General features: G+C 43.7%; 7 protein-coding genes and 1 long non-coding RNA gene across 20 annotated transcripts in view; 2 read left to right on the forward strand and 6 right to left on the reverse strand.

Annotated features, from left to right (window-relative positions):
- Positions 1–559: 559 nt before the first annotated feature.
- LOC105046337 (uncharacterized) lies at positions 560–2,068 on the reverse strand. Its single transcript, XR_832246.4, has 2 exons — positions 919–2,068; positions 560–820 (listed from the first exon to the last, which is right to left on the reverse strand). It is a non-coding gene; the product is annotated as an uncharacterized lncRNA (long non-coding RNA).
- An 11,657-nt stretch (positions 2,069–13,725) lies between these two features.
- LOC105046383 (uncharacterized) lies at positions 13,726–19,541 on the forward strand. Of its 2 annotated transcripts, none has more exons than XM_019850903.3 (6): positions 13,726–14,205; positions 14,766–14,862; positions 15,387–15,574; positions 15,752–15,818; positions 15,902–15,952; positions 19,198–19,541. In XM_019850903.3, exons 1-5 carry the CDS (start codon positions 14,047–14,049, stop codon positions 15,916–15,918), a joined length of 528 nt encoding a protein of 175 aa, XP_019706462.1. In that variant the 5' UTR covers positions 13,726–14,046; the 3' UTR covers positions 15,919–15,952; positions 19,198–19,541. The 2 variants fall into 2 exon arrangements, with proteins under 2 accessions (XP_019706462.1, XP_010923253.2); XM_010924951.4 differs by having other exon boundaries at positions 15,399–15,574.
- A 7,300-nt stretch (positions 19,542–26,841) lies between these two features.
- Positions 26,842–27,573, reverse strand: LOC105046334 (uncharacterized). The gene is made up of 2 exons (XM_010924894.4): positions 27,199–27,573; positions 26,842–27,112 (listed from the first exon to the last, which is right to left on the reverse strand). Exons 1-2 carry the CDS (start codon positions 27,536–27,538, stop codon positions 27,096–27,098), a joined length of 357 nt encoding a protein of 118 aa, XP_010923196.1. The 5' UTR covers positions 27,539–27,573; the 3' UTR covers positions 26,842–27,095.
- Positions 27,574–27,724: 151 nt separating this feature from the next.
- Positions 27,725–29,263, reverse strand: LOC105046335 (uncharacterized). The gene has a single exon (XM_010924895.4). The coding sequence runs from the start codon at positions 29,207–29,209 to the stop codon at positions 27,731–27,733; it is 1,479 nt and encodes a 492-aa protein (XP_010923197.2). The 5' UTR covers positions 29,210–29,263; the 3' UTR covers positions 27,725–27,730.
- Positions 29,264–30,153: 890 nt separating this feature from the next.
- Positions 30,154–30,832, reverse strand: LOC105046333 (uncharacterized). The gene is made up of 2 exons (XM_010924893.2): positions 30,462–30,832; positions 30,154–30,364 (listed from the first exon to the last, which is right to left on the reverse strand). The coding sequence occupies exons 1-2, from the start codon at positions 30,799–30,801 to the stop codon at positions 30,348–30,350; spliced, it is 357 nt and encodes a 118-aa protein (XP_010923195.1). The 5' UTR covers positions 30,802–30,832; the 3' UTR covers positions 30,154–30,347.
- Positions 30,833–31,391: 559 nt separating this feature from the next.
- Positions 31,392–34,689, reverse strand: LOC105046332 (rop guanine nucleotide exchange factor 7). Its single transcript, XM_010924891.3, has 7 exons — positions 34,371–34,689; positions 33,925–34,044; positions 33,652–33,806; positions 33,261–33,335; positions 32,892–33,182; positions 32,330–32,686; positions 31,392–32,236 (listed from the first exon to the last, which is right to left on the reverse strand). The coding sequence occupies exons 1-7, from the start codon at positions 34,672–34,674 to the stop codon at positions 31,817–31,819; spliced, it is 1,722 nt and encodes a 573-aa protein (XP_010923193.1). The 5' UTR covers positions 34,675–34,689; the 3' UTR covers positions 31,392–31,816.
- A 5,325-nt stretch (positions 34,690–40,014) lies between these two features.
- On the reverse strand, positions 40,015–49,756 carry LOC105046331 (universal stress protein PHOS32). The gene is made up of 4 exons (XM_010924890.3): positions 49,501–49,756; positions 49,305–49,414; positions 49,083–49,201; positions 40,015–40,463 (listed from the first exon to the last, which is right to left on the reverse strand). Exons 1-4 carry the CDS (start codon positions 49,673–49,675, stop codon positions 40,376–40,378), a joined length of 492 nt encoding a protein of 163 aa, XP_010923192.1. The 5' UTR covers positions 49,676–49,756; the 3' UTR covers positions 40,015–40,375.
- An 18,268-nt stretch (positions 49,757–68,024) lies between these two features.
- Positions 68,025–69,688, forward strand: part of LOC109505818 (uncharacterized) — a 5,626-nt gene continuing 3,962 nt past the window's right edge. For 6 of the 12 annotated variants that reach the window (XR_012141738.1, XR_012141740.1, XR_012141739.1 and 3 more), the window contains exon 1: positions 68,192–68,815. Coding sequence is in view for 2 of the 12 variants with exons in the window: in XM_073258632.1 (XP_073114733.1) it covers positions 68,339–68,815 (477 nt within the window). In the remaining 10 variants the exon portion in view is untranslated. Of the gene's footprint in view, positions 69,083–69,688 lie in introns of all 12 variants that reach the window. The other 6 variants (XR_003800996.2, XR_012141743.1, XR_012141742.1 and 3 more) reach the window with 4 other exon arrangements.

The following is a 69,688-nucleotide window of genomic DNA, read 5'->3' on the forward strand; positions in this document are numbered from 1 at the left end:
TTACCGAATTGGAAAAGTCTTTCAAAGGACAATTCCCAAGGACTTCTGCAAGTGTTGGCAGTGCTAATTCAACATACAGTACGACGATCAGCTTAAGTTCTAATCTTGCGTCTCTGTCATTCCCAGTATTCTATCCTTTAAGTCATTTCCAGAGAAGCAGAAATTTGTGGTGCAGGTTGCCTCAACTTCACTGGTGTGGTCTGACGGTGTGCATAGCGTGAGAAATCCTATTGTTGTATATAAGAAGTACGCACCACTGTTACGTTTGCGATAGGTAATCAATGAGGGAACAAGTTTATTGACTCACATATTACTGTAGCCTGTTATCTGTAGATCCTTTATTTGATTGTTTCAGAAGCCATTCTCTCTTCTCTGACATTTTGCTCTCAATACTTCATTCTTTGTTTTCTTTGTACAAACCCATGGCTCTAATTAACTTCTATGATGTCAATTTATTATGTTGTGTATGATCATGCTGATTTTACTTGATCAGACCATACTCTTTGAGCAACAATTGCACCATTCCAAAAGTTCCTAGCTATCTAATAGTTAAGTACGATTTACAGAGATGACCATATCATATTGAGATTTGCTATTATTGAAGGCATTTACACGGCTATTTTGGTGCTTCAAGTACCAAACTCTTCAGAAGTTATTTACAAGGCCAGAAAATCAAAATTGAGATGCCTACATCACAAGGATTTCCAGGGACGACAGTCCAGTTTGGCGCAAGTGGATTCCCAGGTGCTCCTGCACTCACCTCCCACTCCGTCGCAGCACCGGCAGGCGAGGCCCAGCGACCCCAACACCTTGACATACCCTGAACCATGCCATGATCGAAACGCTTATCAGACATTCATATCCATCCCTTCAACTACGCATAATTAGACAAAAGCATAAATAGGTAAAGTCTCTTACTCTCTTGTTTCGCCGAGGGTGATGGCAGTGGCCTGGCTTCTGCAAACCCGGACATGCGAAGATGGATTGAAACCAAGAGCAGCAGGAAGAACAAGGGAGCCCTTCGTGATTCCATGTCTCCTGCTCTTGGTCGGAGGGTTGCAACCTGGAAGGCTTTATATAATAAACATTGACTCCGTGGAGGTCTTGGTCCTCTTGGAGGTATTCTTATTTCTGCGCGATGTGAAATGATATGCTTATATGCCCTTGAGAAATTTACAACCATCCTCCTTGCCTGTGAACCGAGTCACCAACTTCATCTGTCCTTTCTGGGTCTATGAGAGAGAAGAGAGACAGCTCACAAGAGAACGATCCCTCAGGATCTATCATTGGTCGTTTGATTGCTCAATGATGAAAACATGTTCCTCCTTGTCCCTTTTGAAGTGGTGGGGTATTGTGGTGCTTCTAGAGGGAGCCCAGCCGGCGTTGCACGCGTCTACCCTTCATTGAGGTCTCCTCCCCCCCCCAACCCACAAAGCAATGGGACCCACTCTCGTGGACAGACCTGGCAAGCAATTGCATGGAAATTTCCAGATGCCTGTCGCTTATGATTTAGTCTATTTCATGGGGCGTATGGAAGGGTAGAAGAGCTCAGCTGAATCTTGGCTGGCAATGTCGGACAAAAAAAAAAAAAAAGTGGGCCCCATATACTTGTCGTGTACTACGGTCCAACACTAGAAGTGGGCCCACCAATTTGTGAATGTAATTGTGACACGTCGGCATGGACGGCTGGTTGCTGTTCTTATTTGCAGGAGATTGCCTACCTGTCACCTTACAGTCGGTGGTTTCGTTCATGATAACGTCGGCAGCCCTAAACGGTCAATTTTTGTGTGAGTGCGGGTAAGGTGATAAGACGGAGTTTACTGCTGTATTATATAATAAAAAAGCTTGGGCATCTTCTGCCACGTGCTGCATCCAATGGCTAAACAAAAATGGACGCAACGAAGGGGCATGAGTAACGCCGCTAGAGTCGTTGGGCTCTTCTTTAATGTTATGGTATAGATTTTAATTAATTTACGACCGCTATCTTTCTCGTGAGCACAGTAGAAAGGTTCGAATAGATTTACCCTCTACCAGGGTCGTCCAAGGTCAGCCCAACAGTTGTCATAAATTTTAGTAATGAAGTATCTCTTGGCTCTTGGGTCTTAACGTTTACTTATCATAAATTTTAGCAAGGAGGAGGAGCCTAGTAAATAGAGTACTTCATTCTTCTGTCTACTTGTATGTACCCAAACAATCGGACTTGCAATTTGATTGGACGAGGATAATTTGCACGGCAACTTGTCACAAAGAGCCGTGGAATAGAATGACTGGTTCAAATGAAGGATGATGACCTGATAAGCTCTTATTCTGTTTACTTGCATATGTCCATAAAATAAAGACCATTTATTTATTGGATCGAGGAGGATAATTTCTAGAAGGAATCATAAAATAAAATGGCGGGTGCAATGGAGGCTAATGACCTAATAATCCATTTTGAATCTGGCCGATCCAAGGCTTTGGAATCTGATCAACAAATTGGAATCAAAGTCAAATTTGGCCAAGTTTATACTTAAATATAAGTTGTTGTTGTCTTGCATTTTTAAATTTAAATCTATTGACCACGTGCAGAAATTATTATTTCAAATATAGAGCAGAGATATTGTGCGGGCTTCCACATAATAATAGCGGGTTTGTTAAAAGATTTTAATTAACAGTCTCTATTTTTTTTTTTCTCAAGTGATGCGTAACTCCCAAGGGGAAGAGTCCTTGCTGTGCGGTTTGTTTTTTGAAAAAATTGCGAATATCCTGTGCTGCTCAAAGTATTGAAAGCATTAATGTAACGTGAACTAAATTTAAGCAGGAGCCCTTCCCCTCACGAGATGCAATAACTTTATCACAGGCGTACCAAAGCACGCCCCAAAGTCATCGTGGGTGCCAACTTATCCCACTGGCACTCATCGTGGTATACATTGCTGTCAAGAAGAATGGATTGATTGGATGGTCAAGTAAACCTTTACTCAGGTCTTCCAAAAGCAACTTACTGGGCGGTACAAGGCATAGACAATTACTCTCCGGTCTTTCCAAGAGCGAGCAACTTACTGGGCGGTACAAGGCATACCTTTATTTCTGTCACATATTAGAAATTCCTAATAATTTTGAAAGCCAATAACCTTGTTGCCTCATCTTAATCTTTATAAAAAATATATTTTTTTAAAAAAAAGAAAGAATCCTAGTGGTTAAAAGACCAGCCATTTGTTGCGCATGATCATCCATGACAACTGTCAAGAAAATCCCTAATTTGATGGAAAAATATTAGTCTCGAGTTTGAACCAGTTACACTTAGATCCCAAATTTTTAAGAATTTTAAATTAGTCACCCAAATTTAGTTTTCATTGCAATGTGATTAGAAAATTTGGAATACAGAAACTAGTTGCCCGGTAACAAATAATTTTCTTGGCCTGAAAGTATGTGCAAGATTGCAATTAGATAGTTATGGATGAAAAGATTATGCTAGTGCATGATTAATTTACGGCTAATAGGGAAGTTTAAGATGTCATTATTTTAGATCCGACCATCATTTTAGGCATGCTGGCGTAATATCTTGATAGGGCTGCATCCTATTGGCAAGGATATTTCTCAGCTCAACAAAGTGTTAGCTAGTGTTTAAAGCTTCTCAAATTTTCTAGGAGTGCAGCCAATCTTCGGGTTGCCTAGCGAATGAAGGTTGAAGGGAGATTTGGATTTTGGGTTTCTCCATTTTCTTCCTCCAGACTTCATTCTCCCCACCGTTGTACGGCACAAAAAACAAACAAAAACAAAAATCCTGCTTGGTCTGAGTGCAGACTAATACGGCTCCAATAAATTGATTACATGCCAAACTTGGGCCAGCAATTGCTTACATGGTCCAGCCCAGTCCAAACACTAGTGACATGTTTATTTTTAATAATAAATGTTGTGATACAAGTTCATCCATGCAAATTGTGCCACGCAGAGGAGAAAATTTTGGCTGCATCATGGTTTGTTGAGGACCAGATGCAAGAGAACGAGATTATCTTCCCCATTAATTAGTAAAAGAAATAATCAAATAGAGGAATTGAATTGTTTGCATCAGAGACTGGATTGGGCACTGCCCATCTTGTGACCAGCCATGCTGGACTAACAACGGGCAGTGGCATGTGGGCCGGACACATCTGAGCTGGGCTTGGGCTAAAAGAAGTCTCGAGGAGCTCGGGGCACGTCCCTGTTGTATGTTACGTTTTTTTTTTTTTTTTTTTTTGTTAAGGTAAAAATTTAGATTAAGAAAACAGAATATGTACGGAATATTTAGGTGACCTTGTACATATCTGAGAGAAGCAAAAGCAGGCCACTAGAGCGAATAAACAAGATGAGCTTTTATAGACAAGGTAGAAGTATACATAGTTGAAGTAACATAAAAGGTAAAGGAGCTAACAAAATTGGCAGTGAGGCTACCGACAGAGATAGAGTTTATGAGAGAATGTGTGATCTTTGAGAGTAACTGGCTGAAAACCAAAAATGATGGTCAGAGAGCTGCAGAGATTATATATGCTGAAAGTTTGTAAGTTGCAACAACGCTGGCAGTGTAGAACCTGCTCTAAATTATAAGGATCGAAGAAAAGCAGCTTTACTCTATCCCTTGCATTCATGAAAATAAAGGTTAAAGAGTAAGCTGAAACAAATAAATTCTGAAAGAAGGTGTTGAGGCTACCGCCTCAGAGTACGAACCTGCCTCCCATTCCGAAGGCACGTGAGGTATTATCCGCTTCGGGATGGGACGCGATCACCCGATGCGCTGAGAACCCTACCCCTCACGGTTTTGCCCCCAAAAGGCGTCTCACGTGGGAAAGGAGGAGTTCGCACTCTTAAACAGTAGACACTCTCGATTGTGGTCGATATGGGACTTTCGAGGCTCGGCCTCCCGATGCACGATCCACAACATAGCCCCCCTCCAGTCGAGAGGGTCGTATGCGTGGGGTGCGGGGACAGGTTCCCCTTCCTGGCACGCCAATATTGAGGCTACCGCCTTAGAGTACGAACCTGCCCCCCATTTCGAAGGCATGTGAGGTATTGTCCGCTTCGGGATGGGGCGCGATCACCCGGTGCGCTGAGAACCCCGCCCCTCACGGTTTTACCCCTAAAAGGTGCCTCACGTGGGAAAGGGGGAGCTCGTACTTTTAAACAGTAGATACTCTCGACTGTGGTCGATATGGGACTTTCCTGGCGCGCCAAAATCTGTTGCGGCCAATCTCCCCATCGTCCGATCGCCGAGGTCGCGCACCTGCAAGAAGAGTCCTCACGGACCGGAGATGCCTCCGGCGGGGACCCTCCGACGGTCAAGTCAGAGAGGAGACTAGGCAACAGTGGAAAATTAGGGGCTCAGCGGGGAGAGAGCTAAGAGAGAGCTTTAGAGCTCAAAGGCTCTTGAGAAAGCTTAGAACTTCAAAACTTAGAACTTACTAAGACTGTTGCCTTACTCCATTTTATAGTAGAATGCGGCGTGATCCCATTATTAATGGTGCAGACAACTGGGGAGCTGTCAAATTACCGGGGGCTGTCAAATCGCCGTGGGCTGTCAAGTCACTGGGGATTAATCCATGTCCTTGGCAGGATAGCGTCCCAGGGCGGCCATACCGCATGTCCTTGAGACAATAACTGCCCATAGCGGTTGTACGGCGTTTGGGCTGACTGGCCGACTATATGTCGGTATTCGGCTGTCGAGACGTCGGATGATGATCTGGAGACACCGTTAGCTGATCTGGTGCCTTGCAGAAGTCGGACGTCGGCTGCCACCCCCGACAGTGAGTCGATGGTATGGGTTCGGCCGCTCGACCGGCCGGAAACAGCATGGGTCTCTTCGACCGATACACCTTCGATCGGATATCGTCAGCAGCTATCGTCGGCAGTCGTCAGTCGGAGTCGTTGTCGGAGTCGTCCTTCGGTCCTGTCAGTAGAGTCGGACGTTGGTCGGACCGATCCGAGAGTAAGTCGGCGTACAGAGATCAGTCGATATATCCCAACAGAAGGCATGTATCATCTGAAGCATAATATAAAGTATAATAGCTGTTAAACTTAAAAGGTCTTCTGCCAAAACCACAGCATTGTGCCATTAAGCGTGCCACGATAAAAACAGCCCTCTTGAAGGAATATATCTGTGTGAGACAATAGCAACAGACAAGAGGGTAAAAACTTGTAGTGCTATAGAGTGGCATGCTCAATATGAAGTCTGTCATTTTGCAAAATTTATATCAAAAGAAGAGTTGGATCTCCTGACGCCAAGGAAAAGCCACCCCTTAGAGCAAATTTGGACAACCAGTCTGTAGCTTGATTTTGCTCCCTTTTAATATGTGAAATATAGCAAGCTGGGAGAATATCCTCAAGAGCCATGAGATCCTTGAAGATTGTAAACTTTGCAAGATCGCATGAAGAGGAGGTAGTAATCCAATGGATTACTATTAAGGAATCACCCTTTAGAAAGAATTGTTTATCAGAGTGATGAATAACTGCAGCTTTTAGGCCCATCCAAGCAGCCAGGAGTTTAGCATAGAGAACAGAGCGATGTGGAAAGCATTTACCTTGAGCAAGCAACAGATAGCCTTTGGCGTCTCTTATGATGAAAGCAACTCCAATTTTGTCAGGCTGCCTTGAAGCATCGAAATTTAAAAGGAGTTTGCCAAAGGGAGGGAGCAACCTGTTTGGGGTGTTTGTATAAGAAGTATGCTGGAATTGCACATGAAAATTGCTCTAGGACTCTAGCTCACAATTAGAAGCAAAAATTTCATTAATACTCGTAAAATAAGAAAGTAGTTGCCTGACCAGTTAAGGGGGAGGAGTAGTAAGCTGCTGAAAGATCTATTCATTTCTGCTCTTCCATATCAGCTAGGCCATGTGACTTACCATCGCTTTGGTCCTCTTCTCTACCTTGGCATTTGCTACATAGGTAGTCAAAGCCGGCAAAGGAGGAATGAAAAATTGCTCAGAAGTCATGGCGAGCCGTGCCCAGCATTGGTTAGCAAAAGGGCAAGATATAATAACATACTCAGAATCTTCCATCATATTAGCACAGAGATCACAATAAAGCATATTGTCAGGAATAATGCCCATTTGATTGAGAGTAAGTTTGTAAGGTAAACAATTCCATAGAAATTTTCAGAGAAAGCATTTCACCCTTATTTGAACTGAAAGTTTCCAAATCTATTGAAAATTTTGTGCGTCGTAATTAATAGGGTTATGTATTGAAATAACTGTAGCAATATCCGATACAGAAACTTTAGAAGAGGCTGTATGAAATCAAGTAAGCTGCTCAGGCCATGGATGCAAAGGAATTGGTATTTGCATGATGGCAGCATCATATTAGCATTAAAACAAGTTGTGAAGGCCTGAACATCTCATTTACGATCAGTGGTAATGAAATCAGCAACTTGAAGAGAAGCTAAGTCAATTTCAGCATTCACAAAAGTAGGACATCTAGATAGTGGCACATTTGAGAGCCAGGGGTCATGAAATGCATTGACAGAGGTGCTGGTGCCCACCATCTAGATTAAATTTTGTTGCAGCTGGGCTCCAATAGTGCTAATTTTAGACTAAATAACTGAGGATCTACGAGGTCTACGATAGCCCATCCAAGTGTTAGAAAATTTATACTTTGAGAAGACAAGTTGGGCTCAAAGAGAGGTAGGATGAAGGATGAGATTAATAGCAATTTTTTCTATTAGAGCCAATTGTTTAATGCACAAGGATTGCAGACCAAGGCCACCTCTATTCTTAGGTTTGCAAATCTTGCCCCAAGAGAGAAGATAGAAAGCTCTTCTGTTGGATGCATGGCCCCATAGAAAAGCACGGAATTTCTTTTCCCAAGAATTTAGAACAGAGATAGGCATATGGATGGAAGCCATAGTATACAGAGGAATGGATGCTAGCATAGAATGAAGGAGGACAGTTCTGCCTGCAAAAGAAAGAGTTTTCTGTTTCTATGCAGTAATTTTGCTCTCCAATTTTTTTGTTAGATAGCCAAAATCAGTTAGAGATAGAGGAAAAGCAGATAAAGGGATCCCTAAATAGTTTCAAACTCTTTTTTTAACCCCAACCTGAAAAAGGTGAGAAATTTGATCTTTAATATCTGAGACAACTGAAGGGCTAAAATGTATGTGAGATTTGGACAAGTTGATAGCTTGATAAAAAATAAAGTAATAAGCATCAACAATAGATTTCAAGGTGATAGCATCCTGAACTGTGGCACTCGTAACAAGGAGACAATCATCAGTATAAAAGATTTGAGAAATTATAAAATCTTGTGGCTTTGGTTGATATACACGAAGAAATTTGGCTTGGATAGCATTGTGAATATAAGACGATAATAATTTAAAGTAAAGAATAAATAAATAAGATAAAAGAGGATGACTTTATCAAAGCCCACATATAGAAGAAAATTATTGTGTCGGAGAGCCATTTATAAGAAGAGCAAGCTGAGGATGCATGATGCAAGCAAGAATCCAGGAAATAAACTTGCTATGAACATTAAAGGCTTTGAGGAGTTTAGCAAGAAAGTTCCATTAAACCTTGTTAAATGTCTTTTCCATGTCACGTTTAAGAAGCATAAGGCAACGTTTTGATGGAGCATAGTGTATGGAATGTACTATTTCTTGAGCCAATAAAATATTATTAATAATACTTCGGTCTGGTACAAAAGTTTCCTGAAAAGAAGATGGATAACTTTGGACAACCGGATTGTGATGATTTTAGCAGTAATTTTATATATAGTGCTGCATAGACTAATAGACCGGAAATCTTTAGCAACCCGAGGATTAGAAATTTTTGGAAGTGTAAGTTTGCTTCCATCCAACTGGCATTATAGGATTCTAAAAGAAATGAATGATGGCAGCAATAACCTCGGATTTAATGATATCCCAAAAGACTTGAAAGAAGAATGGTTGAAATCCGTCTGGCCCCAATCATTATATTTGTATGTTACGTTGTTGGGCAGTCCTATTATATGGGTTGAGACCAAAATTATTGGTGGGGACGCCTAGCACATGTAATTCAAATATGAGATATGAAGAATAGCATGAGATGGCAATTATCTTGTTCTAGAGTATAATGTCATTGTTGGGCCTTCGCTAGACACCATATAGTTCATATATACGATTGAGGAAATCTCTATCCTAAACATGATAAGAGATTAAAGTCCAAGCCCTCTAGCCATATGGATGACAGCACATTAAGGTTGTCATGGAGAAGATGTCAAAGTAGACAAGTCTCTCCATCCTTTTCATTCTTCCAACTCACTCTTGGACATCTTAGGCATCTTCTTCCCCCGCACAAGATACCTTCCATCATCATGGAATCCACCTAGCAATAGAGTGGAGGTATGGACAGCCGGCACACCAATCAAAATGGCCTTAGAAGCGGACGAGGGGCTGTTCCATCCCCTAATCCATTTGGATGGAGGCCACATGACTCCTAGTGGTGGCCTTGAGCTGCAGTCACTGAATCTATCGCATCCTCAGTAGACTACGGATGGCGATTTATGATAATGATCCACTTTAAGTAGGTTCAGATATGACATCTATAGGTTTGGGTTTAAAATAGATCAATATGTTTATATCTATTTATTAAATTGATTCGATTTAAATTTAGATCTTTGATCTATTCATTTTTTTTTCGGCCTATTTAATTATTGAGTTAGATCTAATCCGATCAACTTAACCCATTTAATATTTATTTAATTTATATAAATTCTATTTAACTTGTTTCTATAATGTTTAACTTGATTCATTTAATTTGTTCGATCCGTTTAAATCTATTTAATTCATTACAAATCAATTTTATCCATTTAACTCATTTAATCTATCTTGATCTATATAATTAATAGTTTCTACAATTCAGATTAAGTTAAAATTTTGAATTGTTTAATAAAAACAGATGGATTTTAGATCCAATCTGCATTCAATCTGGCTTAACCTGGGTACCAATCTGCCATCCTTACATTAGACCTTGGTGGGAATTTGATGACTTGTCTTCCCAACCTCATGGGATTTTGGTGGAATACGTTATGAGAGGACTGCTGATATATCTTACATCCGAGGGATATCAAATCTTCCTACATGGAGTAACACTGAAGCTCCAGATCACACACATTGGAATACCATGATTCTGTGTGGTCCGGAATGGATAACGCACCTTTGGGCGGCAAGTCAAGTCCAGAAAGGAGATAAGGATGATATATCCATATTATAAAAGTAAACGTGGCTCCGTGCAGTCCCAAAGTAAAGTGACATGGAAAAATCTCCATCAGAAAATGGTATGCACCATCGCCATCTCCGACGATGGAATTGGGTCCCACCGACGGCCTCGTGTCGATGGTGGGTTTAGACGGCGTATCTTTCAGTTGAAAGGGCAAATTGTAGCCTAGTATATATCATGTTACCGTAGATGCGGGGCGAAGCATGCATAACTGATTTGGTCGGCGACGATATTTGTTGCTTTGAAGCCAGGGATCGGAAACGACGCCGAAAACAACGTGGATGTGGATGATATTTGCAGGTTTGAAGTCGCACGATCGTATCTAATTGCATTGAGGATGGTATTTTCAGCACAACGCATTCTTGATCCATTTTTTTTGGTCGTTTTTGACAAGCTGAAAGTAGTTTTTTTTTTCCTCTTTTTTTTGAGGGGGTTTTGTGGGGTGGGGTGTTTAAGTGGAAGTAGCAAAATTGACTTCAGCAACAACAGTTATCGAGTATGAAGTCACCATTCAAACTTTTCAGCTTTGACTTAGAATTCGTATATTGAACAATACAACAAAACATGGAACTAAAAGATATTCACCAATATTTTCTCTAAATCAATGATTGGTTGGCTGCTTGCTATCTCGGAAACCTCTTTATAACAACTCTGATGTACTCTCTTCTTCTACAGTTTGTTTTCTCTCTGTTGGTTAGCAAATTTTTCTTTGCCAACCAGCCCTGTAAGTTTTACTTTCTTTTTTAATAAAAGCAGGGTAACAGCATTCCTGCCTTCTCAATCATCATTTAAAAAAAAAAAAAAAAAAAAAAAGTATGAACTGTGATTCACTTCAGAAAAATAAAAAGACGGGGAGAGCCGCAACCCCTCTAGAAAATTCAGATAAGAATGACCAGACTGAGAATTTTTTTTTTTTTTTTTTTCCAAAATGAATTGACAATAATTTACTTCGGAAAGCTGAAGGATAGGGGGCGTTGCCACCATTCTAGAAAATTGAAATAGACGTATTCCAAATAAGTTGACTTTTCCTTGAGAAAATTGAAGGATAGAAAAGGTTGCCCCTAGAAAATTCAAATCAGAATGCACAGCCTAAGAACTCGAATTCAAACATACTCTAGAAACGCAACCCGTTCAAGATCACCTGTATCCCCTGACATTGAAAGGGATGCGATTACATTTCTTTAATTTCAATTTATTTGCGTACTGGCAAAACCTATTTACTCTTCTTTGATAGCAATGTGAGGTTGGGGTTGTCATTGCCAAATTCACAACTAGAATTTTTGTAGTTCACGTGACATCAATCGATTCGCAATTTTCATTGCCCATGCTGCAGTGCAAGACCTGCCAACTTCAGGGATCATGAACAGGTGGCAAGGAATCATGGATGACATTCTAGCACAAAGTTGTGGTTAAGAAGAAGTGCCCCGTGATAACAGCGCGACTACTATAGAAAATTGAATTAGTCGTCTTCATTACTCATAGACACAAAATCCTTACTCGGACAAAAAGATGCCTCACCTTCGTAACCACACAATTCTAATGGTACATATTGCTACTCAAAATCTAATTTGATAAGTGGATGAGCCGATGAATGAAATTGGATTGGAGGAGCATTACACCGTATTGCATTTCATCTGTAATTAAAGAAAATGATCATGAGGTCATCAGAATGTACACAATTAGAGGTCTTTCAATGCTTGAGTCAAGTAAAATTTTGAATAAAAAAAATGAGAGATGAAAGAGAGATTGAAGAATCAGATAGTAGTGCTCAAATTTTCTCATATCCAGAGGATTCCTTTGCTTGGCATTTATATAGGAGAGGGTGTTGATCTTCATGGTTAGAGATGTATGATTTCCAGATGAACAAGCAAGCTCTTTTGTTTTCCACCGATTGGGATAGTTAAGGTATTCCTTTTTAGGTGTGCAAAAGTTAGATACTTTTTATTCATTGATCTGCTCGGTAATGATATTCCAAATATATATACGGTTAGAGGCCCTTCAATGTTTAAGTCAAGCAAAATTTCAAAAGAAAAATTGAGAGACGAAATAGAGATCGAAGAATCATATAGTAGTGTATCCAGAGGATTCTCTTGCTTTGCGTTTATAGAAGAGAGAGTGCTGATCTACATGGTTAGAGACGTGCGATTCTCGGATGAACAAGCAAATTCTTTTGTTTTTCGTTGATCAGGATAGTTAAGGTATTTTTTTTCAAGCATGCAAAAATTAGATGATTTTTATCCATTGACCTGGTCGTTTATGATATTCCAAATATACTGAGATCATGTTGAGCTGTAATTGATTATATTAATTATCTGGAGATTTGATTGATTGCACGTATCTTCGCCTGATGATTGATGGATTGGCCCATCGGGCAAGATTTTACAAAAGGGTGAACGCAAGTGGTATCAATGCATGAAAATAAATGTGCAAGACGTCCACTCGCCTAGAGAAAGGTCCTCGAACTCGCTCCTCAAACGACAAACACATCCAGTCGGCATTGGGATGTACATGAACCTTAACATCGCCCAATACAGGTATCACATTTCCAGCAGTCTATGACATTGGTTGGCACGCGGCGATCCTTGTTGGTGCGGTCGGCAATTGACCTCTTCTGGTTGGAGTCACCAGTGTCATTATCACTCGTTGCTTTTATCCTCAGGCTCTCTTTTGGATTTTTTACCTGGAAGTCATATGATTCTCGTCTTGCACACTCCGATTGTATTTATCTATTCCTATATTAGAAAAAATTTGAACGACCTGTAATTTGTTTGCAGGATAGGTTGCTCCTGCTGGTAGTATTTGGTTAGATAATTTTGGATGAAATAAAAATTTATTTTATTTTATTTTTTTAAATAAATAAAAAAATAATGATGAACTATTTTGATTTAATAATTTTGATTATTTTTTTTTTAATTTTAGAACATCAATACCATGATGAATCATAAAATTGATAATCTTATATTATAATAAGTATCATCTAAATCATATGAAATAATATTATATTAATTATATTAAAATAAAAATAAAATATCATATTTTAATCAAATAAAAATTTAAAAAAAATTATTTTTTAAAAATTTATATTTTTATTTTAAAAATAAAATTTAAATAGTCAAACACCATCGCTGAGAATTATCTCGGAAAGATAGATAGACAGCTTGAAAATTTTAGAGTTGGATACCAGCCAGCGCACGCTGCAGATCAAATCAAAGATAAGCATGCGAGAAATTAAAACACGACGTTTGTTCCAACGATACGAGACGAGACGACATGGAGAAGGACGTCAGGATGGGCGGTGGGCGCACCAACGCTTAATAGATTGGGATGGAGGAGAGGATTGAGGCGTCCATATCGCATCTCAATGCGTCATCAAAATAACTGGCTACGGGCCTACGAAGGGGACCGGATAGACGTTATATCTTATTATTATTTAACTAATGAAAGAATAGAAAAAAATAAAGAAAATATACCAAATACAATAAAATATAGTAAAAGAATAGGAAAAAAATAAAAAGCGTGACATTTTTTTGATGAATATGGAAGTGAGATTTGGGGATGAATCTCGGACGAAAAAGGAATAGAAAGTGGGCGAAAGAGTCGCAGTGTGTACTTGGGAAGACGGAAGGCGGCAGACGGGTGGCATCAAACTTTCCGTCTTTAAATGCCGTGGAGGCGCCGACACGAAACAAAGAGAAGGATCGCCGCCTGTAAACCCTTCTCATCCTCTCCTCGCTGAGGTCTCAGGCACTCACCGCGTCGCAGCGGGTGCTGGGTTCTGGGTTTGGTGAACGAGAAATCCTCTGGGTTGAGGTAGTTTTGTTTGTTGGGATACCTACAGGAAAGCAAAGAATGGAGGGCAAGAAACCCACCGCTTCTTCTCCTTCTTCGTCTTCTTCTTCAAGAATTGCCGACGATCTTTTCGGCCGGAAGGAGGCGGCGGCTTCCTCTGTTTCCTCCTCATCCTCGTCCTCTGGCTATTTCAACAGCGTTTTCCCTCCTGTCTCATCGGTATCGTCTCCTCCTCCTGCTTCGTTCTTGTTGATCGTGATTGATTCTAATCGAGACGAGAGAAGTTGTCGTGATTGGTCTCGAGGTTTTGGGTTTATGTTCTTATTTCTCGACTTCTACGTCATTGATGTCGGAATTTATACGCAAATTATTACGGTGTTATGGATTTTAGATTTGTGAGGTTTTGCGGTTTGCGGGTTTTTGTTTGTGTCGTTGCATTACTTGGTTGTGCATTCCTTTTTTTTTTTTCCGAAACGAGGGCTTTAAGGTTGCTTACTGTTAATACTTGATGGATTTTGTGATTTTTGTCATTTGAAGGTCGCTAATTGTTAGATTGGATCTGCTTGTTGGGTTTTGTGATTCTTCATGGGAATGATATGGTTTTGTATTTTGCAGTCAGGATAGAATTGGCACTGACGTTGGCTATGTTTGACATACAAATTTTGTCAATATTCTATCTTTATTGATAGCGTACGATAGGCTACTGCTTGTGCTTTTGAGGGTTTATAACTGTGGCTTCATAGTTCAGGCTCTGATCATTTTCTATTTTATGATGTTAGATCATGGGAAAGGATTCGGCACATTCCGACTTGTACTGGACGTTGGACAAGCAGAAAACTGAGGGTCAGATAGGGAATTCTCAGAGCTCACGAGCAGGTTCTTGAACATTCTCTTCTTGACATAACTGTTCAAATTAAACGCTCTTTGTTTCTTGCTGTTTCATGTCTTACATGTCATGGACAAGACACATGCTTCAAAGATGGTCATTCCTCAATGCTTGAATACTAATAGTTTATGAGAGGCCACCGGTTGTCGACAGGTTTCGAAGTCATACTTGAAGATTGTAATTGATGCCCGAGTTGTGTAGAATCACTTCATTATCGTTTATTCATTAGCGAAGTGGAATTCTGATAATACAAGATTAGGGCTTGTGGAATGAAGGACCAAAATTCTCTTTTTGTTGGGTCATGGCCCATCCATTCTTTCTGTTTCTATATATTCTTGAAGCTTGATGGTGGGATAAATCCTAGAATGATGTAGAATGATATAATGCTGAGCTAACTAATCAAGCATCTGCCATTTGTTCTGTTTCTTGTGCATTTGATTGCAACTATAGTTCTATCAGATCCAACATTAAACATTACTTTAGATAATTGTTAATGACAAACTTTGCTATAAAGTTACATCTCCAGATGATAAATGTCAAGGTGGCCCAAGCAAAAGCCATACCACAACTAACAAAGATGGGAAATCAGCCTATTCCTTTGAATCAGCAGAATCGTCCTATTTTGGCTCTTCCATTCATTATGGTGGCAGAGAAATTTATACCAGCTCTCCATCCATGTGGACTTCTGGAGCTCCTAATAATGTAAGTGAAAACTAAAGTTTATAAGGTAGCAAAATAGAAGATGCAATTGAAAGTATTTATGCTTGATTGTGTGGTTGAATTCAACTCTCTTTTTTTTTTTTTTGTTTTTTGGGAAGACGAAACTCAATTCTATAACGTACATCATTTCTCATTTCTTTGTGTTCTAAACTATTGCAGTATAAAAACAATGATGACGATGATTTAGGTGATTCAAATGTTGCTACTAGAGGTGATTGGTGGCAAGGTATAATACTGGTCTAAAAATTTTGGTGAAAAGCATGTATTGGGGAGACAGAGTTATCTTACTTCTTTTTCTTCCTTTACCAGGTTCACTTTACTATTGAGGATATTGTCTGGACCAGCATGCTCTCCATTTAGGTAGGAAGAGGGTACTTTGAAGCTGAGTTCAGTATTACTTTCATGCATACATCACTTTCAATTATTACTGTGGTTTTAAAAGCTAATCATCCTTATTTTCTTTTGAAGTAATTATATATATAGCCATGTGCACATCATGCCAGCTTGAATAATTTGTTGGCCAAAGGGTTTTGATATGATATTACTTGTTACTTTTGCTGTACTGCAAACATTTTTTGCTTCTGTTTTTCAAAGGCTGGTTGACATATTTTTAACTGCTTTAGTTTGTGTTCTATACTTTGTTTATTGATGCAACCTCACAAACCACAATCAATAAATATTGCAAAATTAGCATTTAATATGTTTTGGTTTTTGTTAACATAAATCTGCTTACAGGGGTTTTATCATCATTAATATAATTCAGATCTATATAATTTTAGGCTTTATTGATGAAGATACATCTTTAAGTTTTTTCAATTGCAAGACTGTTGTAATTCTTATTTGTTGTGTGATACTGCATGTTCATAGCAAGTCAAATGGAAATGACATGATTTATGATTCATTACCTCGATTAGGTTCGGTCTCCTGTGGTTAAAATTCTTTATGTGTTGCTGATGTGTATTTGCATGAAAAATTTACTAATCTGCCATGCCTTTTTGCTGTTATGAAGATATTTTGATTTTTTTCTCCTTATACTATAGATATAGGCATTGGTATAGTAATATTTCAACACTTTTTAATTTCTAACTACTTTCATATATGAGCTTTAGCCCTTCCTTTTTCCAAAATACCATAGTTTGAAGAATGCAGACTGGGTTTCATTTGTTTTAAGATGGTAATTTTATTACTGAAAATTCATGCTTGATATCAGGCATAGCATGCTATGTAAAGAGAGAGACATGGTGAAAGATGATTGAGGTGGAGATTCAGTTCTAATTTGACTTTTCTTTTGCTTTTGTTTCATCTGAAATCATATTGGCACATTCAACAGGAAGCCGTTGACAACAAGATTTTCGGAAAAATTCACCATATTTTGGAGCTTGTCAACTTTTTCATCATGGTTGTATTATTATTGGAGTTCCTACACTGTTGATACAGAGCTATATGATTCCTAGCTGTGGTGTTGATGTAGACTATTTCAACCAAGGATACTATTATTCTATAAATTTACCATTTCGTATGATTTGTTACTGTGCAATCAGGGATTTCATCGGATTTAGTAGCCTCTGGTTTACCTCTCTTTCATGTTTTTTCCTTAATACAATCATTCATTTGATCTCTGCTTCTGGTATGGTTACTGAATCCCTTTCTGGTGGTTTAAAGATTTCTTTCATGAGTCTTCCTTTCAGCAATCAGAAGTTTCATTTAGTTTGCTGTACTTTCTCTTATATCTCACCCTAATTCTTCGATTCTCATGGCAACACCTTCAGTCTCCTCTTGAACCATAAAGATTAGCATCAATTCATCAACAAGCCTCCTCCTCTATATGGAATCCTGCTTACAACTGGTTCCTGTCCATGTTAAACTCTGGTACCTGGTATTGTTGTCCCTTCTCTCCATCAAAATTCTTTTGGTCTTTCTCCAATTTGCAGGTGCCAATGTAAAAATGAAATCTCCACCTTTTAAGGGGGTGATTATGATTCATGTTGCATATGGCTATAAAATCTACCTTCATCTATTCCTTGTCAATGCTATATTCAGATATTCTAAGATAATCAATTCTAACATTTACATCCTAGTTTCTGGCAAATACCCCTTGATTCCCATGCCCCTCAAGTATCAATCAATAATAAATTAGATGTTAATATGTGGTTTGCAAGTCTTTTATAAGACAATATTGTGAATAATTCATGTAGAGACACATTCAAACAACTATTTGTGGATTTTGTAGATTTAGAATGAGAATAATCACTGTAAACCAATTAACTTAAATTGCAAAGATCTTACTACTTTATAGTTCATTTTAGTGCATTTTTCTTTTGATGAACTCATTGCTATGCTACTGTTATTGTTTTGGGCAATATTTTTGAAGTAAGATAGCCTTTTCTTCTCTTCTTCTTTTTTTGTTTATTGGCATAACCAATGCTTCTGCAGCCATATTACCTCTCTCTCTCTGTGAATATACAAGTGATTGATTATTTATAGATGACTATTTATACATCTGTAACTCCATCAACATCTATCTGCTAGGAAGCACATTATGGATTCTCTCCATACTTATGCTTGCAATGCCAAAGCTTTAAGTAGCATGTGCAGGTTGGGTCTTAGTTCTCTCACTCTTATTGGTCATCCCTATTATTTTATTGAATCCTCCGGATTATGTTCTGTAGTTTGGTACTAGCAAGTTGATAATCATTTTTCACTCCTTGAATGTAAGTAAGAAATATTTACTGTTAAGTGTAACTGCTGGATGACCATTTCCCCCCAAAGCAGTGTAAAATCCCACAATATGGTGTGTTTTTCTTTCTTGGGGAAAAAATATGGAGCGCTTTCATTTCTATTCAACATACCACATCCCAAACATGTTCTAATGGTTCAGGTGGTTGTTTAGAACACACCAAAGAATTTCATTCTCTCATGAACAACACTTGTTTTTCGGTCGATTTCTTGTCATGTTTAACATGGTATAGGTGATAAAGATGGTTCTGTGAGAGGAAGTTGTCTTACGCAGCATCACAAGTTCAGCCAGCATACCTCTATTTATGAAACTGCTGAAGGCGAACATTCTATGAGGTAGTAAAGCAAGGTGAGGGGATGCTATAATGGTTAGCATCAAACATGAGAGGCATAGATTTGAGCATAAAAGCAGGAGGAAAGGCATATATTGAAGATTTGTCGGAGATGAAATTTCTCATGATTTTGTGTCCTTAAAAGTTGCATATAATTAGCCATCGTTTAGGCATACAATTCATGTACAGAACACCGGCTTTACACTAGGTAGCGAGCAGAATCTCTTTCTGCCATCATATTGCTCCATAAATTCGACAGTACTATCTGAATAATAGATAATTAAGCTTCTACAATTAACATTTATGTGAAATTATAAATATTGCACCAAAAGGTTGAAGGTGGTGTCTCTGGTGTATAAGTTAGTAGAGTGTCTGCAAGTTGCATGTATTTATTGTAATCAAATTTTTGAGTACCTGTAGCCTTCTTTTTCTTCTGTTTTTTTCCCCCTTAGACAACTGCATTTGCTGTATTTTCCAACTGTTTTTTTTCTTTGCCAGCTTTTCTAATTTTCGGAGATCACATTGCCTTGCTAACAGGTACTTCAGGGAGCTGTCGGAGATGGCTGCTATATGGTACTCCAACTAGTGGTGAAACTTGTATTTGGTTTGTCACCAGAAGCATCAGCTTTGACGAACCAAGCAATCAGTTTTTACTTTTTTTTCTGTTCATATCTTAGGGTGGAAAGTTGCAAAGACTGTTCATACTTGGTGAAACAGCAGACGTGAAACTTGGATAGGTTTTCTTGTTTTAAACTTTATGTGCTTGTCGGTAAGCTATACTAGGCCTTCAACCCTCCAACTTCAATTGTAACGAGGATGAATGGTCACTAATTATGTATGTTTTTAATATATAAATATATAATATTAAGTTGGTTCTATAAGTTTGTGTTGTATGGTTTAGCATGTGTGCCTGTTTACTCTAAGCATGCCAGATCATCAGATTACAGCAAGCATCCTTTGTTATTTAATCTATATATCAAGCCTTGCAGGGCAATCTAAAGCTGTAGCAAGTCCTTGCTGTGGGATAGACATAAAAAATGTCTCTTGAGCATCAATAGTTTGAGGTACTATGGGATAAAATGCCTCTTGTGGATCCTACCTTGAGTCGGCCTGCTGCATTGTATGGCTACCTAATTTATTGTGGATTCTACCTAATTTATTGTGGGGGTGGCACTGCCTCCTTACATTTACTTATTTATGCAGTATTTTATGTTTGATACCTGTACATAGAAGTTTTCTTGTTTCTGCACAAAGGCCTGTTTTGTTCAAGCATACTGGAAAGGGATGATTGAACACAAAATTCCCATCGAAGTCAAGGGGCCAGTCATAAAAATGTTCTGTCCAGGATTAAACATAAAATGGCAATCAATCCGTGGGGCAGACCTTGCTTTCCCCAAGGAAATAACACGAGTGGTGCTGAGGACCAATTTCTATACTTTTCATCGGCAACCAACAGGATTTTTACAGAAGAATCTATTTAAACCTTGATAGCATCTTTCTGACAATGTCAAAGAAGATTAGGGTGAAAGGATCATTATGAAGGAAAGAGGTTAAACTGCTCTTGAGCATGCTTTAATATTCGCGTTATCATCTTTTTGGGTGTGATTGCCGGCGATCCGGACTGCTATCGGAGCCGTCGAGGTGGTGGAAGATGGCGAAGGAGATGCGAGACCGTCTGAAGGATGGTGATCGGCTGGAGATGAGCTGGAAGGGGGCTGTATAGGGGTAGATATTGTGGGTTTCACTGGATCCGTTACCAAAGGAGGTGAAGGAGCTCATCCGGTGATTTTCGAAGGTTGTGGAGGTTCCAGAGGCTGCCCTTCGGGAGCGTTCGGTATGGTGGGAGGCAACTGTGGTGGTTGGCAGGAGTCTTGGGCGGTGGGTGTTGCCGGAATTGGTAGCCAGGGAGTTCTGACACCGAGGTGCGGTCAAAGGCGATGTCACAACGTATGGACTGGAGAGGGGGTTGCTTCTCTTCTGATTTGGGGAGGCAGCGGAGCGAGACCTGGTGCTCCAGTGGCTATGGACGGTGGCAGGGCAAGCCCTTGCCCTCGATCCGTGGAGGCCGGGTTTCTTTTCGACGAAAAGGGTGATTTCAATGGCTTTAGTGTGGGTGCACCTTCCTCGGCTTCTGGCAGAGTATTGGGATGTCGAAGCTATCCGAGAGGTGTTGCGGCTCACCAGCGAGCTAGTTTTCCTCGATGAGTGCACAGTGGACCTGAGACGGCTGGGATTTGCCCGTGCATGCATCAAAATCAACCTCGGCCCGTTGCGACTAGAGGTTCTGATTCTGGGAGCGGTCGGCCCTTTCTAGCAACGATTTTTCTGCGAGTGTCTTGATGGAGTTTGTCTCCATTATGGACATTTCCACTTACCGAAGGAGAGTTGCCGATCGGGGGGGGGGGGTGGCACTACGGCAGCGAGGTTGGCTTCGAACAACCTTTTCCAATCGAAGGAGGTGGATGGTAACCAGAAGACGACGAGCCCCCCTCTTGGACCTTGGTTGCTGGCCGTCCGCCAGCAGAAGCTGAGGCAAGGGGATAGGACGGACGGGAGAAGGACGATGACTGGGTCAACTAGGCCCGAGTCGCTGGCGAGTCAACCCGGGCCGAGACATGCAGAGACTCGCTCGGATCGGATGAAGGCGGTAGCCGGAGATGATAGTTGGAGTCAGCCGACGAAGGTTGCATGGTGGAGATCGCCCGATCGGGTGCATCTGGATCCAACGGTCAGGCAATTGGCAGGAGGCGTGGCATTGTCGGTGGAAGGCGGGGGGTGGATTTTGGGCCCGAGTCTATTCATCCCGTTGGTCAGTCAGGGGTCTGTGAGTGAGGTCGGGTGTGCATCTGCGAGGAGCACCGTGGTGAATGGCCTAGCCCAGCCCAGCCAAAAACAGGCTAGGCAGGTGAGGAGAAGTGGGCGCGAGCGGTGGCCCAGCTCAAGCGAACCCGACCCCAAGAACCAGATGCGGGCTGGGCTCCAGTGAAGCCCACTAGCCATGATCTAGGTCTGGAGGGGCCCAAAAAAGGTGGATCAAAGAAAAATAAAGGGAAAGGGAGGGCTGTGGCCTAGTCACCCACAGACTTGGAGGAGTTATTGGGCTCCTGAGGCCCTGAAGTCTTCATCTTCGCTGCCAGGGATACGATGGAGGCGGAGGTGGGCCTCCTGGAGCATGGAGTGAGTCGGGAGCCTGGTGGCCAAGTGGAGGCAAGGGTGTTGGAGTGGAGGGTCGAGCTTGTGATGGTGGGCACCCCACCTGGGGGGATGGCAACTGGGGGCCTGGAGCACATGCAGGCATCAGACGCCGACCAAGGCCTCACTCATGAGTCTGCAGTGGCTAGACTCAGGTAGACTATCCGTGATGAGGGGATGACCGTTGAGATGGAGGAGCCTTCGGATGTTGTGGCTATGGTGGACTGTCTTGGTAAGGGAGATACGAGTGTAGGCCCCCTTTCTGGTGAGTCTTCTCCATGAGGATCCTACTCTGGAATATTGTTAGAGGGCAGGAAAGTCCTCTTTTCGATCAGTTGATCCAGCAGCATGGCCCTGATATTTGTGTGCTGAGCGAGACCTGTCTTTTCGAGATTGGGTTAGCCAGGGCCAGATGGAGGACCCCTGCGGCCTAGAGTTCTTATGCTGTGGAGTCTCGAAAACTATCGGGAGGCATCCTGGTGATGTGGCGTCGAGGCTTGATCCGAGTTGATGCATTTCATGGGTGTAAGCAGCAGATGGTCCTTATCATCACGGACCAATCTAGGCAGCCCTGGCTCCTCTCTGATGTCTATGCAAGCACCGAGCATAGGGATCGGAGGGTGCTCTGGGTGGAGATCTCTAGACTCTTGATGCAGGGCTTGCCTTTTCTGGTGGTTGGCAACTTCAATTGCATTGTCGGCTCCCACGAGAAGCGAGGCGGCAAACAGAAAAGGGATAGTGTGGAGTCCAGAAAGTTTAGAGAGTTTATTAGCAGCACTGGGTTGATCGATCTTAGATTTATAGGCCCAAGATTCATCTAGTGTAACAATCGACATGGATCTACTTGGATCTGAGAGAGGATCGACCAAGCACTAGCTTTTGTTGATTGGATCCAGCACTATCCGAGGTACTCAGTTCAGTAGCTGTCGAGGATTGTCTCAGATCACTGTCCCATTCTTGTTTCGACGGATGGCCTGGACCGGCTCAGGACCCCCTTCTGGTTTGAGAAGTTCTGGATCTTTTATCCAAGATTTTGGAACTTGATTTAGGAGGTGTGGAGGATGCCGATCCGTAGGATGCGAGGTATAAGATGACTCACAGATTGGAGCTAGCCAGATGCAGACTCCTCATTTGGAATCGCTTGGAGGTGGACGACATCTTCTGATGGATTGAGCAGGTCGAGGCTGATATTGAGGAGCTGTAGTTGAGGGAGGATCGAAAAGGTAGCTTACCCGAGCTTGAGTTGGGGACATTGCGCGGTAAGCTTTCTGAGCACCACTCTCTTCTGAGGCAGCAGAAGATCTTATGGAGGTAGAAGTCCAGAGTTCAGTGGATTCGAGAGAAAAATCGAAACACCAGATTCTTCCATCAGTCCATCATGATTCGAAGGTTCGCCAACTGCATCAGGCAGCTGCGGAGGAGTGATTGTACTATCATGGATGATAGTGGAGGGATTCATGCGGAGATCCTTCATTTCTTCAGAGATCGATGAATAAGGTTGCTAAGTGAGGACTATCCCATTCTGGGTGCTCAGCTGGTTGTCCGTATCTCTGCACAGGAGAATGAGATTTTGATTAAATCAGTGTCTTTTAAGGAGGTGCATGGGGCCCTTTAATCTTTTGGAGAGGATAAGGCCCCGAGATCTGATGGCTTTCCTCCACTCTTCTTCCGACGGTACGATCGATCATCCGAGAGGAGGTAGTAGAGGCAGTGCAGGTGGCCTTTGAGTCTAGAGGCATTTCGATGGAGTGGAAGTGGACCCTTATTATCCTCATTCTGAAACGGCCGGACGTTTCAATTTCTGAGCACTTCAGACCCATCAGTCTCTGCACAATCCTCTACAAGGTGTGTGTAAGAGTTCTGGTTGGGTGGCTGAAATCGCTAATGCCTCATCTAATTAGTCCGGAGCAGAACACTTTTGTTGGAGGTCGGTCTATCACCGACAACGTTTTGCTTGCCTAGGAATTCATACACAACCTTTAGAGAGCTCCATGTCACCACAGTCTTATGGCCATCAAGTTGGATATGGAGGCATATGATCGGATGAGTTGAGCTTTTCTCTAGCAGATGCTTCAGGAGTTGAATTTTGAGGAGGGGTGGATTGCTTGGATCATGGACTGCGTCGAATGTCCGAGTTTCACCATCCTCGTCAACGGCATCCTAACGGAGTTCTTTCTCTCTTCTGTGGGCCTTCACCAAGGTTGTTCTCTTTCTCGCTACCTATTCATTTTTATGCATTGATGCCTTATCCAGGACATTGAGAGCAGCGGTTCAAGGACTGGCCCTGGAGCCGTATTGGCCTGCCCTTGGTGTCCAGCCACTCTTGCATCTTCTCTTTGTAGATGATTGCCTCCTTATCAGACGTGCCTTCATTTGAAATGTGGAGCATTTTGCCTCCATTGTCAGGGCCTACTGTTGGATGCCGGGACAGTTGGTCAATATTCAAAAGTCAGTCATCTGTAGTTTGAGAATGAAAGTCCAGAATAGATCAGCAATCAGGGAGATCCTGGAGATTTGAGAGCAGTCAGGGATGCTAACCTATCTCGAGGTTTTGATCACAGATCGTCATTTACGGCGGGCTGAGTGCAGACCCTTAGAGCAGTGGATTCAGGAGCATCTTCAGGGTTGGCAGGCTAACACCCTCTCTTTCATGGGCAGGACCACTCTGGTGAGATTAGTGCTGAGGTTTGTTTCGGTTTATCTCTTGGCCCATACGATTGTCCCTGTTACTTGTATCTGAGGGATGGAACAGCAGTTTTGCAACTTCTTGTGGGGATCTGGCCACGATCGTCATCGGATCCATCTGCTCTCTTGGGAGGTGGTGTGTCAGCCTATGCGGGACCGTGACCTGGGGATCTATTTCTTATTGACAAGAAGGGAGGCTTTGATTGCCAAGCATGCAGTCAGATTTTTGATCCAGCTGGACTACTTGTGGAGCAGGGTGATGAGAGCTCACTATGGTAGGTGGAGCTATGGGACTCCCATCCAGATTGCTTGGGGTTGCTCTTTCATCTGAAGGAAGATTTATACTCGGACGCCCGATGTAATGGACCAGTTCAGGTGCTTGATCAATGATGGTCATCTGGTGGAGGTGATCCAGGATGCTTGGATTTCGAGCACTCCTTTATCTCGCTGGTCGATCCTTATCAGCAATAAGGTGGAGGATCACATGAGGGTGTCTGACCTCATCACTATTGATACCTCTAGTTGGAGAGTACAGAAGATCACCCGGCTCTTGGGGCAGCCACTTGTGAAGCAGATCCTTGCCATCTCGATTTTGGTGTACCCTACTCAAGATGCGAGGGTCTGAGGACGTTCTTACTGCCTGAAGGTTCCTTTGAGGGACCTTTTCTATTTATACAGATTGACGCCTTCTAGACGGATTGAGGCTATCTGGATTTAGAGAGTTGCCTCTCATCCTAGGGTGCAGATTTTTCTTTAAAAACTTGCCTGGATCCATCTTCTTACTCGCACACTTCTCAGAGAGAGTGGCATGGAGGTTCCAACCTTGTGTCTGGTCTATGGCATGAAGGATGAGTCTGCAGAGCATGCAGTCCTGCGATGCTCTAGGACGAGGATCATTTGGAGATGGATGGACGGTTACCCATGGGAGACGAGCACTGATCCATTATTGGTGTCTTTTCTTGGCTTGATCCGTTAGAGTGTGATTGACAAGACGACTATGGCTGGTGGGCGGATGGCTTATATTGCTTACAGATTTGGTTGTCAAAAAATAATCTTATCTTCAATGATGAGGTGATTCCTGCTCGTCGGGTACTGGAGAGAGCGATCTGTTTAACTCAGGAGTACTGTCAGTTTGACACTGTTATTTCATCCCGTGACATTCCTGATCTCTGGAGCTCCTTGACCGCCCCGACAATGATCCGTAAGGTTCTGTCCATTTCTTGAGAGCCCCCACCACTGGAGTTTGTCAAGATTAACTTTGATGGTAGTGTCAGGGATGAGAGGGGCGGAGCAGATTTTGTCATCCATGGTCCGGATGGAAGATATTTGGTGGCTTGTGGGTCTCACTTTTTTGAGCCTTCGGTTCCAGCGGTGGAGTTTCACGCCGTTTGGGTAAGTGTCATTTTTGCCAAGTAGCAGCTTCACACGGAGAGGATTTTTCTAGAAGGTGGCTCTGCTACTATTATTTCTTAGATTCAGGGAGATGCCAGGCAATTCGAGGGTCATTTACTTGTTCGGGATGTCTGAATCTCTCTTCGCTAAGTTGCTGCAGTGCGAGTCTGACATATCTATCGGAAGGCAAATACTGCAGCAGATTAGGTAACAGTTTTTGTTGCTGAGTACTCCGATGATTAACTGTGGAGACGAGGTGATGACTGTCTGCTGGCCTTGTGGATTTTGTACATCTTGACTTTTTGAGTTGCTCTTGTATCAGATTGGTGTGACCATCTGTTTATATAAAAAAAAAAAGATATTAAGATAGTTTGGTCTTAACATGCTTACTATGCTGTGCTGCCACGATCTCTAGAAATAGAATCTAATGAAGGGTTCGGCTAGGGTAATCCTCAACTGAACCAATATATTATTGTTCAGGAATTCGCTTTCGACTTATAATCTCTATTTGGAAGTTAACCTGGATGATGCCGCCTTGAGGACATTACCCATATAAAATAATCCTGATAGGGTGATGAAGATGTAAAATTGATTTTACTTATTTATTTATTTTTTGTGTGAATCCTAAGGCACTGCAAACATATTATGTGGAGCCCAAGATAACTGCAATGTTTGACACTCCTCGTTACTTTAGAGCACCTTCAGATTTAGATGTTTCTAAAGCAGAATACGAGACACTAGAATTGTTTAAACTCAGTGGAATACAGTGAAAAATATGAAGAGAGCTTTGAGACCTGTGGAAGTTTAGAACGCAAGAAAACATGTGAGAGTGTATTTGGATTGATTGCAATAAATTCTTGCAAATCATCTGAGACGCATCACGCCGGTGATCACGAAGCTCATCACTTGAAACAGAACTTAGATGCATTTAGTTCATAACACGGTGATATAATCGAAGAACTTTGTCGCCAGAACAGGAGCCAAGACTGCTCTCATGCAAGTCTCAACACAGAAAGCAGCCATTTATTTATTATGTTCATACACCAAGTCTGACATCATATGGCATTTTCAACATCATATTTAAGCCAACAGGAGCTACAACATCATCATCATCACACCAGCAGCTACTAGTAGCGGTCTCCAGTCTTCCTTCAACCCTCTGTCCTTCAAGGCAAGGTATACCCTGCAAGTAAACGTAAGCAGATTGTTTTGAAAGGAATCTGATGAAGAAAACCAGAGATAGCAAAACCTTACAGTACTCAAACTCACCACCACATTTGTATCCCACAGGGCGATCTGCCAGGTTGCACCGCATGGGAATTGTGATTGCCACTTCAGGATCGACTCCAGCACTCTTTGCAGTATCCGACAGCATAACAGCACAGAGGCAACTTGGGTTCTGGCCTAACTTCTGCACCTCTGCACAGCACCTGCTTGAAACCTGGGCCTGGGCGTCTTGTGATGCTGATGCACACGGAGCCATCCGAAAGGCCATCCTGTCCACAGGAACCTTTCCACATTCCCCAGCTCCGTTGACCCTCTCCAACCCACTGATACTTGCAACCACAAACAATCCAAGAATGCAGAGGTACTTCATTGTAACTTCCATCTCTTACTCTTCAATGCACAGAATATGATCGACAATGGGGTATATATAGCTAGATTTGCTCCTAGAAGACATTATGCAAAACACTAGATGACTGCCATCTCATGGCGCATAAAACCTTAATGGAGGCAGCACTATATCAGCTACAGTTTGTTTATTGCAGCACTAATGCCCATCCAAATGAATGCAGCAATATCACCTACGTCGGTCCCATGGAAGTGGGTATTTGCAGTAATCAATGTTATCCTTTACTTTAGCCCCTTCAGAGATGCAAAGGAAGAGCCTTTCATAAGCTGCTGCCATCTTTGCTGCAGTAAATAGCTGCATTGCTCTGTTTCTCGCAACCTCACCCTTCTTGGCGAGTACTCCCTTGCCATCTACCAAAATTCTGTACAAGCACTTCTTTAGTGAATCAACTGTCGGCAAAAACGTGTAGCCGATCTCTGGCCCCACGATCAGAGAGCCTGTAATGCTGGCAAACCGTGTGCCCATCACTGATACACCTGAAAGCATGGCTTCAATAAAGGTGTGGTCCAGTCCCTGTGCTCTTAGCGTCGGATTTATGAATATATCAAGCGAGTTGTAGAACCTGGCCAATTGTTTCTGCTCCAGAGGACCTAGAACAAGTAAATTTGGTCCAAGCTCCTTGTATCTATTACCCCACGGGCCATCTCCAGCAACCAAGACATAAATGTTTCTTTGGAAGCTCTCATTCTCCATGAAGACCTGTTTCAGTGCTTCAAAGATCAATGGGTGCCCTTTATCCTTCACCAACCTCCCTGCCAGTCCTATTACTAGAGTCGCATGGTCAGGAACCCCGACCTTCCTCCTGAACTCCTGACCGCTTGCTGCATCTGGTTTGTAGATATCTTCATCCACACCATTGACAATTATGTGAACTCGTTCTTCTGGAATCATATATATTCTCTTGAGGACATCTCCAACATGATCGCTAGTAGCTACATGGTGGGCATAGTCACGGAAGAACTTGACTTCATCGATCACCTTGGCTACTCTTTCCGTTAATACTGGGTGACGGGGTTCTTGCGGACCCCGGAGGAGATCCTGGACGATGTCGGAATGTATGGTTTCATAAGCTATACCATGCCAAGAAACAGCGAGATGGCTGAGATTACGGGCACGACCATGAAAGAGTCCGACGCTTTCGGTGTGGATCACGTCGAAGGGCTTCTCTGTGGTATTCTGGATGCGGAATTGCTCCCACGCCAGAGCCTGGTTGAGGTAACCGGCAGGAGATGGCGGTGTCGGGTGGAATCTTATCTTGGCATCTGGGTAGTCTGGAAAGGCGGAGTTGGATGAGGTTGTGAAGACGTGGATCTCATGGCCTCTTCGTGCGAGGGCGAGATGGAGGGTGAGAGCGTGTCGTTCCAGCCCTCCAGCAAGATTACGATGCGGCCAACGCTTCACGAAGAGAGCTATCTTGAGGAGCCTGGGTGGGGGATTGGGAGAGAAGGAGAGGTGGTTCCATGCAGAAGGGTAGGCAAGGAGATCAAAAGATTGGCTCTGCTTTGATAGCGCGATGGTAGATTCAGTATTACAGGGAGCAAGGCACCGAGACCAATATACGAAAGATATGGATGATAGTATAGAAAAGGCGAAGAGGAAGTAGCAAAGGTGGTGGAAATTGGAGGAGGTGGGATGATCCTTTGCCATGGTTGAGTACCAGAGAAAAAAAGGAAGGGACCGAATGAGTAAATTTGGAGATGAATAAGATCTCAAATGAAGGAATAGAGTTGATCTTATTCCAAGATCCAAGACTAAATAGAGGGTGTGCTGTTTGACTTGTGGAATCTTCCGCATGTGCATAGTGCTGGTTTTTAGGCAGATTTAGGTAGGAAACCATCATAAACAACCTTTTTTTAGTTAGATTTTCTTGAAGGCTTTTCAGCCAATATATGCTTCTCTTTTTTCTTTTTTTTTTATATTTTTCTTGAACAGAGCTGTCTCCACTTACCATTGACCTCATTGGTATTTCCAATGTTTCCAAGCCAGGAACGACTCGCCATGAGTAATTAAATAAACATATACTGAGTGATTAAATAAAGATACACAAAACCCAATCTCACCTCCAAATTGAAGAGAAAGATGATAGTGTTTAATTTGTTTACAGAATCAGAAGATAAATACGGAGGGAAGAAGAGACGCTTCACATAGTTCCAATATTGATTTTTTCAAATGAAGGTTACAATAGAAATGGTAACTGAGACTAAGAGAAGAGAACCCTAGAAATGGTGGGTGGTTCGAAGCGATTGAAACCATGATGATTTTCGAGTGTGCACAGCACAATGTTACTGACTGGAGTCGATCATGGCCATAGTAATTTGTCTTCATATTCTGTGAAAGGAAATGGAGTTTGAGGTTGTGTATCCCTGACGTACTCTCTTTGAAATGTTCAACAAACTGCTAGCATAGCAATACTTGATGGTCTGAGTTTCAGTTTGATTTGAGTTGGACTTACATCAGCGGACCAAATAGTAAAAGTGGATCACTTTCCTTTTCGTTTCCCTGGCAGAAAGTGATCAAGGTGCATTACATACTAAAGTGCTCCAAAGTAGCAACCAAAATTATGCATAAAAATTTCAGCTTCAGTCAGCACATCATTAACTTATTTATTTATATATATTTATTATATTCATACTTCATAGTTCATACACCACCAGCAGCATATTACAACTAGTCCACCATCATATTAATCCAAGATGAGCTAAAACATCATATTCATCAAACTAGCAGCTCAAAATACTTCCATTATGCTTCCACAGTGATCGGTTTCTCCTCAACTTTTTGATGCTTAAGGCAAGGTATAACCTGCAAGCAAAGATTGAATTTTCAGGAAAACCATAAAGAATTTGATGCAAAAAAAAAAAAAAGTATAGAAGGAGCATCATGACAACACTCAACCTACCTCCACATTTGTAACCCACAGGGCGGTGTGCAATTCTGCACCGTTTGGGAATCGTCATTGCTATTGCCGGCTTGACTCCAGCTCTCTTTGCAGTATTTGAGAGCATCACTGCACATAGGCACCTCGGGTTCTTGCCTAGCTTCTGCACCTCTAAGCAGCATTCAGCTGAAACTCTGGCACGAGTATTTTGCGATGCCGGCACACATGGAGCCATCCTCAGAGCCATCTTATCCGCAGGAACCCTCCCACATTCCCCAGCTCCATCAACACTCTCCAATCCTACCGCACCTGCAAGCAAAAGCAATCCAAGAAGGTAGAGATACTTCCTTGAGACCTCCATCTCTCACTAATTTCCTTGCACAAACTGTGCCTGTTTGCTTGGGTATATATACTGATAAAATCCCAGAGTCATCGATCGTCATGATAGATCACTGCCACCTCATAAGCTGTACAGCATTAATGGGCTCAGCACTACGATATGTTTGTTGCACCACTATCTCCCAACAGAATGGTTTGAGCAAGGTCACCTACTCCCAGTCACATTGCTGCAATCATTGTATCCTCCACTTTTAGCTTCTTTAGGATTGTGCTTCTCGGAGGCATGCCACCTGTATGGCAGTAAATATATAGCTTCATTGCTCTGTTCTAAGCAACCACATATTCCTTGATCTCCTTTTCCATGTCCACACCTGGATCCTCTATATGGAGTCTTTTAAGTGAACTTGTAGCCAGTTAAAAACACGAGATAGATATGCCAGATCATTTTGCTTCTAAAGTGGTGGAAAAGAATGAAAGTGAACTCATTTAGATAAAAGTCAATTAATTTTATTATAATCTTATATTTATCATCTAACGGTACAATGGTGCTGCTTATGTTTCATCATCAAGCTATCTCGCATCTCGATGCCCGGAAACAAACAGAGAGTGCGGTGGCTCCTAAGTAGACCAGCTTCAGATAATTGAACCATCAGCACTGTTAAACAAATCCAAGATACACTACACTTTTACGTGAAGAAATAATTCCTAACATGACATTTCTTCCCAATGTAATGTATATTCCATATAAAATATGACACACACGGATACAGAAGATACAATTTCTATAAAAAAAATGAAAAATCAAGCAAATACTATTGAAAACTGTTACAGAAACTTTGTGATGTTTGATAACACTGCTCAGCAATCACTACAAGAACAACACACCGAATGTCGCTCTAGCTTAGTGTAATATGAAATTGTCAGGATAGCATCGAGAATTTTTTTTGTAACCATTGTGAGAACCATCACAATCTTCGTTTCACGTGACCTCGAATATTATGGCAAGTCGGCCACCTAATAGCGAGGTCCTGCCTGCTTCAGGCTTCTAGATTCATGCCTGAAATCGGTGTTGATACCTCAACTCTGTTGCTAGTGTCTTTTCCCTTCACTTCAGCTCCAAGATAATTTGTCAAAACTTTCTTCACACTATATCCACGATTATGAGACTTTCTGCTGATCAATGGAGACCTTTCTCCACGCACTGGACTCAATAATGGTGTGGGCAAGAAGCTTGGTGTGGTATAAGCAGTCTTATATGGAGTGCCTGAGACAGGCACCGAGCATGAAACTGGAACTTTCTTGTGAGAAGTGACACCAACCGTGCGAATTGATGAAAACTGATCTGAATGTTTGGTCAAGTCATCAACACAGAGCAGATCATCGACGCGAGCAACAATGTTATATGCAAGGCTCTCCAAGACTCTGGAATAGCTTTCCAGAATGCACTTTCCAACATCCTGAAAATTTGAACACAAAGGCCAGTCACAATCTAAAAGGTCTTGATGTAAGCATAAAACTTCAAAATAAGGGAATTGGAGAGGAATACAAACATTGTTGAACTGGATTTTGCTGGTGTCCAGGGTTGTTTGTGTCAGACCAGGGAACCTCTGCTTCAAACAAAGCAAGAGGCACTTGGCTCTATCAGCAAGCAATTCTCTTTTCTCAGCATCTGTTATAATATCCTTGACCATGCCCCATGATGATCTAGTGCTGCTTCGATGTGTATTATTCATAGATTTGGCAGATGTTCTCCGACGCCATATATAAATTGATGCCTCAACATGATTGGCAATCTCTAGAGCTTGGTGCTCAGAGGATAAATCAAGGCAATCGAGAAGGCACTCAGGGGAAAATTGATCCGAAGTAATATAGCGATATATCACATCACCTAGGCATGCTTTTCCATTCTGTGGACCAAGAACAAACAAATAACTCAACATCAGGGTTCAAGATATGTAGAAAGCTCTACAAATTTTCAAAATGATAGGAGTCAATATGCAACAATACTATGACCACACAGGTAGAAAAGATATGAGCTTCAAATCTGATTATTATTTATTGAGAGTAGACCTTTAAAACAAACTCTTAAGTACCGAGAGATAAGCAACATACCTTTGGAAGCGACTCGAGATACGACTCAGGAACCTCCATTTCAGCCAAGGCATTGCTGTTGATAGCCATTGCAGCCTTCAAGATTTGGTTTGCGCACTCACGTTTGTGCTGCAATTGCTTTCTTGTCTTCTCATGGAGACCACCAGGAGGCACACGAGGTACAGGTAGCCACCACTTCTCTTCTTGACGATGAAGAGTCTTTCGGAAAGAGGCTGAACCATCAGAATCATTTGCAAGTACTCCTTGATCGGCATACCAAAACTCTGTGTCACTAAAGCAGTCCAATATTTCCTGTGAAGAGAAAATTCTCAATAAGAATCATTACCCTCAAGTTAAGATTAAGAATCAGGAAGCAGTATCGAGTCTCACAAGAAGCATATTGTCTAGTTTACGCAGTGCTGGAAGATTGGCATATAGGTCAGATCGTTGTCTGCAAGTCATGACCTGAAATAAATGCAACAGAAATAATCAAGAAATAACCATGCACTGTTTATGCATCTATTCAAGACCAGTGTGTTTAGCAAAACAACTGAGAACACCTCCAAGGAACCAACCATGCATTGACTTGGATATACACAGATGTATACATGTACATACATACGCACGTATGAAAAATTTTGTTAAAGTTAGATTTGATCAATATGATGAATAATTGAAAAGACACCCACTGATGCGTGGTGAAGTAACAGATGCAACAGATAGCCAATGCATGGATGCAAAGGCAACTTTAGTCCCCATATAGTTTTGGAAAACTAATCACCTCAAGCTTGCTCCCATCAGGAAATGTTTGCCAAGTGGGTACCAGTTCAACTATATGATCGCTAACACAAAGAAGCCAATCCATTTCTCTTCGCCACATTGACTTCTTCTCAGGAGGTAAAGGCTCCAACCTCCAAAGCTGCCCAAAGAGTGTGGCTGTAACAGGACAAAAGGAACAGGGACGTTTTAGAAGAGCTCATGGAATTTATTTCAGTAAACAAAATTGTAATCATAAACGAATGTGCCAAGAAAACCAGAGAATATGAAAACTTACCGCAGAGATTAGTTATAGCATTTGAAATGGCCAATGCGGTGCAGACCCCTTTCCCAGAGCCTGACATATCTTCTCCAAGCAACAACTTGGCGAACCTCTCCTTCATCATCTCCATATCTACTGGATTGCAGAAGATAACCCCAAAAACATAACTCTTCATTCAGCTAAACCAGTACGGTTTTGAGTATATAAAGATCTACTATGACAGCACAGTCCATATTGACACCAATAATACGTAAACGAGATCTACTAACTGTTGATTGAGGATCGAAACCAAACATAAAACAGAATTTCTTAAAAGAAATTGATGACAAAGACATGAAAGGAAAAAAATAAATCTTAAAAAAAAATCTAATTTAATGGCATTCATCTATTTGATCGGTATTGCTATTGGTTATAAACAGAAAAGGAAGTGGAAAAGGACAACATGAAAGATGACTCGGTACCTGAGATTTTGGGCTTCAGCTTATCCATTCCACAATTTTCCTTGCGGCTTTTTTCCTTGTTGCCTACTATTTCAGAGTTTTTGAGTTTCTGCATTGGCCAACCCAATGATGTCGGATGCTTGGATGATTCCTCGGAGCTGCTATGTCCTCGTGACTCTTCACTGGACGAAGTCTCAGAGCTCGAACTTCTCCCATGGCACTCGTCTTCTGCCGAGTCGCTAAAGGACTCGCCCTCTCCCCCAACATCTTCGGACCCATGACCATGATCACCAACACCACCACCCTTCTCCTTTCTATCATCCATTCAGAGCACCACCTCTTCCCTCAAATAAAGAGAAGCTACCCCGTGCCGCACTCGTCCCTTAATCGGAGTAATCTAGTAGAGAGCCAGAAGATGAAAAAGGGGAAAGAGAGACGAGGTTGGAGGCTCCGCAGGCGGCTAACGGAAGACAGTAGTGCTCCTTGGGGTCCTCTGGTTGGTGAAAGCGGGGTCTCTCCATGAGAAGACGATCATTTCCGAAGGAGAAAAGAAGGGGGAAGAAGGGCTTGTGGGGGCTTCCTCATATATTTTTCTAAGGGAGGTTGAGGATGACCATGATTGCACTCGCTTGCTTGCTCTAACACAAGAACTCTCTTCAGTGCAAAAGGGCAGAAGGGGGGAGCACCTCCTTGCTTTTTTTGAAATTTTACCCTAACGGCTATTAAATGGTGAGGCTATCAAGGGAAGTTCACGGCAAAATGAATGCGTCTTTCCTTTTGTGTTTCCTCTCCCAGTCTCTCCTCCCTTTCTTTCCTACTAGCTCAGCGGCAGCTTGCTCCATTTAACGGCTTCCTCCTTTTCATCGTTGTACGTTGTACGCTTTTTGGGAAGGGGAGGGAAAGAGGTGAAGCCTCGTTTCAAAATTAAAATAGGCATGGTAAAGTTTTGAAGAAAGGTGGTAGGAAGAGTACCCACCCGTTGGAACGAGAAATGCGTTAGAGGTGGACGACCGCCTTTCCGTGGCACCCAAATCCACGCTACTTTGCTGTCTTCATGCGGTCCCCACATCTCAGCAATGGTGCGAGCAACCATCTCTAATTATCAAAAATATGTTCGCAGGATGGAATAATGTAAACAATTACAAGCAGGTTAGATATGACATAGTGTAATGGGTTGTAAAATCTGCTAAACGGCTACTTCTGATTAGCATCATTAATTAGAGATTGTTTTTATAAGCAGTTCTTAGGCATGCCTCTTAGACATTCACTTTGGGAGTAACACCTTGTTGTAGGCTTATTTATAGGGTGAGTAAATTTATTGTCCAACCTTTTGTTTTAAAATTTCAAAAAACTAAGCGTATAATCATATGTTGGCATTTCAATGAGGAAATGGAAAGAACATGTTGTTTGATTTGCTTAAGGTTATTTATCTATGCACATTTTGCCACTTTGGAAAATTTTTAAGTGTTTCATTTGTACTAGGCTCAATGGGGCATCTTGAAAATCTGCAGCTATTTAATTCCTTCAGTTTTATTTTTCAGGTTATGCACATTTGTGCTAGTCATATGGTATCACTAATAAATATAATCATTTCAGGAAATATATAAAAACGGAAAACATTTAAACATGCCTCCGTTTATCACCTATCATTTTCTTTTTTTTTTTTATAGGGTGTGCTGTGTGCTCTATCAGTTAAACTTCAGAAGAAAGTCTCTTTAGAATGGATGCCAGACTCCAATGGTCGACAGCAACTTGAAAGGCACGTCCGTACTATCTTAGAACACCCATTTGTGAGAGTTGAACTGATTCTATCCGCCGGTTTTGGGTTTCAAACAGAACAATAATTCGACCTCCTAAGCGCCCTAGCAATCCTAAGCCTCCAAAATAGACAACCCCTAATTCCTGTTTAACAAATGGGGGCCTGGGAAAAGGGAGACCAGACTTGGAGAGGCATTGATCCCACTTGTCCTAACATTACTTGTCTCCACTCCACAGCCCGTGACTCTATGCAAATGGTCCGTTTCTCCAGGAGCTAGTTTATGTGTCTCTAAGTTGTTTCTTAAGCATATATATTACTTATAATCAACTCTAATCAAATTCTACTAAGAGTAAAGGTAAGAAAAGGCAGTAACAATGAGCAATTAACGCCTTATGGTTGGGGAGAAATTGGTTGAGCTGTCACAGATCAGCAAATCTATTATCTTCACTTTGAAGAGGCTTTTTTCAGTCTTCCCTAGGTACAATTTCCTCAAAGAAAAAATAGACGTAATGATGCCAGTGGTTGCAACCTCCAACTGATAAGCACTAGCAGAATGGAGTCCTTGAGATGGGTTAGTAGCACGTCGCTGTGATGGTTGTTTGAATGGTGGGAACAAAATTTGAAGGACCAGGGGTTGTTCCTCACCAGGGCCCACCAGCCTCTTCGACCTTCTTTCTACATTCAAATGTTGCTTTTGAACGTTAAGGTCACAAGCTTGCAAGACTTTCTTTATCGTTATCATTTAAAAACTAAGATTAAGAAAACAATAAATCCCACGGAACACAATAAAAAAGATTAAGACCATGGTAACCCCTCCTAAACTCTCAGTGAGGTTGACCTGCAAAACCTCATAGGTGGACACTCCCTTTTATTTTAAAAAAGATTCATGTAACGGTCGATTTCTCTCTGACAGGCATTAGTTCAATCCTTCTGTTGTTCTGAAACTTCGTTTTCAAAGTACGAAAGCAACGAGACTCCTTTAACGGTTAGCTTCTGGGTTTAATAGTCAGAATCAGTAGAAGATCGCGCGTGCCAGCAATAAACTTCTATTTCTTCTCTGCATTGCCAAATCCCACATGATTTGATCCCCGTTAGGGACGAAGTGGTATGACCTTGATGGGTGAAATAGAAGAACATGAAGGGTGTTAACCAGGTCATTTCACCATCCATCAGGACCATATGTTTGATGAGGTACAGCATGACAAAGTGGGGCATCGGACATAACAAGAGCTTGCAGGATTCGTCCAAGTGATCTACTTGATATGGAAGCTGATGTAGAAAGAAACGTTATGGACACCTCCAAACCCAAAGCTGGGAGAATTTGATTGGACCGCCCAAAGAGTGGAGCACCTGGTGGTGCTTTTTTTTGGATGGTCGCAGCTTTCATCATGCAAGCATAAAGAGCTGATAATAGTGACAAAGGCATTGAAGTGCTAGGTCCTTACAAGGGACAACAGCAAAACTACCATTGATGGCAGAAATAGCTCCTTGGATGAGCAAAATTTCAGCGGTTGTAAAGTTAAAACAGTAGAGATTATGGATTGAGCAAATTCAATACTTGATCCGGAAGCATTACCATCATATTTCTTCCACCATTTTCACTTATCACTGCACATAGCTTACAGATCTGAGCTAAACTTATGATTTTTCAAGGTATATATTAAACTACAACATAAATCGAACTGATCAGAGTATACTAATTTTATTGTAACAATAGTATGACTTCTAAGTAGATCTTTAACAGATAACAAATGGATTCCAACGACGCTGGCACAAATTCAGTTGGTAGGCAGCATTCTTTGGACGGTTCCAGAAACCAGGAAGTAGCTTAGCTAGTTGCTACCGACAATGCAAAACAAACTGCTCCATGGATATCTTTTGCCCAAATTGCTAAAAACATAGGTTTTTTGTTAGCAAGTGAAGAATTATGCAACGTCAACCATAAAGGCATTGACCCTAAGTCAATTACTAAACTTAGTCAACTAAACCTAAAACTTACCATTATTTATTATAGTCTAAGTCACCAACACTAGTCCAAAAATCTTTCTTCTGGCCCTTATATTTGTACAAATCACTAATTATTAGCATTGGAAGGGAATATTTATTCATGCCTTTTCAAATGAGGGGAGGAATTCCCATCAGTTTGCTTTTTAAAAAAAAAAAAAAAAGAAGAAGTATAGAACACCAGTTATGATGGTGAACTGATGGTAACAAACCTGTGGCATTAATGGTTCATCACCTGTGCGCCTAAGAAAATGCAGCAAGTGTTCAGTGAGATATATCAAATGATCACCAAAACATTTCTCCAATGTCATCAAGTACACTAAGATGGATGTACAGAACCTTTGAAGGAACTATATACCTTATCCATAAAAAAAAAACTATATACTGGAAATACATTTATTTTGTAACGATTCAAGGCCTCATCTAAAAAGATTAGATAAAAGACATTATTTGAATTCTTTGTCTGTACATATACCCAAGATATATCCATGAAGATGGGACTAAACACACCCACACAAACCCTCACACACTTTTCCTGTTTAAGCCTGGCATCTTCGTAGAGTCGATTACTTAAATAATAAAAGCGCAGTTTGCAACAGTCAGAAAATCAGCAATGGAAGCTATAGCAAGAAACCTAACAAAAGCAAAGGTTCAGGCGAGTATATCAGAGCTACCGGTGAGATAAGAATGGCATTCGATTTGCTACTAAACACCAAGATGCTTGACCAGGCAGAAATTTCCATGCTAGTCTACCAGAAAATTTTTGCACAGTAAAATTTCAATGGAAGCTTACTGATAAAGGATTCTGCACGAAGAATCTAACCATAGGCACACCGATCAAAGCAGAAAAACTAAATCAACTGAAATTAGCATATTCAACTAACATGAGCTTCCATGCGACAGTACGGGAAGACAAAAAAATATCAAAAACAACCATAAAAAAGAGAAGAGAGAACAAGAAGCAAACTGAAAAACGAAAGAAATATCATAATTCAGTGAATTTCATGAAGCTCGGTCCCACACTCAACAAGTCTACCTCCCACCAGGTTAAAAGTTAGATCATGCTGGGTGATCCTGTCGCTGGTTCCCTCTCAAATTGACCCATGAAGAGACGAACGAACCAAGATCAAGATAAACAGGACCTGAGCCGAAAATGAGATCAACCAGGTCAATCCGCACCCATGCCAGGAAAGATAGAGGAGTCGCTAAGCAAATGGACACCAAACTTCTCTTCAAACTTTAGCAAGTAGCAACTTCAGCAAGGCTTGATTTATCGTTTGAAAACTTGCCTCAGCTATCTGCAACAATGAGTTTGAGAGTGCCAGTCAGCCTCCTTGTCATGAGAAAATCAAAAGTTGGGAGTCCGTGAAGTCTAACAAGGATTTGAATCTGCGAGAAAGAACACCTATTAATCTAAGATTTTTCCTTGTTCCGGCAACCTAGGTAACTCCTAGCAATTAACCAGATGCACAAACTTGTGATTTGCGATGTAAAAGAAATGTCGCAGATCTTTTGATTTCTTTTGTTTGATATTGTCCTGAACCAGAAGACAAAAAAATATACATCTGTTGAGGCGCATTACGTATCTTTACTTGCTTGAACTTAACGTGCTCAACCGGCTTCTGAAGATTTTGCTCATCCAACAAAGACTACAGGAAACTTATGAATCAAGAGTCACCTGATAGAAGCCACAAAACACAGTCCAATAAGACTTTACATGTGATTTGAAACTAGAAAAAAGTACATAGTTAATCACTCCATATCTCGTGATCTTGAAAGTATTACTAAATAATGGACAGGAAGACATCGAGTTTGCCAGCCACATAATATTCTGTCACAGGGAAAAGGCAAAAAAAATAAGAAGGATGGTGATATATGGCACTTTCTTCCAAATTACGCATATACAACAACACAAATTATTCCAGATCAGATATATAGTGCAAACTGAAAGTAATTTAAAAAGAAAAGATGAGAGATGACATGCCAAACAACTAAAATATGCACATCATCTAAACATCACTCACAATTTATTCTGACAATTATCACACAGAGTTCAAAGTGTATCATAGATAAAAGGAGCAACTTGCTTCAACATCTGCAAGTTATTGAACTACTTTCAAATTATTCCAAGTCCATCACTAGACTCCTCTCTCCCATCACAGGCAATCTTTCCAGGTCCATCACTAGACTCCTCTCTCCCATCACAGGCAATCTTCACACCATGAAATTTTTGGCACTTGATTTTATCTTGCCAGGAAGTCTGTCAAGGTTTGAAGTCTGGATCCTTGACAATGGTCACAGGGCATGATACATTTGATAATACATAGCTCGTCACACTGCCCAACAAAATCCTGCAGATATATACAAAGAAAAAAGGAAAAAGATAATCAGATTACATGGAATACTAATTTTGTCAAGACAAATTTATTAAACTAATGAGATCATAACTTTTCAAGCCATAGCTGCTGCAATTCAATTTTTGTTTTTCAAGCCACAGCAGTGCCATCACCAGGGGATCATTTGTCCAACCCTAGGTGCCATTCCAAGCTTGGCTTGTAAAGGAAATGGGGGCTTGATATCAAAAGCAAATAGATATCTTCATGCAATAAAAAATTTCCCAGCCAAACTTGAGGAGTCAGCTTTTGAGACATCCTATTGGATTTACCAGTTTAGAATGATTTCCAGGTTTTTTAATTTAAGTAATCAGATGTTGCTTCCAGGGATTACACAAATTTTCCAAACAATGCATTTCATGACAGAGGAGGATAAGCTCGAGAACATAAAAGGATACTACAAGAGAGAATTTCTCACAATTCCTGGTATGTTGCGGACATAAACAACACCATCCAGCTTGTGGACAATCAGGAAGTGAAACCAGTATAACTGATTCAACTGATTTTCGATGGAGCTTATCCACCTTCATGTTGGAGCAAGAAACACTATACATGCCACACTTTTGATGTCACTTTCGAAACATCCACCTAAATTGTTAACACTTTTTTTTTTCATCCTAGCATGATTTGCAGCACATATTGCTTGACCAATGTATTTTACCTGTGATGGATTTCATAATTGCAATACTATGTCTTCGGAGAAAAACAATTAGACAGTCAACCGATTTAGGTTTATCAAGTAAAAAGAAGTCAACTGATTTGGCATATCATGCGGAATTTTATTTTTGTTCCCTTCTCCAACTGTCATGGTGCAGCTGAAGATTGGAGGAAACGACCAAACTTGTTAAGGCAAAACCATCTTGACATTAATAACAGAGGTTATAAACCATTGTTCAAGTCATTTGCACCAGCACCACAATTGAACCTGATTGAACTCAAAGCTGGGTAACCATGGGCTGCAAAATGGGTTCAAATGACATTTAGCACTTGTTGCAGCTTTACTTGACTCTAGATTTGAGTTGGAGAGTGCCTAGATAAAGTATACTTTTGAATCAACACCCAAAAACAACTTGTTTCTATTTATCTAATTTTGTATGTGGTTATTGACTGAGATACTAGCTTCAACTTCATACTATGGTCTAAGAGAACATCAACAAGATGGTTTTGCAAAAACCATGAATCAGTTGTTTTATTTAGAGAGTGGGTCCCTGAGCCTCTGCCTCCACATAAAAGAAAGCATTCACAGGTTTTTGTTTGGCATAGCTACCAGCTTTGTTCACTAAGTCACAATCAGATCATATATCACGTCTAAAATCGTTCAAACAAAAAAGTGAGTCTTGTGAGTCCCACTGTCCAAAGTCACGCATCCGATAGACCCAGTTGATTGCCACTTTCGGAGGACAGATCTAATCATCCGACTGCGACGTGCGAGATCTCACCACCGTTTCTGAGATCACCATGTGCCAGCCCATGAACGTAACAGCCGAGCCCCTTTTGACATAAAACAAGCAGCTATCCTCGAAGGTTGATGGATTTATTTCTGTTTTGTTGATTATATCAAATTAAGAAATGGATGGCCAACGGTGGGCCAATGTTTGAATGAAGAAAACCTTAAAATATATATACATATATATACATATACATACATACATACATACATACATATATAGATACATATATATACATATAGATATATACACATATACACGTATATGTACATACATATACGTACATATATGTACATAGAGAAAAACTGAAATTTCCATTAAGAGACAAAAAGATTAAATCATCTCAATTTAAGCCTAGCAAGACTAGTTGGTCCAAAACAAAGACATCACCACCTATTTGTTACAAATGTAGTAAGGTAGGATATTTTAGTCGAAGTTGTAAAGTAAAAGAAAAAATTAATAACTTAGAAATAGATGAACCAAACCTTTAAAAACAATAAAAACTTAACTGAAGATCTTACTTTTAGAATCAGATTCAGAATCTGAGAACTCTCAGAATTTTGAAGATGATATTGAGTCATCCTCAGAATCTGAAGATAAGAAAAAAATCTGTGCAATTACAAAAGAACAAAACTTATTACTAGATTTTATTGATAAAATAAAAAATCCTGAACAAAGAAAAGAGTATCTGTCCAAACTTAAAGCAACTATATCTGGAGAATCTAATACAAAAGAAATAAAAACAACTTATAACTTAAGCAATATTTTAAAAATATTTGAATTACAGGAAAAGAAAGATTTAACTATTCAAGATCTCCAAATAGAAATTAATCTTTTAAAAACAAAAATTAAACAAATAAAGGAACCAATTAGATTTTTAAATGACAAGAAATCTATAGATGGTGATCATGAACCTATAGATATTTTAAACCAAATAAGTCTACGAAAATGGTGTGTCAAGATAGTTCTAGTCATAAGAAATGAATTCAAACTTAATACAATAGCATTAATAGACTCTGGAGCTGATTTAAACTGTATTCATGAAGAGCTAATACCAATAGAATATTTTGAAAAAACAAATAAAAAATCTAAGAACTGCTAGTGGCTCAAAACTCAAAATAAAATATCAATTAACGGATGTAAAAGTTTGCAACGAAAATATCGACATCAAAACTTCATTCATCTTAGTAAAAGACCTAAATCAATCAGTGACTTTAGGAACCGCTTTTCTTAATTTAATTAAATCATTTTACATAGATGATAAAATGATTACAGTAAAATTCTTAGAACAAGATTTACATTTCCAATTCATTTAAAGTATTTTCAAATCCTCACCCACTACACATCAAAATTTTATATGAAAAGATTTTACAAAAAACTCTTTCTACTTAAATCCTCAACATTGAACAAATTGTCCTTCCATGAGAAGAAGAGGAACAAAAAAACAAATTCCATATGAGAGTCTTCCAAACCCATCCATAAAATTCAAACCACTTTGACCAAGACAATCGTCAGGCAACATCTTTCTGAACAGCAACAACCATCATTCAAACAAAAGAAGCAATGATGTGATTTTTCATCAATCAACTAAAAAGAAAAGATTCCATTTAGATATCAACAAGCAGCAATAAATAACTACTGCCAGGAGACAATGATTTGATTTTTCATCAGTCATTCAAAAGCAAAAAATTAAATTCTATCAAAATTTTCTCAACTTCTGAAGAAAGACTCCGAGACCACCTATAAATACAGGTATGAAATTCCTATCACTCTTCATTCTCCCTCTATTTTTCTCAAAGCAAATGCCGTCCCGAAGGAATCATCGGCATCATCCTCATCACCGACGGCTTCCACCTCAACGACAATACCATCATCATTTTCAACGCCACCATCAAAGCCACCATCATCATTCTTCAGCATCAATTCAGATTAAATTCAAAATGATAAGACTGCAAAAAAATTATCATATAACAATCCATGTTTCACCATCATCAAGCAATACTTTGATAGAGCAACTTCCAGAGCATCCTTCAGAAGCAGAACATCCTCGCTAAAGAAATCCATCTGAAAATAGTACACCATCTGTTCATCAACCAAATTCACCTAGAGACCAACATTCAACAACTTCATCACCAACTTCTTCAGTTCCTCCTGGATTTGAAGCTATCTATAGACGCAGACCAATAGGATGTAGAAGATCGACACCACCACAGCAACCAAATCAAGTCTACAACACAGTATCTAGTACAAGTTCATCATCCAGCACAAGTTCAAGTTCAAAGACCCCAGTATCCAAACGACAGCATATCTGGACTGATACCAGCTATTCACCACCATCAAACGACATCCGCAAGCAATTACTCAAGAAGAAAAAAAAAAATCAAGCATGAAGACAAACTTAGTTACTTTTTCTGAAAAGAACTTCATTGACAAATTACTTCATCAACAAGTTACTTCATCGGTAAGTTACTTCACCAACAAGCCACTTCACTAGCAAATTACTTCACCAACAAGCTACTTCACCGACAAGTTATTTCACTAGCAAGTCACTTCATCAGCAAGCTACTTCACCGACAAGATACTTCAGCATCAAGATACTTGATCTCCAAGCAAGAAGTCCGCCAAATCTTCTATAAGAAGACCCCTAGTGCCAGCATTGAAGAACAAGTCCTGGAAAGTCCTAGAAGGTCCTGGTAAGAAAGTCTTGAAAGTCCTAAAAATCCTGAAAGTCCTGACATAGAGTAGTCCTGAATATCTTTTAGCAGGCAAAAGTTATAAGCCAGTGAGGGAATGTTCCACCAACCTATCCTCTTCTATCTTGTATCCTTGTATCCAAAAATAGATTAGGATCAAAACTTTGTTTCAAGTTTGTATCCAGTAGGCCATAGTCCGAGAGAAGCAAGCTCCCTAAAGCTATCTCCATCCTGTATATCCATCTTGTTCTTGCTTCCTTCTTATCGTGTAAGTTTTCATCATGTACACTCCTATGTTTCAAATGATTTTTAAATGCAGTTTTAGTTCTAGTTATTCTGTTGTTTCAAATATTATAATATTGCTTAAATGATATTTACTTTTCAAAATAATATTTAGATTCATCTTCCTCCATCACTGAGAATGCATCTTGCAAAAATTACTGTTCATTACTATTCCTGCAGAATTACTATTTCGCAAAAATTCTGTGTGTTTCCTTTCAAATAGTTGATATTTTGTTTCCATGTTTCCTTCCTTCAAAAGCCATCATCCTCCTGACCACTTACTATTTCAAAACTATTTCAAAACACTATGTTAATACTATTGTAAAAGATAAAAATAATAAAAAATTATAGTTAAATAGGTAACCTACAGATAGGTAATATTTAACATAGGTTAAGTAATGTAATCTTTAGTGTAAGAAATGGTCTAAAAATATTAAAAAATAAATTAAAAATTAAAAATTAAAAAGAATAGATAACTTGTAAGTAACTTAACCCGTAAGTAACCTGAGTTTAACCCGTAGGTAACCTATAGCGTGACCTTTAGGCAACCCTTAAGTAACTTAACCTGTAGTGTGACCTTAGTGTAACCCTCAATATGACCTTTAGGTAACCTTTAGTAACTCTTAGGTAACCCTTAGTAACCTGAAGTGTGACCAATGTAACCCTTAGTAACCTGTAGTGTGACCTTTGGGTAACCTATAGTATGACCTATAGTTAACCCTTAGCATAGGTTAACCCATGTAGACAACCTTTAAGTCCACCGACAGAATCCACCAATAGTATCCACCCTTAGACTAGATAATCTTTAGGATAGTTAACCTTTAGTCTAGAATGTTTCCTTAGTTTAGGATAATCACAGTCTAGTGTCAATCCTGTCCATCAATAGTATCTACCCTTGGAATGATCACAGTCTAATATCCACTCTGTCCATCAGTAGTGTCCACCCTTAGTCAAAACGACCTTTAGAGTTGCCATACAATCCTTAGGAAGATCACAGTCTAGAACACCCATAGCAGTCTAGGACACCTATAGTTTAGGATAAGTATAGATAAGGTAGATTACCACCTTAGTATAATCAGGTACCCTTTGGTCTAGAATAGACAACCTTTTAGGTAAACAACCTCTAGAACAGATAACCCATAGTCATAACTAGGTTTAGAATCAACCCTTCTAGGATGACCATAACCTTAGAAAGATTTAGGATCCCTGAGCTAGGTTAAACATAGATCCCTGAGATAACTTTAGGTTAGATAGATAGCCCGGATCTCTAAGATAATCTTAGATTAGGTAGACAGTTTTAGATAACCATAGGTTAAGTAAATAGCCTTTAGGCTAGAATAGATTGACAACCTTTAGTCTAAGATAGGTATAGATATAGGATTAGATCTAAACTAGATGAACGATTAGATAGATGATTGATTCAACAGAACTATATTTTATATCTTGTACCTTAAGAGACTTATGGCTATAAAGATCTCGTACTTAAGCTTTAGTCTTGAAAGATCTAAATTTTAGTTCATAGTTAATCTGTGATCTGTTAACAGTATCTTGACAAGTCTCGCTATCTGATATCTTAAAGTGAGCAAGATCCTGTTCATAGGTTCCAAAACATATACCCTAGGATAGGATTACTACGATTCCTCCTTAATATACACTAATCAAGCTTAAACAAACTTAAATACAAAGCACAAATGCTAATATGTGCTTATACATGAGTAAACACACTTATTTACAAACTCATATGGATTAACGGAGCTAAATGATAGAGCATCCTGTGGATAAAACTGTGGAAAGAAGAGAGATTGGAATATTATAATGAGAAATGGAGAAGATGGATGAATGATGAAGGGATCTTGGTTTTGGTGGAAGAAAACAAATGGAGATGGATTAATGAAGGAAAATAATGGAGATGCTTCTGTGAAGTAGAGAAATATCTTAAGAAAATGATAAGGGAGATGGTGTCGTCTGGTGGAAAAAATGGAGAAGGATTCACATGGAGCTGTCGGCGATGAATGAAGCAGATGAAGGAGATTAAGAGAAAGAGGAGAAGTTTTGTGGGAGAAGACGAAGGAGATTAGAAGAAGAAAACAAGAGAAGAAAGGAGAGGAGAAGAGAAGAAGGAGATTAGGAAGAGAGACTCTTCCATTTAGCCACTCTGACAACCAGACGACTACTATCACTTCAGAAGACTATACTATGTCTACACCAACAATCATACTACTATTCTCAAAGCTGATTTAATTTTCAGAGGAGGTTCATCTTCAAAAATCGATCAACACCAGGATCCAAAAAAGACAAGCAAGCTACAGAAAAATTCCTGACATCACTACTATTAATCTACAGAAAGATTTCTAACACTGCACACAGACGACAAAATGCTACAGAAAATCGAACTTAAAATCAATTAAGTTTCGATTTCGGTTCTGACTTCTATAAGCTTCCGAATTCCAAACTAAATGAAATCCGTCGGACTCCAAGCTGATTGAAGTCTGGCTACATAGTTCCTTCCCTCGTCTATAAATAAAGATGAAGGCATTCATCCAAGAGGAGGCCCAACGCGGACAGGCAGGCCGAAAGGGATTTCGGTTCTAATGATAGAGTCTCTCTTCCTAATCTCCTTCTCTTCTCTTCTCCTCTCCTCTCTTCCCTTGTTTTCTTCTTCTAATCTCCTTCGTCTTCTTTCACAAAACTTCGTCTCTTTCTCCTAATCTCCTTCATCTGCTTCATTCATCGCCGACAGCTCCATGTGAATCCTTCTCCGTTTTCTCCACCAGACAACACCATCTCCTCTATCATTTCCTTAAGATACTTCTCCACTTCACAGAAGCATCTCCATTATTTTCCTTTATTAATCCATCTTCGTTTGTTTTCTACCACCAAAACCAAGCTCTCTTCATCATTCATCCATCTTCTCCATTTCTCATTATAATATTCCAATCTCTCTTCTTTCCACAGTTATATCCATAGAATACTCTGTCATTTAGCTCCGTTAATCCATGTGAGTTTGTAAATAAATATGTTTACTCATGTATTAACATATATTAGCACTTGTGGTTTGTATTTAAATTTGTTTAAACTTTATTAGTGTATATAACTTGTACGGTGTGTATTTCAATTTCATCAGACTTTATGTAAGTGTGCTTTTATAAATAAAACCTATTTTCTCTTCATATTACTGTTTTTAATTATATTTTAAATTTTTTTATGTCTTAAGCTTATTTATATTACTGTTCATAGTACTGTAGCTAATTATTGTAGCACATGCACGGTGCAGTACTGTAGCAGAAATACTGTGCAATACTTTTGCGCACTATAGCATGTTGCTGTAGCACGACGGTAAACAATCGGAATGCTACCGAGACTGTGAAGTAAAAGTCTCTTAAGGATAAATAACCCTAAGACTGGTAAATATTGTGAAGTAAACAATGGATCAATCAGGATAAACAACCCAAATACCACCTGTAACGTGCTATAAGGTTGTACTAAAAATATAATGCAATCTATCGTGCAATCGCGAAGTAAACAACGGAGCGATTATATGCTATCAGATTAGTGAACGTACTCTGTACATATATATATATATATATATATATATATATATATATATATATATATATATATATATATATATATATATATTATATGTATATATATGTGTGTGTGGACACACACATATACACACACAAACATACATACATACATACATATAGACACACACACACACACACACACAAAAGATAAAGATAGATTTCGATATTGCTTTGATACCATATGGAATAACTATACCGACAAACACACACACACACACACACACACAAGATAAAGATAGATTTCGATATTGCTTTGATACCATATGGAATAACTATACCGACAAAATTATAATTTATTTATTTGCAAGGCACTTATTATATCGGATCACACACACACACACACACACACACACACACACACACATATATATATATATACACACACACACACACACACACAAGATAAAGATAGATTTCGATATTGCTTTGATACCATATGGAATAACTATACCGACAAAATTATAATTTATTTATTTGCAAGGCACTTATTATATCGGATCAGGCTTCGAGACAGGATGAGAAGTAACCGTAGCATATAGAATATATGGAGGGAACATCATATACCTCAGGAGCCGGCTATGTCCTCTACTGCCCATGACCAGCGAGTCCAGCTTGAGATCTTCCTCGGCTTGGCACAGCTTCTCCCTTGCATCTCCCCAGTAAAATTTCCCCACGATCGTTGCCTGATGATGTTAATTTTTTTGTTCCAAAAAGACGGAAAAAGGAATCAAATCAAAAATATTACTAGCATTAGGGGAATGAAAGCAAGGGGGAAATGAAGGGGACCTGCTTCTGTCGGGAAGCAGTGTCGAGCATGTCGAGGACCTCGATGTCGACTTCCAGATCGTAGTTCTTCATGACCTCCGGTTGCCTCAACTCCGTCAGGGGAATCAGAGCTAGCGAGCATACACAAAGAAAACAAAGATCGATTAGAAACGAAACCTGGAAATGAAAAGAAAAGGGAGGAGAAGAAGGAACATACGGGAACCGGATTGGGACCAGAGGGCGTGCCTGGCCTCGTCGACCTTGGGATGCAAGACATGGAGGACGATGAGGGTGTCGCCGTGGTCGAGCAGGTTGTCGATGGCCCACCCCAGCGCCCTCTTGCTGCCCTTCGAGAAGTCCAGCGCCACACCGATCTTCCGATCTCCTCCCATCTCTTCAACTCACGACCTTCGTTTCTTCGACGGCAAGTAACAAAAAGAGCTGGTTCTCCTTCTTGGAGCGGGAGCATTAAAACCGTTTAAGAGAGCCCGGCCAAAGCGAGTGCGCGTCACGTGGATGGTACGAAAACAGACTGGCACTCAACCTATTCAGATGGACGGCTGCGATGATAGACTGATCCGTACTACTTTATTACACATCGGATCCACTGGAGTGTGACATCATAGAGATTGCAGAAGAACGGTTCGGATTAGTTGATTATATTTATAGCCCATAGTCTTTTCTTTTATATATAGAGAGTTTTGGGGGAGAAAAAAAAAAGGGCAAGGATGGCGGGCCATGGTTCACGAGATTTTAGTTTTTTTATTTAATCGCCGGTCGGTCCTGATTTTGGTTCCATCTTTGGGGCACGGCCCATGGATTTGAGCTGGGAAGTTTCCTCGCGCATTCGCCTGTCAATGTCATCCATTCCGCATCATGATGTCATTAATGCTTTTAGCCAGATAAGAATTAGTTGGCCTTTGCTTCTCTAATCAGCGTCGGAAGCGGTTTAGGTCCGCATCCATTTCCAGGGGCGCGAGAAATTATTAGACGGAGCCGACCGGGTGGACCGCGCCAAATCCCGGGAGACATGTACGGTGGATGACAGGATTAGTTGCCGCCCCATCGTGAGGAGTTTGAATGCAAGAAGGACAATTTGGCGAGTGACTGTTGGCCCGTTCCCACAGGATAGGATAGGATCCGTCCAATAATTCCCGGACGTTATGATGCATGATGCATGCGGCGACAAGGCTTTTTTAAATTGATGGGTAAGCGTCAAATCTTTTCCTGCTTTACACGTGGTGGCCGGGCCCAGCAAATTTTTCGTACACATTAGTGTCTTAGACCGGGAGGAAAGTCTGGGTCTCCCTCCCTCTTCTTCCGATCCTAGTGAAACCTGCCCATTATCTGAAATCAATCAAGCTTGTTCTGGACTACAATCAGTTTTGCTGGATAAATTTTTGAACAAAAGATTACCATTAGATTTTGTCCAAAAAGAACTGCATATTTGATGGAATATCAGCAAACTTTTGTTTTCCCCTTTATCTAGGGGTATACTGGTTTTCTGGTTGCCGTCTGAGATGGATAAAAACCAGGTCCTTGCCAGGTCAGTTTTTGACTCCGGAGGCATGAAGGCCCAATTTCAAGTCAGGACAGGATGGTATCCAACAATTTCGAATTTGGATCAGAAAGTCTGATCTTCCGCTTGAGCTGTAGGATAAGGAGAAAATTTTGAAGATGGTTACGACGGCCAGGAAACCACTGTATCTGGACGATTGCACTAAATCATCTTCCAAACTAGGTTTTGCTAGGGTTTATGTGTTGTTTATATTATCTGCTCAAGTACCAAGACTTGTGTTGGGAAGAGACCATTTGGTAAGATTTCATTTACGAGGATTTACTGAAGATATGTTACTCTTGTAGCCGATTGCTGATTGACAAGGCTATGTGTGGATATTTGGAAGGTGGAAACACTAACGTTAAACCTAGCTATGGCCCCTGGATCAGGACTTTTAGGGTGCTAGCGCAAACAAACCGTCTAGGGGGTCCAGCAAGATCACCAACTCCTTCCAGATTGGAGGGACAAGGTGAGGGTCCATGGGTGCCGCAGAGAAGGAATGCAAAGAGATCACCTATTCCAAACTTAAGTCCCCTTAGTAGTCTCCTCTGCAGAAAAATGGATCTCGTTTTGCCCTGCTGATGCAACGAGAAGACAAAGTTGTAGAACCGATGATCTCAGTTCTTCTTCTTCTGCTAAAGTTGAGTCGTCAATCTCTGGAGTTGCAAAGGAAAAGCATAAGAGATACCCAACTAAAATTATGTCTGATAGCAGATCTCCTGGATCCGAACCACCTCCGCAATCTAAGATTTCACATCTGTTGGTGCAAAAATCCACCTGCGTCGGAGAAGCTGGAGTTGAGAGAGTCGCGGTCGCCGCCGGAACCTGCAAAAGAAGTCTAAACCGGAGTTGGGTTGCTCCGACAAGACCCTCCGACGCTCAAGTCAGTTCTCTGCCTCAACAAGAATGGAGCGCTCGAACAGAAATTTTAGCAGAGTTTTGAGATAGTAATTAGAGCTTAGAGAATAACGTATCTGGGGTCCCCCTTTTATAGACGGAGGGGGCAACAGACTGATAGCGATGTTTATAACCGTCTGGCAGTGGGCCGCCCAGGATCAGGAGGAGTTTGTGGCGCAGAGTAGTGGAGTGGAATCGTGGGCATCACTGGGACATGCCACGTGGAGTCTATTGCGGGGAGTGGAGAGGCATCCGTTGTCGCGACTTGCCAGAGGGTGGAGGAACCGTGCGGTGTCCGTCACAGAAAGTGGAGCAGGATCGTGACCATTATTGTGGTCTGCCAGGGAGTGATGGAGCCGCGCGGAATCTGTCGCAGGAAGTGGAGCAGAGTCGTGGCCGTTACTGCGGCCTGCTAGGGGGTCCAGGCCTGTCGGTCGAAGTTCGGTCGGAGTCCGGTCTCCATAGAAGTTCGGATGGGGATCATTTGTCGAGGAGTTTCGGCCAAGGCCTGTCTACAACGGACATCCGAACGAAATTCATCCATAATGAAAGCTGGGGTGAAGGCTTACGGTGGGAATCCGGCACGGGCCGCTCGTGGTAGGAATTTAAAGTAGATCGTTTGCAGCGGAAACTCGGAGTGGGTCGCTTGCGGTAGGAGCTCGGAGTTCGGCTCCCATAGGAGTCCGGACGAAGTCTTCTTGCAGTCGAAGTCGGGGACGAAATCCGGCTCCTGTAGGAGTCCGGGCGAAGTCTACCTGCAATTGAAGCTGGGGGCGAAGTCCGGCTCTCGTAGGAGTCCGGACTGAATCTATCTGGAATTGAAGTCGGGGGTGAAGTCCGGACGAAGTTTACCTGCAATTGAAGTTGGGGGCGAAGTCCGGCTCCCGTAGGAGTCCGGACGAAGTCTCCCTGCAGCCGGAGTCAGGGACGAGATCCGGCTCCCGTAGGAGTCCGGGCGAAGTCTCCCTGCAGCCGGAGTCGGGGACGAGATCCGGCTCCCGTAGGAGTCCGGGCGAAGTCTACCTACAATTGAAGTTGGGGGCGAAGTCCGGCTCCCGTAGGAGTCCGAACAAAGTCTACCTGTAAGTGAAGTCGGGGCGAAGTCCGGCTCCCGTAGGAATCCGGACGAAGTCTACCTGTAAGTGAAGTCAGGGCGAAGTCCGACTCCCGTAGGAGTCCGGGAGAAGTCTACCTGCAATTGAAGTTGGGGGTGAAGTCTGGCTCCCGTAGGAGTTCGGACGAAGTCTCCCTGCAGCCGGAGTCGGGGACGAGATCTGGCTCCCGTAGGAGTCCGGGCGAACTCTCCCTGCAGCCGGAGTCGGAGACGAGATCCGACTCCCGTAGGAGTCCGAGAGAAGTCTACCTGCAATTGAAGTTGGGGGCGAAGTCCAGCTCCCGTAGGAGTCCGGACAAAGTCTCCCTACAGTCGGAGTCGGGGACGAGATCCGGCTCCCGTAGGAGTCCGGGCGAAGTCTCCCTGCAACCAGAGTCGGGGATGAGATCCGACTCCCATAGGAGTCCGGGCGAAGTCTACCTGCAATTGAAGTTAGGGGCGAAGTCCGGCTCCCGTAGAAGTCCGGACGAAGTCTACCTGTAAGTAAAGTCGGGGCGAAGTCCGGCTCCCATAGGAGTCCGGGCGAAGTCTACCTGCAATTGAAGTTGGGGGCGAAGTCCGGCTCCCGTAGGAGTCCGGACGAAGTCTCCCTGCAGTCGGAGTCGGGGACGAGATCCGGCTCCCGTAGGAGCCCGGACGAAGTCTCCCTGCAGCCGGAGTCGGGGACGAGATCCGGCTCCCGTAGGAGTCCGGGCGAAGTCTACCTGCAATTAAAGTTGGGGGCGAAGTCCGGCTCCCGTAGGAGTCCGGACGAAGTCTACCTGTAAGTGAAGTCGGGATGAAATCCGGCTCCCGTAGGAGTCCGGACGAAGTCTGCCTGCAAGTGAAGTCGTGGGCGGAGTCCGGCTCCTGTAGGAGTCCGGGCGGAGTCTTCCTGCAGCCAGAGTCAGGGACAAGGTCCGGCTCCCGTAGGAGTCTGGGCGAAGTCTTCCTGCTGCCGGAGTTGAGGATGAAATCCGGCTCCCGTAGGAGTCCGGACGTCGCGAAGAATCCAGTCGACGCTGGCGGGGGCTTGTCCGTCGGCAAAACTTGGGAGCATTGCAGAGGCTCGGCCGCCAGAGAGGCTCGGAGAGATGTCGTCGGAGGTCGGGAGTTGGTAGGATCCCCGAAAGGTCACTCCTGTCACGAACTTCGGCTGGAGGGTATTTTATACCCAACACCAGTCCCCCTACTTCCGAGTTTGAGTTTCGAATGAAGTACAGAGAAGTTTTCACAGCCGAAGTTGTCCCCTTGAATCCCGTGCACGATCGTCCTCATATATTCTGGCATTAAATGCGCGCGTGCTGGAGTCTTTTCAAATCGGGGCAATCCGAAGGGATCTTTCGGAATTTCTGCTGGTACGTTGGCCCAGGCACGACGCAGTAATGGCTCTGTCAGCTGTCAGCCGCTTTTAGCCGCCTGCGGTGGCGAGTGGGACACGTGGCGAGCGTGGATCGGCCTGGAGAGATCCGCGATCATTATAGCATCGGATCCCAGGGTCTATTTAAACCCGTCTTTCTGCCTTCAGGAGTTTCATTCTGCCTGAGAGTTTCATGTCTGCCTTCCCTCCGAGAGCTCTGACCCTCTTTGACGTCCACCTTGGCCCTAAGCGTTCTTCGAGTCATCCCTATCCTCGCCCCTCTGCATCCTTCGGAGCGATCTAGGTTAGTCCCGAAACTTTTGTTTTTCTTCTTGCCATTTAGGGGCCTTTTCTCCTCCATTTTTCTTCTGCCGCATTCCTCCGGTTTGATCCCCCGCAAATCTTTCGCCCCTTGCCCCACCTGATTTCTCCAGGATCTTTAGGGCTTTTGTTTGAAATGTCTTCCGGCACCTCCACCTCTAGTGGTTTTAGGAGCTCGTCCGCCTCGGCCCCCCAGGACCCCTACACTGTAGACGAACCCACATCTAGGGCTGGGCCTCGTCCGATTTTTGCGTCGGGTGCCATTCCTTGTTCTCTGACTCCGGACGAACTTCTACTGATAAGGGTTCAGTATGGAGTTCCTCCGGAGTATGATCTGGAGCTTCCTGGTCCCTTCGATCGGACTAGCACCCTCCCATCCGATCATTTCTACCTGTATCAGGAGGCCTTCCATGCCGAACTCCGGCTTCCGCTTCTGCCCTTCATCGTCGTCCTTTTCCGTTTCTTAGATATTTCTTTAGCTTCAGTAGCGCCGAATTCCTTTAGGTTTTTGATAGGGTTCCTCTCCCTTTTTCATGTAGTCGAAGTTTAGCCATCTCTTTCTTTGTTTAGGAACTTCTACACCTTCAAGCGTCATCCTTCGACAAAAGACTGGTGGTATTTCTCCCCCCAGTTTGGCAAGAAGGGGTTGCTGAAAGGTGCTCTCTCTTCAATCCATAACTGGAAGGGGAAGTACCTCTTCGTCCATTGCCCGACCCTGAGGCTGGGATTGCCCCCTTGGGGCTCCCTAAGGGACTCTATCCGTCGGGCTCCTAGCCTGGGGGAGGACGACCTTCAGGCCTCCCGGAGGCTCCTTAGTTATTCGGCTCCTTCCCTTTCCAACCTTCTAAAGGAGCAGTTTTTGTTCAACATCGGCCTGAGTCCCCTGGATCCTGCTAGTATCCCATCTTTCCTTTCCTCTTCTCTTTTCTTCTCTCTTTTTTTTTTTTTTTTGCGCACCACTTCTTCCTTTTTTACCCCATCACTAATTTTTCTTCTTTTTTCTCTCTTTTTCTCTTTCTTTCTCTTCATTTTTTTTTTTTTAGGGATGGACGCCGAAGCAGCACGGATGCTCGTCGGGGGTCTCAAAGCCCACAAAAGAAAAGGCGCTGTGGCCTCCGGATCGGCGAAGAAGGCTAGGACGGAGGAGACGAGCTCGGCCACGCCTGCCCAGGCGGCCTTCGCAGCCGAAGTTCCTTCGGACGCCGAACCTCTGGCTCCCCGGGCTTCTTCCAGGAGTCCCCCCACTGAGGCTCCCGTTCCGGGGGTCCGTTCCACGGAGGCACCCGGGGTCGAGAGGGGGAGGAGAAGAAAGTCGGTGGTCCGCAGGGTGAGTAGCCGCCGGGCCGCCATCGAAGAGTCCCACGGTTCCGAAGAAGAGCGGGGGAGAATCCCTTCAACGACAGGGACTTAATAAAGCGGCTGATTGACGGCTGCATCCTGCCCGAGGTCGTCCAGAGGATTGATCGCGTCGATCCCGAACAGTGGGTTTGGGACTCCCTTAGGTCCTTTCTCGAGGTAAGCAGATTCACCTTCCCCCTTCTCCTCGCTCCTTCGTTTAATTAGCTTCTCGACCTTTGTTCTGACCTCCTAGCCGCCCTTGCAGATCGGGCACCAGCTCCTTGCCAATATCGAGGCGACGAGCCAGATGAGGAGGGACGCCATCCAGGCGGAGGAGAGTCGCAGGGCCGAAGCTGCCCGCCTTAAAGAGAAGGCAGCCAAGGTAGTCACCCTCTAAGAGGCATTGGAGAAAGAAAAGCAGGCCCTGAAGAAAGAGAAGCAGACCTCGGAGGAGACGGCGAGGAAGGCGGAGGCCGAGGTCGCAAACTTGGCGGAGCAGATCTCGATCTTGGTCTCGAAGGCCAGGGCTCTGGCAGTGGAGGAGTTCAAAGCCTCTACGGAGATGAGGGATCTGAACATCAAGTTCGGCCAAGAAGCATTCATCAAAGGATTCGAGCTCTGCCAGGAGAAGATAGTCCAGAAATTTTTCGAGCTCGACCTCAGCTTCCTGGGTGAGGAATCTGAAGACGAAGCTAGTCCCTCTTCCACTGCTACCGCCACCGCAGCCCCCCTTCCGGGAACTCCGAGCTCTCCAACCCCTACCTCAGAGGTCTGAGACCTCTGACCTTGTATTTTTCCTTTATTGCAATTTTTTTTTCTTTTTCCTCTTGTCCTTAAGAAATATTTATTCAATAAAATCGGGTTTCTCTTTTTGGAGGGCTTCTCCACTCTGCTCCCCCTCTCTCTTTTTTTTTTTTTGCAATGAGATGCGCCTTGACGCTTTTGCCTCCTGATGGCAGTGTCCTACCGAAGCGCTTCCCCTGCCACAGAGAATTTCGCTGAAGTCCATGATCCAACGTCTGAAAAAGGAAGTTCATCATTTGACAAAGAGGTCGAAGAAGATGGATGGCGAACTTCGCAAGTTGAGGGGAGCCACTTTGAAGCCACCGCGGAGGCCACCTGCTTTCGAAACCTCCACGTGAAGGGGATCACGGAGTACAGCCAGAGGAAAGCGAACTTCGAGAAGGAGCTTGAGGAACATAAGAAGTGCGTCAGCGATCGATCTTGGGCTCAAGCCGCCAAGATCAGTTCTCTCAAAGTGGAGCTGTCGGCCGTGCAGGAGAGGATTGGCCAGTTGGAAGGAAGCTCGTCCCGGCTTCCGACTCGGGCCGACAGTGATCGGGAATGGTCGAAGAAGGTCTCTGACCTTCAGCAGCAGCTCCAGGATATCGAGGCGAGCTATGACACGTTTCGGACCGGCTGGTGCAGGCAGGTGGACGAATACAGGGGGAAGCTCAGGATGACGACCGACGAGGTTGCCCGCCTTCAGAGGCAGCTAGCTGGAGGGGCTCAGCTTGCTCCCGCTCTGGATTCCAGCGAATTCCAATCCCTGAGAAGAACCGTAGAAGAGCTATCTGTCACCCTTGGGGAGGAGAAGGCCAAGCTGCAGCAATTGAAGATCCAACTGGTATGCGAGCAGCAGGCCGTCAAGGATACGGAGGCGGAATCCGAGGTCCTGAGAAAAAGGCATCGAGAGGCGAAAAATGAAAGTCAGCGATTTCACCGAAGATACATAGAGATACTAATGAGAGAGAGAAAATTGGAAGCAGAAGTCGAAAGTTTAAGGCGTTCCCTGATGAAGGTCGAAGCCGAAAGTTCGAGGTCGGAGGAAGTCGGGCCCCCTTAGGGCTCTTTTTGTCTTTCATCCTTCTATATGTCTCATTTTGCCACTTGTTTATTTGTTGGTGTTGCAGCTTTTCTTTTTCTTTTTGATGCCGATGTCGTCTAGAGATTCTTGGTCGTCGCCGCATCAGCTTGCTTGTCTTGTCATCTTTCTTCTTCAGCCTCAAGGGTTTTGTAATATATACTTAATTAATGCAAAGGGAATTTTTCGTTACCTCCTTTACTCATGTGTTGAATTGTTATTTGCCGAGCTTCCTTCGACTTTTACATTGTCCGATATCGATGCCGCTCGGAAGTACCTGATCACCGTCGTATTGACCCACCCTTCTGTTTATGGCCGCTGATTTATCCGGGACCACTCAGATCTGACGCCCCCTTTCGGAGTTCAAGCTTGGAGGTCCGGGCTTATCGTCGCCCTGAGGAAGCCGCCTTATCTCTGGCTCATGTTTAGAGCTTTCTTGAAGGTCGGGGATTTTGATAAGAACTCCAATCCTTGCAGAGACGAGGTTCCTTGCATCTTTGATGTAATTTATTTCCCATTCATCGCTGATGCAGTCCATCGCTTTCCTTCTTAACTCCCCTTCCCTTTTTCCTTTTCTTTTTCTGAGTGAGGGTTTTCCCTTTGCTCTTGGTGGGGTCGCGGGAGCGTGAAGGGGTCGCTGGAAAGGTTCCTTTCTTCCTATCTGGTCTTAAACGACCAGATCTCGACTGGCGTTAGGACGGGGTTCTTCCTCTATTTCTGACATAGTCGATTTCAGCTCAGGTTAGGACGAGGTCCTCCTCTTGTCGCTAACAGGGCTATGGGGCACATATGGGCGCTTCGGGGCCTCTCCCCCCATCCGATCTGAGTGTAATCGGACCTTCGACTTTGCTCATGTTAGGGCGAGGTTCTCCTCCTGTCCCTAACATGGCTGTGGGGGCGCATATGGACGCTGTTTGGCCTCTCCCCCCATCCGATCTAAGGAGAACCGGGCCTTCGACTTTGCTCATGTTAGGGCGAGGTTCTCCTCCTGTCCCTAACATGACTGTGAGGGCACATGTGGGTGTTGCAGGGCCTCTCCCCCCGTCCGATCTAAGGAGAACTGAGCCTTCGACTTTGCTCATGTTAGGGCGAGGTTCTCCTCCTGTCCCTAACATGGCTGTGGGGGCGCATATAGGCGCTGTTTGGCCTCTCCCCCCATCCGGTCTAAGGGTAACCGGGCCTTCGACCTTGCTCATGTTAGGGCGAGGTTCTCCTCCTATCCCTAACATGGCTGTGGGGGTGCATATGGGCGCTGTATGGCCTCTCCCCCCATCCGGTCTAAAAATAACCGGGCCTTCGATGTTGCCCACATTGGGGTTTGTTTTCGTTGTCCGACGAGGTCGTCTCCTGTCGTTACAAGTCCATGCCAAAAAAGAAAAGATGTGCAGATCTGAAAGGAATCTTGATTTAAAGTAGAGTCGTTCGTTATACATTTACAAGTTTTCGAATCTCAGGGTCGTGGAAGGTCTGCTTCCTGTCAAGGCCCTCCGGAGACAGAGTTGATGATCCCAATTGGAGGCCGATCTGCGGGCTGCTCTTCCCTCTTTGGCGGCTCAGGCTGCGGTAGGGCCCTTGGCCGATCTTCTCTACCCTCAGGCCGGCGTCGAATGAACGTATCAAGTCGACCTCGTCGGATGAGCTCCTCGATCTCATCTCGGAGCTGGATGCATTCCTCCATGTTGTGGCCGTGGTCACGATGGTAGAGGCAGAACTTGTTAGGATTGTGCTTTCCGGGATGCATGCGTATCCTCTCTGGCCTAGGGAGCTGCTCTCTGACCTCCATCAGCACCTGAATTTTTGATGCGTTGAGGGGGGCATAGTTGCGGAATCTTCCTGGGGGAGAGCCCCGTCGAGCCCGGCGATTCGGGCTTCCCTTCCTACGTGCTCAAGGAGGAGTCTGGACGCACTTGTGCCCGGGAGGAGTTCGAGAACGTGGCCGAGCTTCTCTCGGCCCTTTTTCGACTGTGGGCTTACTCGAGTCTCCCGCCTGCCGCTCTCTCGCGGTCTCCTCATCCTTCATTTTGAAGGCTTCTTCCACTTGGACGTACCCTTCGGCCCGAGCCAACAGGTCAGCAAAATCTCTAGGGTACTTCTTTTCCAGAGAGAATAAAAGGTCATTCTTTTGAAGGCCGCCTTTCAGGACGGCCATCGCTATCGATTGGTCCAAGTTCCGGACCTCCAGCGCGGTGACATTGAAGCGGTTGATGTAGGCCTGAATGGACTCCTCCTCCCTCTGCTTGATGTTGATGAAGGACTCCGAACCCTTCCAGGGATGCCGGCTACTGACAAAATGAGCCACAAATTGGTGGCTCATCTGATCAAAGAAAAAAATGGTACCCAGCTTCAGCGTCAAGTACCAGTTTCTCGCCGCTCCCTTCAAGGTGGATGGAAAGGCTCGGCATAGAATGGCGTCGGATGCGCCATGAAGCAGCATCATTGTCCGAAAGACCTCCAGGTGGTCAACTGCGTCCGAAGTTCCGTCATAGCTTTCAAATTGAGGGAGTTTGAAGTTCGGCGGGATCGATTCCTGCATGATCATTTGAGAAAATGGAGGATTAGTACAAATATCCTCATCATAAGTGGGGGGAGCGTGGCGGAGCTCTTCAATCTGCCTGTTCATCTCCTGGAGCCTCTGGTCCAGAAAATCCTCTCGACTACGGGTCTCGTGGGTCTTCTGACAGAATGGAGGTAGAGATCTTTCAGGGATGGAATCGTGGTCTGATTGAGGGCTCTCCACCCTTGGATTTGTCTTTCCAGGAAACACGGGGCGGCTGGCCTAAGTGGCCCATCCCACCGTCGGATTTTGGGGTTCCGATGACGCTCTTTCCAGTCACACTAATGCCTGTGGCTGCTGCTGCTGTTGCATGGCTTGCACAGCTTCAGTGAGGCCTCTGACCTGCTGCACGAGTAGGTCGAATTGCTCCGCGCCAACCGCCGTCGCCGGAGGAGGAGGAGGAGGCTGAAAAATCAGAGGTGAGGCCGGAGCCTGAGATCTGGCCGCAGAGGCCGTGGATCGCCGCGTGGTTGCTTTAAGGGGAGGCATCGGGCAAAGACCTAGTGGGGGGAGGAGGAGTGGATGTCGGAAAAGATGATCGGAGGCGATCCCGTTGAGCGCTCCTTTAAGAACAAGGGTACTGCGAAGACACAGCCTCTTCCTCTAGTGCCAATTCTGTTGGTGCAAAAATTCATCTGCGTCGGAGAAGCTGGAGTTGAGGGAGTCGCGGTCGCCGCCGGAACCTGCAAAAGAAGTCTAAACCGAAGTTGGGGTTGCTCCGGCAAGACCCTCCGATGCTCAAGTCAGTTCTCTGCCTCAACAAGAATGAAGCGCTCGAACAGAAATTTTAGCAGAGTTTTGAGATAGTAATTAGAGCTTAGAGAATAACGTATCTGGGGTCCCTCTTTTATAGGCGGAGGGGGCAACAGACTGATAGCGATGTTTATAACCGTCTGGCAGTGGGCCGCCCAGGGTCAGGAGGAGTTTGTGGCGCAGAGTAGTGGAGTGGAATCATGGGCATCACCGGGACATGCCACGTGGAGTCTGTTGCGGGGAGTGGAGCGGCGTCCGTTATCGCGACTTGCCAGAGGGTAGAGGAACCGTGCGGTGTCCATCGCAGGAAGTGGAGCAGAATCGTGGCCATTATTATGGTCTGCCAGGGAGTGATGGAGCCGCGCGGAATCCGTCGCAAGAAGTGGAGCAGAATCGTGGCCGTTACTGCAGCCTGCTAGGGGATCCAGGCCTGTCGGTCGAAGTTCGGTCGGAGTCCGATCTCCATAGAAGCCCGGATGGGGATCATTTGTCGAGGAGTTTCGGCCAAGGCCTGTCTACAATGGACATCCGAACAAAATTCGTCCATAATGGAAGCTGGGGTGAAGGCTTACGGTGGGAATCCGGCATGGGCCGCTCATGGTAGGAATTTAAAGTAGATCGTTTGCAGCAGAAACTCGGAGTGGATCGCTTGCGGTAGGAGCTCGGAGTCCGGCTCCTGTAGGAGTCCAGACGAAGTCTTCCTGCAGTCGAAGTCGGGAATGAGATCCGGCTCCTGTAGGAGTCCGGGCGAAGTCTACCTGCAATTGAAGCTGGGGCCGAAGTCCGGCTCTCGTAGGAGTCCGGACTGAATCTACCTGGAATTGAAGTCGGGGGCGAAGTCCGAACGAAGTCTACCTGCAATTGAAGTTGGGAGGCGAAGTCCGGCTCCCGTAGGAGTCCAGACGAAGTCTCCCTGCAGCCAGAGTCGGGGACGAGATCCGGCTCCCGTAGGAGTCCGAGCGAAGTCTCCCTGCAGCCGGAGTCGGGGACGAGATCCGGCTCCCGTAGGAGTCCGGGCGAAGTATACCTGCAATTGAAGTTGGGGGCAAAGTCTGGCTCCCGTAGGAGTCCGGACGAAGTCTACCTGTAAGTGAAGTCAGGGCGAAGTCCGACTCCCGTAGGAGTCCGGACGAAGTCTACCTGTAAGTGAAGTCGGGGCGAAGTCCGGCTCCCGTAGGAGTCTGGGCGAAGTCTACCTGTAATTGAAGTTGGGGGCGAAGTCTGGCTCCCGTAGGAGTCCGGACGAAGTCTCCCTGCAGCCGGAGTCGGGGATGAGATCCGGCTCCCGTAGGAGTCCGGGCGAAGTCTCCCTGCAGCCGGAGTCGGGGACGAGATCCGGCTCCCGTAGGAGTCCGGGCGAAGTCTACCTGCAATTGAAGTTGGGGGTGAAGTCCGGCTCCCGTAGGAGTCCAGACGAAGTCTCCCTGCAGCCGGAGTCGGGGACGAGATCCGGCTCCTGTAGGAGTCCGGGCGAAGTCTCCCTGCAGCCGGAGTCAGGGATGAGATCCGGCTCCCGTAGGAGTCCGGACGAAGTCTACCTGCAATTGAAGTTGGGGGCGAAGTCCGGCTCCCGTAGGAGTCCAGACGTAGTCTCCCTGCAGCCGGAGTCGGGGACGAGATCCGACTCCCGTAGGAGTCCGGGCGAAGTCTCCCTGCAAACGGAGTCGGAGACGAGATCCAGCTCCCGTAGGAGTCCGAGCAAAGTCTACCTGCAATTGAAGTTGGGGGCGAAGTCCGGCTCCCGTAGGAGTTTGGACGAAGTCTACCTGTAAGTGAAGTCGGGGCGAAGTCCGGCTCCTAGGAGTCCGGACGAAGTCTACCTGTAAGTGAAGTCTAAACCGAAGTTGGGGTTGCTCCGGCAAGACCCTCCGACGCTCAAGTCAGTTCTCTGCCTCAACAAGAATGAAGCGCTCGAACAGAAATTTTAGCAGAGTTTTGAGATAGTAATTAGAGCTTAGAGAATAACGTATCTAGGGTCCCCCTTTTATAGGCGGAGGGGGCAACAGACTGATAGCGATGTTTATAACTGTCTGACAGTGGGCCGCCCAGGGTCAGGAGGAGTTTGTGGCGCAGAGTAGTGGAGTGGAATCGTGGGCATCACCGGGACATGCCACGTGGAGTCTGTTGCGGGGAGTGGAGCGGCATCCGTTGTCGCGACTTGCCAGAGGGTGGAGGAACCGTGCGGTGTCCATCGCAGGAAGTGGAGCAGAATCGTGGCCATTATTATGGTCTGTCAGGGAGTGATGGAGCCGCGCGGAATCCGTCGTAGGAAGTGGAGCAGAGTCGTGGCCGTTACTGCGGCTTGCTAGGGGGTCCAGGCCTGTCGGTCGAAGTTCGATCGGAGTCCGATCTCCATAGAAGCCCGGATGGGGATCATTTGTCGAGGAGTTTTGGCCAAGGCCCGTCTACAACGGACATCCGAACGAAATTCGTCCATAATGGAAGCTGGGGTGAAGGCTTACGGTGGGAATCCGGCATGGGCCGCTCGTGGTAGGAATTTGAAGTAGATCGTTTGCAGCAGAAACTCAGAGTGGATCGCTTGCGGTAGGAGCTCAGAGTCCGGCTTTTGTAGGAGTTCGGACAAAGTCTTCCTGCAGTCGAAGTCGGGGATGAGATCCGGCTCCCGTAGGAGTCTGGGCGAAGTCTACCTGCAATTGAAGCTGGGGGCGAAGTCCGGCTCTCGTAGGAGTCCGGACTGAATCTACCTGGAATTGAAGTCGGGGACGAAGTCTACCTGCAATTGAAGTTGGGAGGCGAAGTCCGGCTCGCGTAGGAGTCCGGACGAAGTCTCCCTGCAGCCGGAGTCGGGGACGAGATCCGGCTCCCGTAGGAGTCCTGGCGAAGTCTCCCTGCAGTCGGAGTCGGGGACGAGATCCGGCTCCCGTAGGAGTCCAGGCGAAGTATACCTGCAATTGAAGTTGGGGGCAAAGTCTGGCTCCCGTAGGAGTCCGGACGAAGTCTACCTGTAAGTGAAGTCAGGGCGAAGTCCGACTCCCGTAGGAGTCCGGACGAAGTCTACCTGTAAGTGAAGTCGGGGCGAAGTCCGGCACCCGTAGGAGTCTGGACGAAGTCTACCTGCAATTGAAGTTGGGGGCGAAGTCCGGCTCCCGTAGGAGTCTGGACGAAGTCTCCCTGCAGTCGGAGTCGGGGACGAGATCCGGCTCCCGTAGGAGTCCGGGTGAAGTCTACCTGTAATTGAAGTTGGGGGCGAAGTCTGGCTCCCGTAGGAGTCCAGACGAAGTCTCCCTGCAGCCAGAGTCGGGGACGAGATCCGGCTCCCGTAGGAGTCCGGGCGAAGTCTCCCTGCAGCCAGAGTCGAGGATGAGATCCGGCTCCCGTAGGAGTCCGGGCGAAGTCTACCTGCAATTGAAGTTGGGGGCGAAGTCCAGCTCCCGTAGGAGTCCAGACGAAGTCTCCCTGCAGCCGGAGTCGGGGACGAGATCCGGCTCCCGTAGGAGTCCGGGCGAAGTCTCCCTGCAGTCGGAGTCGGGGATGAGATCCGGTTCCCGTAGGAGTCCGGGCGAAGTCTACCTGCAATTGAAGTTGGGGGCGAAGTCCGGCTCCCGTAGGAGTCCGGACGAAGTCTCCCTGCAGTCGGAGTCGGGGACGAGATCCGACTCCCGTAGGAGTCCGGGCGAAGTCTCCCTACAACCGGAGTCGGGGACAAGATCCGGCTCCCGTAGGAGTCCGGGCGAAGTCTACCTGCAATTGAAGTTGGCGGCAAAGTCCGGCTCCCGTAGGAGTCCGGACGAAGTCTACCTGTAAGTGAAGTCGGGGCGAAGTCCGGCTCCCGTAGGAGTCCGAACGAAGTCTACCTGTAAGTGAAGTCGGGGCGAAGTCCGGCTCCCGTAGGAGTCCGGGGGAAGTCTACCTGCAATTGAAGTTGGGGGCGAAGTCCGGCTCCCGTAGGAGTCCGGATGAAGTCTCCCTGCAGCCGGAGTCGAGGACGAGATCCGGCTCCCGTAGGAGTCCGGGCGAAGTCTCCCTGCAGCCGGAGTCGGGGACGAGATCCGGCTCCCGTAGAAGTCCGGGCGAAATCTACCTGCAATTGAAGTTGGGGGCGAAGTCCGGCTCCCGTAGGAGTCCGGACGAAGTCTACCTGTAAGTGAAGTCGGGGCGAAGTCCGGCTCCTGTAGGAGTCCGGACGAAGTCTGCCTGCAAGTGAAGTCGTGGGCGGAGTCCGGCTCCCGTAGGAGTCGGGGCGGAGTCTTCCTGTAGCCGGAGTCGGGGACGAGGTCCGGCTCCCGTAGGAGTCCGGGCGAAGTCTTCCTGCTGCCGGAGTTGAGGACAAAGTCCGGCTCTCGTAGGAGTCCGGACGTCGCAAAGAATCCGGTCGATGCTGGCGGGGGCTTGTCCGTCGGCAAAACTTGGAAGCGTTGCGGAAGCTCGGTCGCCAAAGAGGCTCGGAGAGATGTCGTCGGAGGTCGGGAGTCGGTAGGATCCTCGGAGGGTCACTCCTGTCACGAACTTCGGCTGGGGGGTATTTTATACCCAACAACATCCATGACCAAACTAAAATTATGTCTGATAGTAGTTCTCAGTTCTCGATCCTTACCTTAGATTTCACATCGGCTATGGATGAGCTAAAATAGCTCATCCATGACCAAGCAAAGGTCTCCTTCGACAAAGTCCATCTCTCTCATAAATTGAAAAAGTTCAGATAAAGAAAGATTCCTTCACGATCAAGTTTTCCACAAAAAAAAACTTCTCCGAATCAACCTGCAAGCCAAATCCAGAAAGCAATTACGACTTCGAGATGTATACAACTTTAATTCCTCTCGTATAAATAAAGGGATACAGAGACATTCAAAGTAAGCGTTTGACTCACTTCTTCTTCTCATTATTTTTCATCTTCTGACTTAAGTATCAGAGGATTTTTATCGGAGAACATCCCAATGAGGATTTTTTGTAGATATTCGGATGGAGCTCCAGCGACAGCATTACTTCGACCATCTTTACCTTGGCAGTCCGATCTTAAGCGTGGAGATCTGGAGCAACACTACCTAAAAATCTGAGAGGGCATGATAAAAGCAATAGCAAAATGTATGCACGTACAAAACTAAATATCAGAAATATATGTTATGATTATGCATCATTACAATACTGGTTAAGCATGCAAGATGGACCAAATAACAAATTGTATTATATTTCAAGAAAAGATATGCATCTAACAAAAAGTAATGTGATTTAATGTGAGCAAAAATATGATTGTGAATAAAATACGCGTAGAGTACCATTGAGGATGAGAGTTCGATCAATATGTCAAATGATCCATGGGTCTCGAAAATTTATAGAGGCAGAAGGAGATGAAATGCTCTCTGATGCAGGAGTTCACTAACAGAATTTTGTCCTTGGTAGTTGCAGGAATGGTTTCCCATCTTAGACTTGACGGAAAGGTTTGGCCTCCTCAAAAGTCTTAAGTATGGGGTTTTTATAAGCTTTTTTGGAATGTCACAGCCCCTGATAGGGACAAGGCCTCGGCGTGGAAAATTAGAGTGCACCGTTGAATTGCTTTATTTCTTTGGAGGGTAGCTTGCCATTGTCTTCCATGCCATGATATGTTGTGCTATCAGGGGATCCAGATCTCCTATATTTTGATTGTCGTCTCGGTGAATTGGAGAATGTAAAGCATGTTCTTCTACAGTGCCCTTGAGCAGTTCAAGTCTAATGGTACACGCTAGTCTCTAACGTAGCTTCCTATTAGGGTTCACTTTTTTCCGTTTCCCATGGCCTAAAGCAGGCGAAGCGTTGCGGTGCTCGCTCTGACAAGGTTACCTTTTTCTTGCTATGCATATCATAACTGGAAAGCTGTGAATTGCTTTATTTTTTGAGAATACTTGGACGGATCCCCATATCATTTTGTTGAAGGCAACTATTTGGGCAGCTGAGTTCACTCATTGCGATACCATCAAGAGTTTCTTGACAACCAAGGAAACCTGGGCCCCCATATTGCATTTTCTGCATCCTCTTCTGTAATTTAATTTATCCAGGAGCCATTTGGCTCTCTCAAGATTAGCTCTGACGTCGGTACCGTCGATGGTTGCTTTAATGATAGTGCAAATTTTAATTCAGCTTTGGTGGTGGCATGGGGTTTCATTTTTAAGATGTTTCTGTGCCACTTCGTGGGGCTTAGGAGGGCTTTGTGTTTGCCGCCTGTTTTTTGAGGGCTACTAATATATTATAGGGAATTCGGGAATGATGATTCGTTGGACTGTGACCGCCATGTCTTCGATGAAGCATGTTCACCTCTTTCTCGGATATCTAGAGGATTGGCTTATTACCTGCGGATAGAGCTGATCATTGGATGAGCTTGGATATAGAAAATGCCGAATTTAAAATAGATTTGACTTAAAATTGAGCCAAAAGTGAATATGTTTTAGGATTGGGATTTGGCCCCGCTCTACTTGCAAGCTTATATATCCAAGTAATTATTTTAAACACTGTATGCATCATATGGCTATACATGCCATAAATTACTCTTGCTTGTTTTTGTAGCTGCACATCAAGATTCATGTTTGATGAATGGGCTTATAAGAATGGATGGCTGTGATTGATGGTGCGAGCTCATAGAAATCATTTTTGACACTGCATACACCAAATGGCTGCGCGCGCCATAAATTACGGCCATTTATTTTTGTAGTTGCACATCAAGATTTATGTTTGATGAATAGGCTCATAAGAATGCATGGCTGTGATTAGTGATGTGCACAATCATATAGGTAGTGTTTGATTGTCTTTATTCTAGGTAAAATAAAGATTTATTTTATCTTATTCCTCCAAACACCTTCTAAAACGGTGGTGGGCTCCATAGAAATATCAATTCTGATCAACTTATATTAATTATGCATTAATTGCACCTTATTTCTACCTATCTTGAATAAGTTATTCCATATTGGATCATGAAATAGTTTATTCTAAATTTTTAATGAGAATTAAATGTATTTTATTTTAAATTAAAGGATAATACTGTATTAATTATGTCTTATTTTTGATGAAATAATAAATTTTTAATTAAGTAAAAATTTAAAATAGATATGATGAATAATTATTTTTTAAAAATTTATATTCTTATTTTAGTAATACCCAAAGGGTTATCCAACACTACCATGAGGAGTAATGTCTCTCCCGGCTAACAACAGTGCAGCTGATTAGATACATACCGTACAGTTAATCAATCAGTGGTTCGGATCGTTGCTCTTTCGAACCAGTTTGGTGATCTCGTGTATGTGGATTCTGCCGGCCGCACTGCGTGAGCTGGCTGGGAAAGAAAAACACGCATAGAGAGCATTGGTCATTCTCTCGACGTCGCTGCCGTGGATGCCTGTCCTCGGCCGCCGTCGATCTGTCGTCAAAATCACTGACGTCACGGCTGCGGCGGCGGGTACGCCATCGGAGGCTTTTCCACACTCCGTCCTCCCATATCCGCCGTCGATTCCAAATCCCACCCACGTACAACCAAGCCCTGGCTCCCCCTCCCACGCCACTTCCCTCGGGATTGCTAGGGCTTCTGGTGGCCGCCAAGGTTCCGACGGAGACGGACGGGGATCCCATGTAGAATCGAGGGCTCGCTCTCTGAGTTCCAATACGATTACATTGGGATGCCAAAGATGCAGCCTTTGGCCCTGCCGAAGCTGCCGGTTAAAGCCAGAGCGGCCGTCTGGGGCTTTTCCTGGCTGCTTCGGGGATCATGCGGCGTTGAAGGAGGAGATGTTGGAAGAGATGGTAGCAGAGGAGGAGGTCAAGGATCTGATAAATAAAGGGTTTTATAGAAGACCTGGAGACCGTCAAATATCGGTTCGTCTCGAGGCTTGTAGTGCTCTTTTGCCCCCCTGATCGCATCTCAGTTTTCTATAGTTAGTACACTATTGCGGCTTTCTGCGTCTGTTAAACATTTGAATTGGCTGGGGCGTTTAGCTGCAACAAATGGAATCTCCCTTGTATTGAATTTTGTTACATGCAAGAGAGAACTTTGTTAGGTATTGCTTGTATGATTCCATGAGAGTTCAGTTCAGTTCTTGGTTCTATGTGCAGTGGCGACTCCGCTTGTTCTTTGTGGCCATGGTACAGCCGACAAACATGGGATAGCTTAATTAATTAATTAATAGCTCATGCCTCTTTAATTTTGTTTTGATTCAATTTTGAGGTTCTGATGCTTCCTTTGTCATCTATCGATTGGTCTCTTGTCTTTGGATTTAAGACAATGGCATGTTTGGCCTCTGTGGTTTATTCTTTGATGGTTTGTTTTATGTATTTTCTCATCTGCATGTCATGCAATCACTCAGTAGAATATATCCTTTAGTTATGTAAAGATAGTGTCTTGTACTGCCTTTATTTCCATGATCTCAATTTTTCCTAGATGGGGGTATCTTTCTAAGGTACATTATATCGTTATGCAAGAGAAAATAGAGGACAACGGAGAAGATATGGACTTGAAAGATTCCCATATGATTGCCCCCCCTAACCCAAACTCTTCCAACCAAGGTACATGGAGATATCTGTTTAACCAATGCGAGACCCCATGCCTCCATTTCTGCCACGGATCAACCAAAAAGCCACACTGGGGCTATTTTTGTTTCTCCAGAAAAGAAACCTCTGTGATTATTAATTTGTTAGAAGAATCCTTTTGATTGACTTGAGTGGAATTTAACAAGGAAGGGTAGAGGAGGT

The sequence above is a fragment of the Elaeis guineensis genome, chromosome 5 (genome assembly GCF_000442705.2).
Source record: "Elaeis guineensis isolate ETL-2024a chromosome 5, EG11, whole genome shotgun sequence".
In the NCBI taxonomy this organism is placed as follows: Eukaryota; Viridiplantae; Streptophyta; class Magnoliopsida; order Arecales; family Arecaceae; genus Elaeis; species Elaeis guineensis.

Excerpts from the sequence above, each read along its gene's own strand:
- LOC105046383 (XM_019850903.3), top strand. The coding sequence starts at position 14,047 with ATGGAGGGCAAGAAACCCACCGCTTCTTCTCCTTCTTCGTCTTCTTCT. Across the intron at positions 14,206-14,765 it reads TTTTCCCTCCTGTCTCATCG|ATCATGGGAAAGGATTCGGC; the intron begins GTATCGTCTCCT and ends TTATGATGTTAG. Across the intron at positions 15,575-15,751 it reads CTTCTGGAGCTCCTAATAAT|TATAAAAACAATGATGACGA; the intron begins GTAAGTGAAAAC and ends AAACTATTGCAG.
- LOC105046334 (XM_010924894.4), bottom strand. The coding sequence starts at position 27,538 with ATGGAAGTTACAATGAAGTACCTCTGCATTCTTGGATTGTTTGTGGTT.
- LOC105046335 (XM_010924895.4), bottom strand. The coding sequence starts at position 29,209 with ATGGCAAAGGATCATCCCACCTCCTCCAATTTCCACCACCTTTGCTAC.
- LOC105046333 (XM_010924893.2), bottom strand. The coding sequence starts at position 30,801 with ATGGAGGTCTCAAGGAAGTATCTCTACCTTCTTGGATTGCTTTTGCTT.
- LOC105046332 (XM_010924891.3), bottom strand. The coding sequence starts at position 34,674 with ATGGATGATAGAAAGGAGAAGGGTGGTGGTGTTGGTGATCATGGTCAT. Across the intron at positions 33,336-33,651 it reads CTGATGGGAGCAAGCTTGAG|GTCATGACTTGCAGACAACG; the intron begins GTGATTAGTTTT and ends CATTTATTTCAG. Across the intron at positions 32,687-32,891 it reads ATCTCGAGTCGCTTCCAAAG|AATGGAAAAGCATGCCTAGG; the intron begins GTATGTTGCTTA and ends CTTGGTCCACAG.
- LOC105046331 (XM_010924890.3), bottom strand. The coding sequence starts at position 49,675 with ATGGGAGGAGATCGGAAGATCGGTGTGGCGCTGGACTTCTCGAAGGGC. Across the intron at positions 49,415-49,500 it reads CTGGTCCCAATCCGGTTCCC|CTCTGATTCCCCTGACGGAG; the intron begins GTATGTTCCTTC and ends TATGCTCGCTAG. Across the intron at positions 40,464-49,082 it reads GGACATAGCCGGCTCCTGAG|GATTTTGTTGGGCAGTGTGA; the intron begins GTATATGATGTT and ends ATATATCTGCAG.